This window comes from Stegodyphus dumicola, chromosome X1 (assembly GCF_044657685.1).
Source record: "Stegodyphus dumicola isolate Sdum_Otavi_A_Nest chromosome X1, ASM4465768v1".
Lineage (NCBI taxonomy): Eukaryota > Metazoa > Arthropoda > Arachnida > Araneae > Eresidae > Stegodyphus > Stegodyphus dumicola.
In genome coordinates, this window is record NC_140780.1 from 158,255,712 (window position 1) to 158,327,800 (window position 72,089).

Genomic DNA, 72,089 nt, shown 5'->3' on the forward strand with positions numbered 1-72,089 from the left:
GCAGCCAAATCCTTAATAGTTTATTCGTCCATGAATTCATTTTTTTCGTTACTTAAGCATAAAGAGTTTTATGAAACATTTTTGAGTATTTTTCCGTGTTTATTAGTGTCTTTTCCATTGCTAAAATAGTCAGTATGCCTCAAACTCACTTTTGTTTGGGCAGTATAAACTCTTTACAAGTATACTTACGTGTCGAACAATTCATTACGAACTGACATTAGAAAAATTGCAAATACCATTTTAGAAATTTTCTGCATTGATATATTTCAGTAAAGTATGTCATTGGATTTTATTCACCACATGCCATTTCAACGCACAAAATTGCAATTAACGATATCTTCGATATTTCTAATGCGATTTTAAAAAAGAACTAAACTAGCATTATTTAATAAGACCACTATGACAACACAGATAATACATATATCTCAAAATAGAGCAAGTATTTAAAAGAAAATGGAACATTGATGTTAAAAATTCACCCTAAGTAGGTAAATATTCCCGCCATCTGTATAGACATACTTTAATTTTATACTATTAAGGGAATTTGGAGAGAGTTTTGTAGGCCTTTGTCCCAAAATCATTTAACTGAAGCCACATATTAAATAATGGATTTCGTATTAGAATTAATAATTAGGTTAAAAATGATTAGAAGGTAACAAAATGACTAGAAGGTGTTCTTTTTTTTTAAGGCCAAGAGAGCAATTCAGTAATTTGTTCATTCGTTAGCTGCGAAATTAACAGATTCCAGTTCTATAATTGCCTGTACCATCTTCAAAAATAAAGAATTAGACGTAGTAGTAAAGTTTTGTACATAACAGTAATTTCTTGATTTGGTTCTCTACAAGAAAGACACAAACAAAAAGGCAAAGTGAAACTGTATTCGTACCCCTGAAACGTATACTTTTGTCAAAGTTATGATAGTTTTTTTTAATAGTTTGAGTTTTCCTAAATTTACATAACTTACAAATCCGGTTCATTATAAATTATACTGTAAAGAAGCTACGGATAAAACCAGACGTATTAAGCTGTAAGGTTGTTATTGATCTGGATACTGTGTTTAAGTCCTACAAGCCTACTTGCCAGGTTAGCGAGTTATTGCTACGTGTCAGTGTCACAAAGCCTTGAGGAAGTTTTAAATAATTTTTTTTATTTAATCTTCAATTTGTAACATAAAAGGCACAACACCTACTACAGACAGGACTATTCGTGGCGATGTAAATTAAGCAATAACAGTCAAATAAGTTGAACCGCTGGAAACGTAGTCTAGGACTAGACAATAAAATATTTAAGCTATAGGCTGGCTCAATATTTTACCAACACGTATGTTTAAAATCCGAAAGGCGAGCTAATAAATTCTAGATGGAGTTGGCAAAATTCTAAAAGAACGCCACAAGTGTCAGAAACTCTTTATCTGAAAGATTCAAAACCCAGAACTTATATACACTAAAAGCTAATTTGCATTCTGGTGAGGAATACGAAAAAAGAAGTCACTGTGAAGTCATTGTAAAGATCAAAATTGTAATAACTGGTTAATTAACATAAAGTACATTACAGAGGGTAAAAAAGGTGACACAAGTTTATATCTTCTATATTTCATATAGAATTTTGAATCTTCAAGAGTACATTTTTGAATGTCCACTAACATCAACCTTGCTAAGGCTTCACTTATGATGTTTGTATAATAATTGAAAGACAGAATACTATCAGACTATCAGAGTAACGGTTGATAATAAACGCAAGTTACGGATGCAACACATATTTGCTGTACTTTAAGAATATCCTTGATACTGTTGGATATATTGCTATATCCAATATTTTGCGTAGGCTCTGATTCCGAGTTAGAAATGCCATTGAAGAATTCATTTAGTAATAATTGTAACACTTCAAAAGTAATATAGAAATCACTAATCAAAGTTATTCATTATGAAACAATTTCAGCAGTATGTCTTTCAGACCCACAACAGAAATTAAGTATCACTGTATAAACTTGAACGTTATGATGTATATCAAGAGTCAATATACCCTTTTCACGTAAAGACTCAGCTTGAAAATAAGAACTTCCAGTTGAAACACAGAAATATTTAATGAAGAGCCTATGTACATTATTCACATTATTCAAAACACAAAATTTACATATAATATAAATTTCCCCATCATAGGGCCAAGATTAGTTTATCAAGAACAATAATTATAATTGTTGATTACCGCTATGCGGCCAAGAACAGATCATTTCAAGCGTCACATTCAAGCTAAACTAAAAGAGTTATTACATTCTTTCTCTGACGCCGGTCACGTGACCTAGTCGGCAAGAGACGATAAATAATAAAAGAAAAATTGACTCCATCAGAGGAAAAAAGAAATAATTTCAACAATCACAGTTGCTCTGGTAGACTTATTTTTTGAAGCACTAATATGTTATGCAGTTTTCACAGTAAAATAATCATGTTAATAGCAGCAAAAACACTGGCAATATCACCTTACTCCTAAAATAAGTGAAAAATCGTTATAAAATATCAAATTAGAAATCAAAAAATAATTGTAGCTAAAGAAATGAATAGTAACTGTGTGGAATCATCTCTTCTAAAATTCAGAAATATAAGAAAAATTTCAAAAAAATTGACTTAAATTTTACAGTAAAAAACCTGAAATCTGGAATCGTCGGGATTTCAGCGATTCCTGATTTTAGATCATCCACTCATAATAGGTGACAAGCAGACATAGCAACACTGGTGCTTCACTTATTGTTTAGATCACACAGAAAAAATCTAAACTCCAATCAGCATATATATCCCACTGTAGGACACAGACATTTTATATTAATGTTAATTTTATCAATATCAATCTAAGAAAAGGCTGTTTCCTATAGTGGAGTACATACGCTGCTTACAAATAAACATTTTAACTTTTTATGACATTTTAAGACACCCTCAAAACTCATGTAATTTACGATACTAAATTTTATGTTATTTCTATATAAAAATAATAAAAATATAAAAAAAGATTAAAATATTTATAAAAAAAATACCTAATTTGAAAATATTTTACATAGCATTTAAAGGTATTCTTAAAAATAGGAAATGCCGAAAAAGGATTAACATTTTTATAAAAGGCAATGTACTCTTAACCCGGCGGAAGGCGCACCAAGAAAAGTTACTAAAACGGGCGCGTGGGGTATCACATACCCCAATATTTAAAATACAATAAAAATAGCATTATTTGGTTTTAAAACTGTTTTTTTTTTTGTTCTCATGTATTATAAATAAGTGAATAATAATTGGGTTTCAAAAAATTAATTTCCGAAATAATCTTAGAGTTAAAATTAAGATAAATGAAAATAATAAACATCATGCCTCTAAGTTTCATTGCATCTCTAATACACCATGCTTTTTTTATTTCTTCACACTTTGAACGAAATACATTAATGTGTTCTTGGCACAGAATGTTTTCACATTTTAAACATTGCATTCACGTTCTTCTGTCCTTGGCGCGAGGGCAAAAAATTTAACACATCTTTCATACTTAGTTGTTTCTGATTCCATGTATTCGTTTTAATTCTTCATCGAAACTTCTGCTTTTGTTTTGCATGCACTACGTCAATTTCTTGGAAAACTATTAATCTCTGATCTTTGTTCAATACTTTTTTCATTAATTGCAATGCTAAGTCCTTCAAAAACAGACTTCTGTTTCTTGTTGGTGGATTAGCAGTTGAATGTAATATAATTCAAGCATTTATTACAGCAACATTCAGTGCAGGAAAGAAAATTACCATTGGCCACCTTCTCGTTATTCTGGCAATTGAATAATTGGCTGACATTTCATCCCCCATATCCACTGCTCCTTTAGTCATATTATTAAAACATACAATTCCTAACGTTTTATTTTTTCCAATAGTATCATCTATAGTATGATCGTTATATAATGTTATAATGTTATAATGATCGTTATATAAAGCATAAGAACAGTTTTTCCTTTTTTAGGAACATCAGGAATTAATGTTTTATCTTTTTCGAAACCAAAACATTGTAGAAAATATTCTTAGTTTCATCTTCAGTTTCCGAAATGCAATCTTCATCGCTTTTAAATATTTCTAATAAATCTCGCATGCGTTGCATCACCAGTTCATAGGGACTCATTCTTTTTACCATAATGCAGTTAGAAATTTTTAAGAATTTAATGTCAAGTACTTTAAAATCACTTGCGAGTAGAAATATTTACTGTTACACTCTAGAAATAAATTTCTGAACTAAATATTCAGTCAAAAAAACACTTACACGGACAGGCGCGTGGGGTGTGTCATACACCAGTACCAACAAAATACCGATAAATCTTTTTCTAAAACACACACGCAAAGAAAAAGCGGCTCTGAAAGTCAACCACAACTAGAAACTCAGCTACTGAAAGCAGCACAGAATTTCAGTTTCACAAGTTAGGAATATTCCACTTTTATGTAGAGTTGGGGTATGATACACCCCACGCGCCTTCCCGCGGGTTAAAATAAAAAATACTAAAAAAATCCATTTTTAAGATTCTTTTTCTAATTGATACAAGTATTCTCCATCATTCATACTTTTATAACTGAATATGTGATTTCCTCTACTAATTTTCTTGATAGCATTGTCAGAAAGTTTTCCATGACGTTTTTTAAGATAATACTCTTTTTCTTCATCATCTACTTCTATTTTTACTATACATGAATCGAAATATCTAGTTTCAGGTGTTCTGAACAAGATCAGATTATATCCCCGAGGCACTAAATCTTTCAGTTTTTAGAGTTTTAGGATAATTTTAGTGACTATTGAATTCATCCATTTATTGGTTAACATTTTTAAAGGCTTTTTCCTCAATATATATAAATATTAGTAAAGATTTCTTGTAAGATTCGCATAAATGTGAGATAATGATATAAAACAAATTCTCTCATAATGTCTTTTAATGAAAGTTTCTGACACTTGTTTGTATAAATTCGGATTACATCAGTAAACTTTCTCTTCAGTTTTAACTGAAATCCTGATGTTTAGTTTCCCAAACTTCTACATCTTTTAATTCTTCAATAGTATTTTCTGTTAATTTTTGATATCTAGAAACTAATTTCATATTTAATTTTCTAAAATTTTCTAAAATAAAATTGTTTCTTAAATTTTAAAATTCTGAAACTGTATCCCAATTTAGTTCGTCTTTGTTATCTAAAATGAATTTTTCAGATAATACTTGATATCTAGATAAAATATCTCAATTAATGAGATTTTTCCTACATAATCATAAACGGTTCAGATAATTCCTGATAAGAGAAACTCTATCTTTATATTCACTGATGAAAGGTTCAGATATTTTGTTGACATCTTAAAATGAAATCCAAGTGAACAGCATTTTCAAAATTTTTAATTAAATCTTCAGTAAAAATACTGTTTCTAGAAACCTCGCCCCAATTAATATCCATTTATTTAGGACTATAACTCAGGCTTCCAGTCCAATACTTAATTTTTTAAATAAGGATGAATAAAAATATCTCTCTTTGCTCGAATTTTTAATTTTAACACATTACTTTGCTTAACATGTGTAAAAATGATTTATCTTTAGGAATAATTGAACTCAAAATAAAAATATTTTCGTCAATTTCAATACGAGCTTCGACAAATTCTAATTCTTTTTCAGTTATTTTATCTATTAAAAATAATATGATCTTAACATTCCCTTTTATTGAAAATTTAGAACCTTTATCCAGGAAATTTCGAAAGCTTAATATTAATCCATTCTTTGTCACTTTGAAATGTAATAAAACAAAACAAATTAGTGCCATATAAAGGAATTTTAATTGAAGCGTAAACAATTTTTTTGGTTGCAGCATCTTGATCATATATTGAGTTTGCAACATATTCTATTCTTTTCCCTATCGAATCTATAACATCTTTAATGCGTAAGTATGTATCTTCTAATTTATTTCTCAATTCTGATGTGCTTTTTATTTATTTGATCACTATCAGAATTTTCTTCGTTAATCGCTCCTTCTAGGGCTCTAATATGTCTTGCCTTTTCTGCAGTAAAGTTTAACGTACTAGTATATAATTTCTTAATTTTTTATTATTTCATTCATCAAAACTCCACTTTGCGATATGGCCATTAGTTTGTTTCCTGCCTCGTTGCTGAGGAATGGTCTTATTTTCCGTGCATGGTACTCTGCAATTCCCTCGTACGCGGCCTTTAACAACGCGGTTCCAGCACTTTAGGGATGGTTTCTTATCACTGCTATTCCGTCTCAAGGCATTAACTTGTTTGTTCAAATCGTCTGTCTCATTTACCGTTCCCTGGGGTGTTCTGTAGTTCCTTCGTTCATGGCCTTCAGTTCGACATTTCCAGTAATTTAGAGTCAAGTTTGAATTGCTTGCTGGGCTGCCTTGAATTTCATGGTGTACACCAGAACGCTTTTTAAATTGGTGTTCGCCATTCGTAGAGCTTTCTGTATTTCAGGATCCCAGATGCGATCGATGAAGTACTGCAAGGACAGGAATTTTCTTGTTCATTCCGAAAGGCCAGGCATTCCGGAAAGGCGAGATGAGGCAGCCTTTCAATATCCGTGTCAAGTTCCTGGAGTGCTTCAATGGGCTTCTGTTCACGGGATTTTTAACTGAAGCCTGTTGTAATCTTTTAAACACTTCTCGCCAAAGTGCAGCTTCAGAGTGCCGGATAGAGCTTCGAAGGACTAGTCTCTGATTTTCTGGAAGAGTTTGAGGAATATCCGCAGAGTCTGCTCTCAGAGAAGCTGCGAAATGACAGGCACGCTTGGAAATCTCATCCATTCTCTTCCACTACTATAGAAACTGTGTCTTATATACTTTCCAGGAGGTTAAACTGTTATACTTTTTAACAGATTTCATCTCTCCTTTGACAGAATCTTGGCTGCTTTCATCTCTTCTGTAAATGCAGCAAAAGCTGCCACCAGCTGTCTTAACTGCTCCTCCAATCGCTCTTGTTATTGGCATTCAAATCCACTTCTGACACCAAAAAGGGTTGCGTGCGTACCTGTTCGTAATAGACTCAATGCACAAGTCTAATAATAGATTAATAAAAATTTATTTTTTATCAAAAGAAATACTTCAGAACTCTGGAATTTTCCACAGAAATATTCGTACGAATGTTCACAATTGTTACACTTCGAACTACTAAGAACGTTAAGCAGAACGCAATTCAAAGCACATCTAAAGTGAGAGCTAATCCGATCTCACGCTGAACTCGCAACAACAATAACAGCAGCCAACTAAACACTTGAAGAGCAGATCCTCTGTCTTCGGGCTCAAATAGTTTTCAGCCCGTCGCAAGATATTTCTAGTATTTTCTGCTTCGCGAAATTACTGGAAAGCAATACGAGGGTGGAATATTACGGTTATAGTTAATATAGTGGTCAATTACATTTATTCAATTTCAATACAAATTACCGAGGTACCCATTTACTCTAATGTTAAGTAGACGTGCACCTGTAATGTTACTTTTCCGGCATAGCTTTCTCTAAAAACTTTTCTCGCGCTACATTACACAGAAAAATACAACAGTTTTAATTATAATTCTACTAAAATTACCTAAATACAAAATTCGTAATAATATTTATTAAAATTAATACTAAAAAAACATTAAAAATTAGTATACTTTAGAATGTTTTCAAACCATCTTGGCAGATGGCAGCACCATTCAGAGCACATTGTTTATGCATTAATAATAGAGAAAATTCCGAAGCTGAAAATTCGAAACAATATCAGACATCTTGTCTATATAAAAATTACTATGCAAAATGGTGTTTTAATTCATAAAACATCTTATTTATAGTGTATGCATTCCATTGTATGCATTCGTAAACATAAATGTCTAATCTCGTTTACTATATAAACTTTTTTTAAAAAAAAGTATTCTTCCGTTCTGTCAGCAGCCTCAGCTTCGCTGTCTACTTAACAAAGGATCGATATCTCGTTTTTGGATTAACTAAATCTAACATAAAGAAGTCACATGGTTTTCGCATACATTTTTTATACAAGCCTACAATACCATTTCTCTCATAATCCGTTGAATTTCTCTTAGTTGAAAAATAATTACAGTTATTTCTTGGCGTTGAATAATTTATAGGTGTTGAACAATAAACTTCTGTTATATACATTTTTCTTTTTACCCATGATAAAAAAGTCTATAATATTTTTTTTGATTTTTCCGCATTTGCATAGCATCAGGAATAATTAAATTGAGTGATGAATCTAATTCATCTAGAGCAGCGGTTCTCAATGTTTTGACTAACACGCGTACCATCTAAACAAAAACTGAAAAACTTTAAATACCTCCACTACATTTTACAATGATTATTTTTCAGTTTCTCAATAGAAATGTTAAAATAAATAGTTTGCCTTTTTCTTTAATTCTTACTTTAACACTTTAATTCTAACATTTAGTGCGAAATTTGAGCCTACTTAAGAGTGATGAATTTCTTTATGTCTGGTCTTATGTCACTTAGTTTTAACCCTAAATTAAGATCCACTCTTAGTTTTTTTTCTATAGTTTTTTTTTTTTTTTTTTTTTCAAATATAACATGGAAATCTTTATTCACATAAATAGGTTGTGCAAAAAGGGAATAAAAATGGTGGTGTTTGTGGTGGTGTGGTGTTTTTAATTATGGCAAAGCACACTAGGGCTATCTGCCTAAGGGGAGGGATGCCTTTCGTGGAGGACTTTCTAAGGGAAACTGGCTCGTATACACGTTACACATGGGGAAAACCACGAAAACACCCATGCAGCCAGCCCGTTCGCGGGATTCGAACCTCGGACCGAACTACCAGTGTTCAGCGTCTTTACCGCTCGGCCGCTGGTGGGCTCGGAATAAAAATGAAATAGCTTTATTTGAAACGCCTTTAAATTCTTTTTTCTCGGTTCAGCCAAAAGTTAACAAGTATGTTATTTTTGAAATCTTCTGTTAGAGTTCGATCACAGAAAATTTCTATCAATTGTTGTTTTTCTTCACGAGACAAAACTTCATGTACATTTGAACAAAATTGATTTCTAATCCAAATTTCTTTTTCACAATCATCGGAAAAATATATGTTGAAATTATATATATCAATGCAAACTATGATTTTTAACCTCGCACGCTAATTCCAAATTATTTTCGGTTAGAAAACTTTCTAAAAGTGTTAAAAAGCTTAAAATATTATTATCCAATTCTTTGATTTTTTTTATTAAATTTAAAGAAAAAATAAATTCTCGTTCCCCACAAAGTATTACACGAGACTTACAAATCGTAAGTAAAAAAGGCAAAATTGTAATAATACAATGAATAACAATACAATTCAATAATACAATGAAATCATACACAAAGAGAAAAAAAAAACACACAAAAGAGTAAATACAAAAGTAAAAAAATTTATAAAGAAATCATTTACAATGTTTAAAATAAAAGTCAACAAAATCGTTGAAAGCTCGGTATGCCGAAGCTGAAGTTACAAAATCATAACATTTCGGCGCCTAATGAATTCCAATTAATTTTAATCTTCATTTCAATATATTTCTTGCTTTAGCAAGCAATGGGCAGTCAAAAAGCATGTGGAAAACACTTTGCTGAACGCTAAGACTGCAATAACACAAACTGGAAGATGTCAGCTTAAATCGTTCAAGATAAACATTAAACTTACCATGTCCAGATAAAAACTGTGTAACTTTAAAATTGAGCTACAAGTTCTTACTTTTCAGTCTTTCAAAAATAGTTGGGAAGAATGGTTTTGTAACAGATCGAGATATAATCACAGTTCCACTGCTCAATCATTTTAGCTTTGAATGATTTTTAAAATAAGATTTTGGAATATTTATATCAACATTAATATCATTTTTAGTTGCATTCTTAGCAAGCCAATCAGCTCTCTCATTTCCATAATTACCCGAATGACGACGGACGAATGTAAAAAACACTGAAATACCATTCTTCTCCAGATCTCCGAGAGATTGCTGTATATTAACAATAATATCATTACATAAAGAGGTATTTTTAAGGGATTCCAAGGAAGAGAGTGAATTCGTACATATTAAGTAGCTGGAACCACGTCCATCCTGGCTAATTATCCACTTAATTGCAAAATTAATACACTGAAGCTCAGAAATGTATACAGTACATTCATTTCTAATGCGAAATTGGTGACACTCAATTACAATATCATCTTCAAAAAATAACATAAACAAAAGCAACTTTATCATCAAATCCTACTACCATCCGTATACAACACAAGTGAGAATGAATTTAATCAGTGTCCATACTATCTAGAGTCTGTACTGGTTGCCTTACAGAGAACAGACAAGGGCAATAAACGATCAAAATGAGAACTGGAGTAGTTTGCAAGACTATTCTTGTAATCTATAAAGGTAAGAATAAACAAATCCATTGGTGGAAATCCGGCAAGAGAGAAAACAGCATTGTAACTAATAGTTTGGTAACCCCTTATAACTCGCAGTAAAATTCGTCTTTGAACTCGAAGCAGGAGTTTAGAGTAAATTTTCTTTTTTAGAGACAATCCCCACGCTCTGCATCCATATGAAATAAAAGGTACAATGACTTGTTTATAAATAATTTCGCTAACATTCGATTAAACACCAAAACTATTACATGCAATTCGATTCAGCCCACGCTGAAGTCTCTCACATTTATTAGAAATGTAGGAAATATGCTTGCTAAAAGTATTATTTCTGTCTTTGAAAAAAAATGTTTGAGAAGTATTTTTGGTGGCATAAAATGTAACAATATCTGGAGAAGAAGAACTAACTCTGAATTCTATAAATGCTTTAAAGAAATAGATATAGTAAAATATATAAGGATTCAGAGAATTAAATGGGCAGGACATCTGTGCAGAATAGATGAAAATCGAGTAACTAAAAAGATCTTGTCGGCCAGACCATTCGGCATCCGAAAAAGAGGGAGATCTAAACTTAGGTGGCTCGACTGTTTGGAAACAGACTTGAGAATTTTAAAAATAACCAATTGGATGTCCATGGCCAGGGATAGAAGAGCTTGGAATTCGATTCTGAGGAAGGCGAGGGCCCATCCTGGGCTGTCTGCCATTGAAGAAGAAAAAGAAGGAAATATGATATGCTTTTTCCACTTTAATTTGCTGTTCAACAAAACATCTAAATATTTAATTTCATTTACTCTCTCAAGGGGATTGTCATTTAAAAGCAATTGATATTCTTCATAAATAGCATTTTTTCTATCAATAAACATGGTCTTGGATTTTGCATGGTTAAAGTTTAACTTAAAATCTATTGACCAATAATAAATGAAATCTGAAACATCTTGGGCGAAATGAAAAGCTTTTTGCATTTCTTTTCCTGGAATACAAATCAGTAAATCACCTGCAAAGGCAATGACTTCACAACTGAAGAGATCAGAAAGTTTCTGAAAGAGGTGGTTCATAATAATAATCCAAAGCTTGGGACCGGAAACAGAGCCTTGTGGAGATCCTCTCTGAGGTCGACGAACACTTGAGGTGCCACCCAAAAAAAGCTCGACCGTTCTGTCTTTCAGCAAATCAGAAACAACATTAAATACATTATAAAATATTTTCATTTCTTTTAATAAATTAAGAATAGCACATCACCATGCATTATCGAAAGTTCCTTCATATCAAGAAAAATTAAAATAGTGTACAAACCTCTCGTCTTGCCTCTCTGTACAATGTTTCTGAGACGCAGAAGTGCATCTTCAGCACATTTTTGAGCAATGAAACCATATTGGTCAGCACTAAGAATATTTTCTTTATTTAGATGCCAAGTAATTCTGTTAGTAATTAGTTTTTCAAAACATTTACCTAAAGAAGAAAGAAGACAGATACACCTAAAATTATTCATATGTGGAACACTGAAAGTTTGTTTTTTGGGTATCACAATAACGAGGGCGTTCTGCCAAGTTCGTGCAAAAGCACCAAAATTCAAACATATATTAAATAATCTATGAAAAACTGCAGGAAAAAGCCTATGAAAGTATCTTATGGTACTTTCATCTGCTTTACTTACAGGACGGTCGAGCTTTTTTCGGGCCAGGAGCCTTGCCAAGCCTTAAATTACGAATTACATCATCAACCTCGGCCTGCGAAAAAGGAGGATCAATCTGATCAATCATAATTACTGTGAGGAGATGAGCGCCACTGATTATGAAAGTCATTATCAAACCTCACATAATCAGGAGGAAATGCTTTATCAAGAATAGCATCGATAGTTTCCTCCAAAGAAGACGGTAGAGTTATTGCTTGATAGCCGAAGGCCCGCGATGTCAATCTTCCTCATAAAATTTTCTTTAATACCGTAATTATAAATTTTTTCCACACATTCTCATTATTGATATCCGAAAGAAACTTCCTCCAAGACTGTAATTTGACCTCAAGAAGCATTTCATTGTATTTTTTTCTTAAATCAATGTATTTCCGCTTATACAAATCCCGTATATCATTGCTAGTAGTCCTTTGGAACCTCCGTCTAGCAGCGTTGACCCTCTTTCTCATAATGGAAATTTCCAATGACAACCAAGGTACTTTTCGCATACCAGTCCTTCTAGTAGGCATAGATTTAATACATGCCCGAAAAATAACTGAAGTTATAAAATCTACAATCACATGAAGTGAGTCAGTGCTTGAGCAAGAATCCAAACCATTAATGATGAAAGAAATATACTATGAACAATATTTTTCAAAATATCCCCAATTTGCTTTTTTTGTATTAAACAAAAAACTACTGACAGCAATTAAAGAAGCAGCAGAAACAGATAAGTCGAATTCAGTCATTGCATGGTCTGACAATGATTTACAGTCCGAGAGACACCAGCGGGTAACATTCGCTAGCAAAGCAGCTCCCATAATTGTGACATCTATATAGCTTGATCCCTGTTCCGAACAAAAGGTAGGGCCGCAGTCCTCATTGATCACATATAAGTTATAGGAGCTCTCCAAGCTTGTTTCCTCGAGCATTACTGTAAGGACTAAACCACAGTTCAGACTTACTATTGGAATCCATACCCCAAATAAGCTTTGCAAGATCCCTAGCCTGGAAGACTCGACTTATTTTCTGTAAATCAAAGTCAATACATCGGGAAACTCAAAGTAGTATAAAAATAAAAAAATATTTTGTATCTTTAAAAATAATATCAAGAGTCACCATATTATAATCCAAGAATCTCAAATCCAGAAACGTAGGTAGAAATCCGGCTCGAACAACAATAGCAGCCTTTATGACTTCTGAATTAAAATCATAGTATAACATAAAGGAACTCGGAAAGCCAGGCATAAGACCATGATAAGAGTAAGGCTCTTGAATAAAATCAACAGAAACATTCTTTACCTCCATATTTAAAACAAGTTGCTGACTAGAAGCCTTACATCTATGTAAATTAATTTGAACAAATTTTAAAATAGAATTATGACTATTATTCATAACTTGTTCGTGATATAGTTTGACTTCTTATAAATTAATGACAAGAGCAACTTTCAGAAAAAGGCAAATGGCTTACATTTATTTTTTTTTCTCATCTTTTACTTTTTGATTGCGTCTAATGCAATTGATACAGACTTTCAAATTCTTATATGGGCAATTTTTAATTTCATGTTCACGTGCACAGAAATAACAAGCGCGTAGGTTTTTACAATGTTTAGCACGGTGATTATATCCTAAACAGTTAAAACACCGATTAATCACAACAAAATTATCCACAGTACAAATACTTCAAGAAACGTTTAATCTACATTCCTGTAAAACACCTCTACGCATGTCTGGATGCACCTCAACAACTAAATGTCTCGTATTTTGAAATTTCCTTAACGTAAATCAAATTCGAGATTCATTCCATTTATTTTCAGAAGCAATAACATCTGGATTTTGATTTTTTAAAACATCAAGAACGTCCTCATCCCTTATCTCATTAGGGACATTTTTTATTAATATCGTAGGATTCCTTCGTCTGGAAGGAAAGGCAGTTAATTCCGGTGATTTTACTTGAATTTCAGATTGTATTCTTTTTAAGTCATTTTCAGAGGGGCATTCTATCAATACCTTGCCATTTCCAATATTTTTTAAATTAAAAATATCCTTTTTTTTTCTCTACAGGATTAATTTGTAATTTAAGAATCTTTTTAATATCCTCTGACGAACGGTTTTCCGAAGAAATGACAAGACCACAACTTAAAGAATTTCGTTTCACATTGTCCACAGGAGATGGCACTACAGCACTAGCATACCTTGGTTTTACGAAAATGTCTTTAAGACTTTCCCTACAAGCTTCACGGTAACCCAACGACTTAATACGTTCAAAATTCTTAGTAATCAAACACTTTAACTCACACATTGCATGCCTTGCCTCTTCACGAATATTCTGATTCATATTACAGTTTGACTCAATAGCCGTTTCAAGTTTATCATAGCAACATTTAAGCGCACTTATAAAACGCATCATCGTCTTCTTCATCCATCCTGGCATTCCTTTACCTCGTGGCACTACTCAAAAGTAAACAAATCGTCAAGCTAGGCTTGAATACCAAAATATTGCAAGAGCCATAAAATTAACAATACTTCTTTCAACTTGAAACAAATTGCACAAATATAAAACAGAGCACTTGCACAAATAAAATTATACACAATAAATAGTTTACACACATTAATTACCACAAAATAAAGCTGAAAATAAGCTTGATCAGAGCTCAAGAAAACACACACAGCAATGGCGCTTGCTTTGATTGTTTTTTTATCATTGCATTTATTTTATATCTAATAGTAAACAAATTAACACTTCTCCTTGTAATCCTACATTTAATTCCTTTAACTTTCCAAAAATATCAGCTAAATATTCTAAACGCTCCAATCATAATTCACTAAATAGAATTTTTGCAATTCAAATTTTGAATCACAGAGGAACATTTGAATTTCTGATCAAAGTTCAAAAAAGCGATTAAAAACTTTGCCTTTGGATAACCACCTTACTTCGGTATGTAGCAAAAGTGTTTCATGTTCACTGCCCGTCTGTTGGCATAAAATCTTAAAAGTTCTTGAATTTAAAGCTCGGCTTTTAATAAAATTAACAATTTTCACAGCTTAATTCAAAATGATTTTCAGGTTTTCGAAGAATGTTTTAGCTACTAAAGCTTCACGATGAATAGAACAGTGAATAAATTTACTTTCAAATGCGACTTTCTTTATTTGAGAAATAACATGGAACTTTTTCTGTTAAAATCCGAGCTCCGTCACTGCATATGGCAAAGCACTCATTCCAAAAGCTATCATGCTCAGACATAAAAGCGTTAATTACTCTGAAAATTTCATTTGCTGTTGCTCTGTCATGAGGAGATTCGCAAAATAAATGCATTTCGGCAATTTGCTAATTTTCTCTGAAATGTATGTAAACTGGTAATTGAACCAAGTTCCTTGTATAAGTACTTTCACCCAATCAGAATGCGAAATACTCGCTGTATTTTTGTTTTTTGAATTAGTGTCTCTTTTACGGAATTTGCCATTTCACGAATTCGTCGATTTACTGTATCATATGATAACGGAATATTATTAAGTTCATTAGTCGTTTTTTTCGTTGAATATTATTAAAACGATATCTTTAGCTGCTGGTAATGTAAGGTTTTCTTCAATAGTGTGAACCTGCCCAGTCTTGGCAATTCTTAGGTTTACCAGGTAACTTGCTTCCAAAGCTTTTCACTTGAAGTAAAAGAACATTTCATTACTTGTTCACTATTTTTGAATTCCGATAATTACCTCTTAAAATAGTGTTCAGATTTATCCTTCAAACTGGTATGCATAGATTCAAGATGTCTTTTAAGAAACGATGGTTTCATCCTTTGATTGGATGACAGTTCACCGCAAACAACACTTTGAAGTTGAGAATCTATTTCATCTCCATTCCAAGTAAACCCAAACGATAAATAATTTCATTATATTTTCTATATATAATTTTTCATTTTCTTTTCAATATTCTTAGTGCTAGTAGATTGTTCTGGACACATTACATGTGATTCATCACTTTTCCGCTTAGTCAATCCTAACCATTTTTCCATTTCAAAATCTACGTTTGTTTTATTAGTTTTTCACAAATATTAAAATGCGCAGTATATAACGAGTTCTTCAAAAACAAACGACGACATTCTCAAATCACGTAGGAAAGTAAGCAATGCAGAGTAACAAGAGGTCAAAGTACCTGCTGTTATACAGAGCAAACTGACCTAAAAAAAATTATTCTAATTGAAGAGCAATATAAGATTGGGAACGGTCTCATGTAGACATGGTAATAAATCGATCAACTCTAAAAGAATTAAGGATTTTGTTTCTTATTGAATTATAATATCTATTTGTATTATTTCTTTTAAACGCATCATTTATGATAAAATTTGTTGCGTGTATTGCTAAATCAATATTTCTGAAAATAAAAACGGATTACTTTTATAAAGTCTATGAGCGGCTATTAACCATAAACAAAGCTCAGATCGCATAAATTCATGAGTGATAGAGAAAATATTTAAGCAGGATGTTGGGGTATTTAATTTTTGAATTTAATAGTTAAAAATATTTTGTTTCTTTGCGTACCACCTATTTTTCTCTTGCATACCACCAGTGGTACACATACCATCGGTTGAGAATCGCTGATCTAGAGTAATAAAACCAATTAAATCCAAAGTAAATTTTACTTTTTCCTTTATAAATTTATCATATAATTTTAATAATTTTTTTCTTATTTTTCAATGAACAATCTATAATATCTTCAAACATAGTATAATTTTCTTGTAATCTATCATATTTGTTATCATTGTTTGTCTCGCGCTTTCATATAATATGCCAAAATTTAATAAATCATATATTAAATTCAGTGTTGAACTTGTTTTCCCGATCCTGATGGACCTGTATTTAAGATTCTAAAAGGATATTTTGGGAACAGAAACTACCAAAATCATGAAATTCCTCAGATTTAGTATAATATATAATTATTATTTCTTTCATTCTATTTTACTAGAAGTAAAATAAAATTCGCTGTATCTTGAAGTACTGCATGCAAAGAGTAATCATATTCAGATTATAATAAATACATTGAAGAAATTTTCTAGATAAAAATGTCTTTAGAAAATGTTAACCAATAAATGGACAAATTCAGTAGTTTCGGATATTATCCTAAAACTCTAAAACTGAAAGTTGTAGGGAGAGAAGACATAATCCGATCTTATTGAGAGACATAATCCGATCCGCCTGAGAGACACAATCCGATCTTATTTAGAAAAACTGAAACTAGATATGGAGATTCATGTATAGTAAAAATAGAAGTAGGTGGTGAAGAAAAAGGTGTATTATCTTAAAAAACATCATGGAAAACTTTCTGATAATGCTATTAAGAAAATTAAGAAACGAAATTACATATTCAGTTAATTCAGATTACATATTCAATTAATTATTCAAAACAATTTCATACTCAATTTTTATTTAAGAAGTACATTACTTTTTTTGGGGATAAGTATTTGAATCCTTTTAATCTTTTTCAGTGCCTTAATTTCGTGTTTTTAAGCGTACCATAAAATGCTATGTACAAAAAAAGTTTCAGATTAGGTTGATTTTTAAAATCTTTTATTCATATTTTTTATTGTTTTTATATAGAAACTAACAGCTACGCGGCCAGCCTTCATCTGGCTTTTAAATATACTGGAAAAATGCGTAAAGGAAACACCTGGTACCAATGGCTCCGTAAGTTCTTCCAACTTTTTTTTTTTCCTTTGTTGAGATTTGAACCGGCGCCTCCGTACGGCCGTGATGTATAAAGCAAACTAGAAAAACATATATGTCTTGAATTTTGATATATATTGCGATGGCAAAGCTAGGTGTTACGACAGACCCATGTACAAAATTTCACCATTCTACGGATAATCATTTTTGAGTTATGCGAGATACGTATATGTATGCCTCCTAACCGCAATAGCGGTTAGTGACTCTGACTACCGTAGCTGCTTAGACGCTTGCTCCTAGATGGCTTATTTCATTAGTCTTGATATGATTCTCCACGTTCTCTATCACTTGTTCTTCTTGCACGCTAACTTTTCTTTTATTTGATGGCTGAGGCACACTTTCAAAAAATACTTCATACGTTTTTCTTCTAGAAAAAGAATTCTTTCAAGGATCTTCAAGGAAAAACTTCTGAAAACGTAAATATAAATTGACGTAATTTTATCACTTTTCTCTCGACAAACGTCCAGTATCCAATAGAAACATTAGATTTAAAAACTGCACAGAATTATCGCACTCATTTTTTCGCGTGGCAATAGTGCTGATATCAGCAACAATGGCAACAGTGATATATGAGCATCAAAGGCTGCTTGCTATTGTTGCTGACATAATGAGAATTATCGATTTGATTCGATTTCATCAAAAAAATAAAAGAAATAAAAGAAACTCATTCGAATTTTGAAAAACCCGCTTCCAGGTGCACTGGCTCTTGTCTATACGCACCTTTGTAGCAAATAGTCGTAGCCCTGGGTCTATTAGCTTACGCGCAGCACGAGCGAAAGTCACACACGCATACACACAGACAGACTCTTCATTTGTAGAGATAATATACATTTTGGTATCGTAAATTACTGAGTTTTGAGAGTGTTTTAAAATGTCATCAAAAGGTGAGATGTTTATTAGTATGCAGCATATGTACCCCACCATAGGAAACAGGCGTTTTTTCAACATATGTTTATTCATATAAAGCTATTTATAAAAAATGTCTGTGACCTCTAGTGGAGTTACTTATGCTGCTACCCCATAACCACTCAAGGGCAAAAAATGTTATCCTGGCCAACATTTTGGTCGATCAATGCGTTGCCATAGGTTATGGGTGCGACTCCCTAGCCATCAGGTGTTTGAAAATGCTACGCAGAAATCTCAGTTAATCAGGAGATTAATCGCATTTATGGCTCTCCTGCTCCTTTTGTTAAGTATTATAGTCTCCATTCCTAGGTTTTAAAGGGGGGATTTTTTTAATCTTTTTCTTCTTCTTATTATTATTTGCTGGAGGTACGGCTATTGGTTCATTCAGGACTTTATGCAGTATTCCTTTTCCTACTGCGATTTACCATTAAAAGATCTGCAGAAAATTAAATTACACTTATTTTTTACCACCAAATGTACTATGTGTGTGATGTGACCATATATGTGATGCCCTTGGGAGAGTAATAACATCTCAGTATCCTCTCCTAAAACTATCCAAGATCTGAAAACTGTGTTGCTATAGGAAGGGGGCCGGCTGCGACAGAGACTCATAACTGCCTCATTTACAGTATAAAGTCACTTTGTATAATCTTACTTTATATAACTGTTTGCGTAACTGAATGTGCATTAGAAGGGACAGTATCCCCTATTAGCCTTCTTTTCTTATCCGACCAACGCAACTTTTGTTTTTGATCTTCCTGCTTCGATGAGGATGACGGTCGATTAAGCTTATATACCGTGTCTGTTATATGGTATATCCTTTTGTATTATGTCAACCTATATCCATACCAAATTTCATAAAAACATTTTGATCAATATTTGAGATAATTGGACAAATATAATAACTCTCTTACTTTTGAACACCCGTGATTATCCATTCCCTGAACCAATGATCTCAGTCTTCAGACATCACTTTGCTTCGTTTTATCGAAATAAGTTAAAGGCAGTGCTAAAAGAAGCTTAGTATAAACCAACAGTGAAATTTGGAAGGCAAAGAAACTTTTGCAATGGATTATGCACAAAATGTGGAAGGAACTTAAAGCATCACTTAGATTTCCTTTGAATCACCAGAGGTATTAATGTTGATATTCACCGACATTCTAAATATTGCAAAATATCTCATTCCATTCCTTTCCATCATATACGTAATGACTCTGTATCGTATTTGGCTTTTAATAATTCATCTCTCAATCAGCTAAAGACCTGGTGTTTGGAGGGATGACGAAGTTAACGAAGAGACTGAAGGAGTAGAAACAGTCAAGATTCAAAGCAGCAAAGTCAAGACTCAAAGCATTATCTAGTACCTTAGATTGGTAAGAAAAGCATTTTTGCACACTTTTTAGCTCATTGGAAATTTTAAAATATATTTTATTCAAATAAACTTTAATCCCAAGATCAAGATCGGTTGGAAAAATGAATGTGAAAAAAACCCCACATTTGTTTAAATTTTATAATACATGTTATTCAAATAAAATTTGATCCTAAGATCAAGTTCGGTTGTAAAAATAAATGTGCAGCAGACCATACGTTTTTTAAGAAAAATTAAATACAAGTTATTCAAATCAACTTTAATCCCAAGATCAAGTTCGGTTGAGAAAATAAATGTGCAGCAAATTCGGGTATATTTTGTTTGAAAACGAGGAATAATGTTCAGAGTGTTTTAAATAGTTTTCATTCTCTGAAGTTCAGTGCAATATTCGAATTGAATTGCGTGATCTGTCTAAAAGGTATGAACGCTAGTATTAGACAGAACAGCCTAATTCAGTCCTTGAACGCCATAGATATTGAGCGCTAGTATCGCGTCTCAGACGAAGAAGACTAACTGATATATATTAAGCTCTCGGACACTTACTGCTCCGCTTGAATAATGCTGCTCACCGGTGCGAGCGTTCTGAGTTTTCTGCTGCTGTCGACAGCTACGGAAGGTAAAAAGAAATCTTTGTCTTTATAGGATTTGTATCCTTGTATGTGTTCCTTTATAGGATGTATTTGTTTATAGGATTTGTATGATGTACAAATTTAAATTCGCAGATAGGTGTACGCATAAAATAAGTCTCCAAACGAATAGTTGCACATATCTTTGTAAACAGTATAATTATAATTAAGCAAATGTTCAATTTCATATCCTCAGCAATGTGCACCAAACATTCAGCAATGTGTTCAGTATTATATAAAAATTATAATTAAGCAAGTGTTTATTTTCAGTCCCAAGTAATGTGCACTAATTCAATAATATTTTCAGTAATGTATAGTAATTATAATTAAGCGAGTGTTTATTTTCAAATCCTCAGTAATGTGTACTAAGCATCCAGCAATGTGTTCAGTAATGTGTGCCAAGTTATGGAACTCATAAATAATAATATGTATCTTAAATGAGTAACTAAATGTAAATGTGTATCAATCCCAAGTAATGTGTACTAAGCATTCAGCAATGTGTTCAGTAATGTATAGTAATTATAATTAAGCAAGTTTTTACTTTCAAGTCCTAAGTAATGTGTACTAAGTTGCAGAGACATTAGGTAATTTTTGGAAGCTGAAGAGATGAAAAATTAGCAACCGCCTTCGCCGGGAATCGAACCATGGACCTCTGGAATACCGGCCCAGTGTGCAGAACCACTACACTACGAAAGCACGCTAGGAAAGCGGGAGAAATACCTCATAAAGCATTCAACAATGAGCACCTAAATGTACCAAGGTTGCTTTAGATAAGGGTGGACGTGACGCTATACCAATTTATCAATATGGAAGAGGGGTGGTGACCACGTCCTCCGTCACTCATTCACTCATTCTTTATAGGATTATAAGAAAATACATTTTACCATTTAGACAATTTTGCTATATAAAGCTATAAAATTAATCCCCATGATGTCAAAAAAATTAGATTTCTTAATTGCTATTCCTCTTTAGTTTTTATCCTTCTGAGGCAAACTAAAAGAGAATAAAACGTCTGAAGTTCTGAGCAATTTAATTAATCCGCTTTTTAATTTACAGTTCAATGAGGGAGCAAAATCCGATTTTTTTTAAATTGAGGGAATTTTTTGATTGTCTCAGCGAAAAACAAGCTAAAGAAGAATTTTGGAAAGGCAATCAATGCCCTTTGATAATAATAGTACTTATTGACAGACATCAGGCTGAAGATGCATTCCTTCTTACAAATTTCATTTAAAAATAAAATATTAATAAAAAGTTACAAAGAAATGCGAATGAATATTTTCGAAAACATTCATTTACTGTTTCTATACATTAGATAAATTAGGCTGATAATTTTGATAATGCACATGTTATCATAGGGCACTACGGGAATAACCATTCTCTGTAAAATGAAGTTATTACTAATATACTTTCAAACTGAATTTTATGGAAAACCACCCGTGATATAAAATTATCGGTTAAATATTTTTTTCAACATTAAGCTTTCTCAACCTTGTATTCTTTTAAAATTTAAAGCAGTTTTATATTTTGATTTTAGATCTTATAAAATTTGAGGCAATTTTACGTATTTTGATTGTTAAGTCTTTTGTCATTTCTTAGAGCATTCAAGTAAATTCTGCGCAATGGTCATTCGTAGTAGAAGAAATACTTTTGCTGCTTTCAATCGTTCATTCTGAATTTAAATCGTGTTGTACAATTTTAGAACTACTTTCACCGTAGTCGTTAATACGTTTGTATATTTGCGCATTCTACTATAAATACTGGCATAAATTATTTACTGAAAAATACTGAAATATTCTTTTTTTGAATACTTTGCTTGAGGTTAATTATAAGGAGTTTTACCTACAAGAGAAAAATAAGGGAATTATAAAACCTTTTACTCTCTTGGACATCGCGCACGGGACCCTTTAGAGTTATCGGATTTAATTTTGTCTGTTATTAACGAGCTGTCAAAGAAAACATCTTTCATTATATTGATATCAGTGGTGTAAATCCGTGCCCACTCGCAAATAAAAATAAAAGAACTTCAATTAATTTCTTCTTTTCTGACATTTACAATGATGAAAGTAAGTATGAATCACGAAGTGTTCGAGGATTTTCGGTCTTAAATGAAATATTTTCGATCATCAAAATGAACAAATTGGTAGTAATTAATTATTAATTATTATCTGAACGTAATTAATTATTATTTAAAATGAAATCAAATTTACTTAATATTTGCTGAAACCATCATTTAAGTAACTCGCACGAATTTGCTTAAGGAAAGTATTCTCATTCAGACAGACTCAGTTCTTTACTTAAAGTTTCTCTGATATTATGGTGCAGTTTTATCCATCTGTAGTTTCATAAAAACTGCAATCTCAAGTATGGTTGGAATGTCAGAAGTAATTAAATACAACATTTCGCAGCATCTAAAAAAAGTCATTTAAATTCATGAACTTACCATCCTACACATGTAAGTTCTATTTATTTATTTATTTGTTATTTATTTAATAAACTCGAGTTTATAGCTGTATACGTACTCCAAAGGTCGAAGAACTTACCATCCTATACATGTAAGTTCTATCTTTTTATTCATTATACTTCTATCCCTCATGTAAAAATAATTTTTTATTCTGATGCATGGCTAACATTTTAGGTGCAGAGCAGGTGCCCGAAGGGAAGAGATGGGACTCTTAGATTCATCATGATTATGAAGAGACAGAAATTTTCTACTTGTTCTATATTTTTCAGTTTTCAGATGCATAAAAATTAACTCTAGAAATAGATTTCACATTTTATGTGCAATATCTTCCTTATAAATATTTTGTATTGCTTAACAGTTATTTTATGCTGAAGTAACTCTCCTATCGCTTTGCTTTCAACTCGCACTTTCTTGCCAGAATGTAAAGTAACTACGCGCGTATATTCAAATGAGATAGAAAGAAGTTAGTATTTAAGGAAAAGTTTTGGGAAGATGAAATCAGAAAGCATGTTCTGCCTACCTGAAGGCAACTTTATTATCTTTGATTTTCTCTAGCGATTAGATTTCTGTGACGTAGAGCTATTCTTGCCATTAGGCTTGTTTATGCCATCTTTTGAGTCAGAGTCAGCCTGCGCGATAATTAATCTGTGAAGCCGTTGGTTAACTTCATTTAATTTTAAGTTATGCATTACCTTTTTCAGTTAAGTGTTGGCATTTATAAGCACGAGTTGGTACCATCTGGGAACTTTACTTGAGTTAATAAAGGGTAATTAACTTTGTCGTACCTTAAAACTTAGGGATTATTACCTAAACAGTCTTCCAACGTCTAGCTTAATTTATGATAGCAAAGCACGGAAGACATTATAAAGTATTTATTAAACAAAGTAGCAGTTAATATATTAATGCAGCAGGTACTAATGTTGAAAATCTAAACTTACGCAAACTTTTCTTGAAATCACATCCATCTGTGATAACAGTTATATATAAGTTTCAGAGAAAAGGCTTTGCATACTTAAATTACACTGTTTATAAGAAAGAAAGATTTCTCTGTCAAATAATTTGATATAAGTTAACAATTTGAAAATAAAATAACTTCCTTTCGAACTAGATTTTATTATGCTTTAGAGGTTTGGTAATTTTCCATTATGTAAATACCTATTCGGTCAAGCATAACTTTAGTTGTAGCTGTTCATATTCATCATAAGTTTCCAAATATAACAAACTTCACCATTACATCTTTACTATGACATGAATCTAATTCTTAAAGTAATATATTTTATTAAACAACTAAGGAAAATTTGCATTCCCCTTTAGTTTACATAAAATAGTGCAAAAAATAACTCTAAAAGTATTTTGATAAGTGCAAGGTTTTTTACGTAAAGAATGTAACTCCAAATGAAATTGTTTAAAGATTATTTTCTTTCTTTCTTTTTTTTTTTTTTTTTTTTTGTTAATAAATTTTAAACAGAAAGACATTTGATTTTTTCGACAGTTATTGAAGACCTTAGCTGTTATTGAAGCCAAGTTTTCTCTTAATTTAAACAGGCTATAATTAACTTCATGCAACTTATTTGTTACAGAACGAAGTAAAGCCGAATATTTATAGAACAGAAGCTGCAGAATTACCCTGTTAATACGCATGCATTTGGGAGGGTGTAGAAGAACATTTCTAACAAAAGACCGCCATAACAACGTGACTGGTCTTGGTTAGCTGTTGGACATTTAGTTAATTAACACTCGACAGATTTCCAGAATTCTCGTGTGCGAAATTTGTCAACATCTCGTTAAAAACAATAAGCACCAAAATCTGCAAATTTTAGTCTGTCAGCCAACTAATCGACTACTTTTTATAAAATTTTAACATGTAAAATGAATAAAGAATAAAATCTAGCTTATCATACTTAGACAGATGAGAGCAGACAGCTCAGTCAGGATTTCAGAGACCAATTAAACAACTCATGGAACTCTACAAGCACCACTGTGGTTACGCCTAAGGTCTGAGAGTTATTTTGCATTATTTCTTTACGAACTGCACATAATTTAATTTTAAAGACTGTCAGCGCTACACCAGTAACATCCTATCATAGTGATAAGTACAAAGTTTCTTTTACAAAATATTTTGCTGTTTAGAAGTTAAAAAAGTTTTGGGAGTTGCCTTCAAGAAACCTCATGCATACTGTGGCCTACAGCTTGTCATGCATGCTGTGGCCTTAGTTGCTGGTTATTCATCATGTTTATTAATATCTGATGCTTAGAGCTTGTGTTGGCTTCAAGTAATAAAAATCCCTTAAGTAGAATAAAAATCATATGTAAAAAATGCATTTACTATTATCATCCTTGTTTCAATAATAAGAGCATGGAGTAATCCTAGGAATTCAACTGTACTGCATGATGAATAACTTGAAAGTAAACAAGATAACTTGAAAGTAAACAAGATGAACATGAAGTATTTTCCTAATTACAAAAATTTGTTGGGAAAACTAATTAGACCGATATGGTTTTCTGGGAATAGTAACTGCAGTAATGAAGTATTTTAAGAACAGTAAGCTTTAATAAACTTCAATACGCGCCGATTTATAGTTTGGAATATAAAGTCAGTTATCCATTTCTTTCCTCCCGTTCTTGAATATTTGCTTTGCATATCTAATATAATAATATTGTTTTAGATATCTGAGACATAGACTATGATTCTGATCTTCAAAGTATCGTTTTTTTTTATAAACTGGTGTAGCAAAGAATCTTCAGTTTCGATTAAATGTAATCTTTGTTCGATTTAAAAATACTGTCAACAATCGCATCACTTATAGTAGGGTTACCACTTCTCGGAAGATCACCAGTGCTACCAAATTCTTTAAACTTTTCATAGTAATTGCTGATGCTCTTAACGTGTTGTAGAGGAGTGGGTCCATACAAACTTCTAACCCGATGATATGGGATTTATTTTCATAATACCACAGAACGCACTTAGCTTTTTCTTTCATCAATGGCATTTCGTTACTAAAAATTCCTTACTTATTCCTTCCTTCGTCACTATTCAGGCTCAAGCTCCTGCATGACAAAAAACTAAAAACATGACTACATCATAATAAAAATTTCACATTTCCATTTTTCGCAGTTATTTAGCGTAAAATATTTGTAATCGGGGAAAGACTCTCCACCCTGTATGGTTTTAAACATATTATTAAACAGGTTATTAAACATATTCCGTTCTCTAAGACCTCGATTTAAGTTGAATATTTGAAAGCATGAAGATATTTTATTTTGCTGGCCGAATTGGTTCAAAATTCGGCTTTTGCTAGGTGGAGACACCTGGTTTCATAGGCGCAATGTTCAAATAGCAAGCGTAGTACTGAAAATATAATTTAGGAAAAAAAAAAAAAAAAAAAGAAGGAAATAACATATTTATCTGTATTTAATGAAAGTTTTAATTTGATTTTAAGTAAAATTTATGATAAAGGTATGTACATAAAGCTTACAACCACTTGCAAATATATAGAACTTACATTATTATAAAATCAATTGAGATTACGATGATAGAATATTCAAAATTAGAAGAAACATCGCTTTGAAGTTTGGACTGACCCCAAGCCTCTTTTGTTTCACTTACAAGTTTTTTATATCAGAATATATTTTATTGTTTTCTGTTTGTTCTTGCTGACCGTCGGAATAAATTGTTTAAGGATCTAATCTTCAGTTTCGATGAAATTTGATCCTTCGTTTTAACTTGAGACCATCGTAGTTTTTTCTGAATATTAGGAATGAGTTCCTCAGTTTCTCCAAGAATGGTTTGATGGTATAGTAGCGTAAAACATACTGCGAAAAAAGCCGAGAGGAAATTGGTGATCAGAGAATGCAATGGGTTCATCATTACCTTCGTTATTAAGTACTCTTTCTTAAACAACGACGTCATGCTTTAGAAGAGAAATATGGTTGGCTACTGTAATAAGAGAATTCTGCTACTGTAATAAGAGAAATATAATTAGCTTCTGTAACCATATTTTATAATTTCTGTAAAAAAAAGGGGTACATATTTCATTGTTTTTTAACTTTATATAGAGTCCTCTGACTTTTGAATGCATGTAAAATATTTAATTTCTTCGTATATAAACGAACCCTTCAATATCAGTCATGTGTTCTCTTGCTGCTGTGCTCTGTCTGTAGAAAGAGTATTGAAATTAATAGGTTTTTCCTATTTTAATAATTATTTAACACCTTGATACGTATGCGAATCAGGTAGAAGGTGTTCGAAGCCTAAAGATTAGCTTTCACTCTCCTATCGAAATACGTTCCTGACCAGAAGCATTATTACGACCTGTAACTTTCAAAGATAAGTTTTAAAGCTGGAAATAACTTCCGGAATAAATGGTGGCTAAGCCAGTCTCTGATTATAAAAGAAATGATCCAAAAATGCCTGAACAATTTCATGCTAAGGCGCCTAAATTAGATAAAAACCTTCTCCAGACTACGTAAAGTGTAAGATAACGTAAGTCGGGCTGTTATGGTATATAGTTATAGATAGTGACTTTTGTTTAATGAATTAATAAAAACGACAGCAATAACCAAAAAATTGCTAAACACCAACGGAAAATATTCTTGATGTAAAATCTAAGACATTTAAACCCAAAAATAAAAATAATAAGTTCTAAACGAAGCTTTATAACTTTTAAAGGAAGCTTAATAAAAGTTGCAATTGAACTGCGGGGCTACCATGCAAAGACTGGGCTTTAGGTAACGAATGAATGCGTATATTTTAGGGATGTTTAAAATTATAGCTTACTTCACAGTCGAATTCATCACTGATTGCTCTCATTTGGTCTATATATCATTCATAGTGATTTTTAATCTATTGTCATAATTTGTGTGCGTAATAGTTAAATAAAAAGAACCTAACTTGGTTTCATTGCTAAGTTTTTAAATGAAGCTCTTCATCGTGCAACATTTTCCCTGTCTCTGTCTGAAAACTGAAAAGAAAAAATATATATTATGACTCTACGTTACCAAGAACATGCAGCATAATTTTGTAGTTCATAGAATATTTTCTTTTTGCTTTGTGTACTAGCAGTTATAGTCTTTAACACGAAGAAACTTTAAAAGCTCATATACTATATAGAGTTATGAGGTTTTATTACACTAATATATTTGTTCAGTTTCGCTCTTCAGTAGTAAAAACTAGTAGCAATACTACGAATTTAGTGGCAATATAGAGGTTTATTCAAAGTTCGCGAAACTAGGAAAAATTAGGCAACTATTTATATTTTATTTTTATTTAATGTACGATAGAAACATATTAAATACTTGAACAAGGTTTTCCGTGAAAAGGCCGAGGCACATTAATCTACAGATGTTTTAACTGGTTCAAAACGCAACGACAAAAGAATTCACAACAAGACGCATCACAAAAAGACGCCTGCTCGGCTCATCGTTTGCTGTTCAACAATTTTTAACACTCTTTTTTAAAGCTTGGCAAATTTTTCTCACTTATTATTCGCCAGAATTACCTCATTATGAATGTTTTATTTTCCTAAAGGGAAAATGAAGGTAATGGGCAAAAATATTAGCACTGTAAATGAAGTACAGGAAAAAATGTGGATGGTACTAAATGCTTTTACAAAAGATGGTTGTGCCAGATATTTCCAGTTATAGGAAAACACTGTACCGGTGTTTACTGTTCAATGAAAATTGTTTTGAAATGGATAAAGAGTCGTATGAATGCGTCAAAACGTTTTTATTAAAGGAAAAAAATATCACAATATTTGTGTAGCCACTCGTAAATCCAGAATGTGAGCACTACTTTAATAAGGATAGTTTATTTACTAGAATCATTCTCCTGGTAGTACATCTGACACTCTTGTACACAGAAGGATTTAACGATGGGGTCATTGTTGTTATTAAAAAGATTGAACGTTTCTGGCTTGTTACATGTTATATTTGCAATTATCTGAACATTAATTTTTCAAAAGAAAGCAATTGAATTATGATGTATTATGATATTGTAGTTTCCTGAAATCTATAGTTGTCTTCTTTTAGAGCATCTTATGTAAACTGAGAACTACAGGCTTCATGAAATTTTTCATACACAGCAAAAATATATCAGATGAATCTGATTCCAGAGCTAGAAAGCATGCTCTAAAGTAAAACATAATTAATATATCTATAACTGCAGAATGCACTAACAAAAGAAGGATAACTTTAAATTTTGAAATGTATACGTATACATGCAGAGAAGCTAAATTTCGTTTACATGCTTAGTATGACTTAAGACGCCACTTAATGTGCTTGTAACACAACTGCAGACTATATTTTTAATTTTTCTTTTGATAATAATTTATATTTAAGATTTTTAAATGAAATTTCAGATTTTACCGCATCCATGTTTAGTTTTATGTCGTTTATGAAAGTCTGTGAGAATACTCACTGGCCTAACAATAAATAATTAAAATAAATTAAACTTCGGAATACATACGAATGAATGAATCATCAATGAATGACTGGGGTTTACTCTTAGGCAGGTGACCGATGTGTGCTTTGATGTAATTAAATAATTCAGTTAAAAACTGCTCGAAGCTTTGTGTATAAGGGTAGGCATTCCAGAAAACGTTTGGAAGCGGGAATTGTTTATAAAAACTCAGTGTGCGCTTATTTAGCATCGAACATGGAATCTTTGAATAACCAACTCGGTATATTAACTATTTTACTACGAAATTATAGCTGAGGAATAATTTAAATTCGTCAGATGTAACAGAATGTTTTGTGGTTTGCTAATTCATTGAAAGAAGCACTGTCTTAAAAGGAAAGCCTTTATGTTGGACGTTCTAAAGATAATAGTCCGTATTAACATTTCACATAAGGAAAATTTCTTAAATGTTTCGGAACCCTTTCATCGGAAGCCAAAACTGGCACAAATACCAATGGTCGGTCTAAATCTTATACATTCGCTGACTGTTGAGCAGCGAATACTTATGGATATTTGTATCAACTAATAACTGAAGGAGGCACATTTACATAAACCTACTGTACTGTTAAAGGAAGAAATACAAAAAGACTGTAAATAATGCATTAGGTATCAGGTAAGCAAAAAGAGAATATTCAGTCGCTAAAAATTTAATCTAATGTAATCATATTTCCGTTATCTCACAAATTACAACATATCAAAGTTTATTAAAATTTCCACTTTGTTTGATAAAATTTGTTTATCAAACAAAGTGGAAATTTTAATAAACTTAAATATGTTGTAATTTGTGAGATAACGAAAATATGATTACATTAGATTAAATTTTTTATGTCTTTGTTGAATTAAGCAAACAAGTTTTACGATTGAAAGGGACATGTCAAAAAATAGACGGCATTTTGGTATTTTATCTTATTAACACGTAATATCAGTAATTATGGCATTAAATGTTAGTAAAGGGCAATTCATTTCTTTGTAAGAAATGTAAAAATTACTTATGCCAACTTCGAACGATATATATCTTAGTTTTATAGCTTGAAAAAAATATGTTAACTGTGAGACACATTTCATTTGAAACAAAATCAACTGTAGTTTGAAAAGATGATTGGAAGATGTTGGGAAGAGAGAATCAATCACGCCCACTACGTCACGTTTCCTTGTTTAGTTGTCATCTCATTTGACGAAGTGGACCTTTGAAAAACTTAAAAATGGAAAGAATTACGTCGGAGTTTTCTTATATACTTGTGCGTAGGAGGTCAGAATCATACATGGATGATTTTTATCAGTGAATCATTTTTTTTCTTAATATGGCTACCCAATAAATGTCCACCATTATGTTTGCAATTGACCATCTTGGTCTTTTGAATACGTTTCATGAAAATGCCTATAGATGATTTCTTCATTTATTTATTTTTGTTTCTTTTATAATTTGTAGCTGTCTTTTATCTGAACATTAAGTGGAATTAATTGATTTGCACTTTCCTTGCCAAAGATTTCACTATTAATTTTAACTGAATGTAGTTCTTTCTGCAGTTTTTCCAGTTTGTTTTTCAATAGCAAGCACAGTTTCAAAGCTTTTGTGCTTTTCTAAAATTAAAGAGATATGTTAACATTTAATAAATGTTTTCGAAGAATAATGAAAGTTAGAGGCAAATTAGAAGCATCATTTATTACGGATTCAGCGAGTTTAATTATTTTCTTAATACTTCATTTTGGATTACAGTGTACTATGTAAACAATGTGTGACATTTTACCAGGATTTAGTTGGCAGTCATATTGCTTTGATATATTGCAGTAACGTGACTCATTCTGAAGTGTTTTATAAATGAAGGAGATTATACACAATGACAAGGGGTCTCATACCATATAAATAATAATTCACAGCTGAGTAAAAGTTGTTTACACTTTTCGAAATGTTTCAGATGAATAAAGTACAATATAGAAGAACATTTTGAAAAATGCTCCGGTCTTAGAATAACATTTACAATCATGGAGAATTCATATCAGAAAACTCCATATTTAAATCACAGGATTAGGTGTTACTTCAAATCTTGAAACTTAACCACTGTTTTTAAGTAGGTAAATATAATATTAAATTATAAACTGTATCCGGGAGAAAATTTAAATGAAAGAGTGCCCGGAAATTTTAATAACTTTCTAAATAAATCACTCTTTTACTTTTTGAATGTATTTCTTCCAACACTATACAGAATATCTTATTAATTCAAGTTTATATTTTGCTTCTATTTAAATGGTTAACTCGTATGACATAAGAATAAGAGTATAGAATTTTCTTATGGTGTTCTTATATTTTTGTTCATATATACGATTCTATAATATTTTCATGTTTTCAACAGCATTTTTAAGAAAAAGCATAATATGCAACCTTCGAAGCGGAAACTCTCAGGAATGCAGTACAAGTAAGAATTCTATTTTTTTTAAATTGTAGGGTTTATATTTATTTTAACTAACATTTATTTTAAGTTTAAACTATCTTTCCTGTCAAGCCTTACTTTCCCCTGGAACTGCCAATGCCAGAATATGTAAATTTTAGTAGAACGCGCAAGGATTCAAATTATCAGCGGAAGTATTATGATTTAAATAGGAAGGAAACAAGTTCGGTGTGTGATGATATCCTTACTTCACGAGCGCGGAGGTAGTTAGCGAGAAATTGAAGAACCCCGCATTTCGGCCTATGTGCTTGGCGGGAAGTAGTGTTAATCGTTCAAGCGAGCTTCAAGTCTGCTGAATTAGCAGCGGTGTTGTAAAACGCGGTGAGTTAGTTATTTTAGAGAGCCTCGTAGTTAGAGTCTTGTCTTTAAGTTCTTTTCAGGTTATTATTTTTATTTGACCGCCGAGTTGGCGCCGTCTGTAAGCGTCAAGAGCACGCAATTGTAATTTATTACGTTGAATAAAAAGGGACTTAAACCCTTAACAAGACTCTGTGTTTTATCCTGTTTTCACAGTCACCCCTTGGTTGCGTGCAAGTTGGAGGCGCGCAACGTTACATTGGCGCCCGAACACTTATCGAACTGAAATGGCCGAAAATTGGATGGAAGCCGCTGGACAACACCAAGAAATGACAAGCCAGTTAGAAGGATTTGGATACCTGGTCCAGATTTTGAGAGCGTCAATCAAGCCAAACGTCCATTTCGACGGAAAAAATTCGGTGGCGGTATTTCTAGAAGGTCTAGAAAACCACTTTCAGCTCTACCCTGTTCCCGAAAGACAAAAAGTTGCCATCGCCACATCAGCACTAAGAGGACAGGCCGCGCTATGGTGGAAAAACATAGGCAAATTTTTACTAGGGGAATTTGGAAGCCAGACATATACATTTGAAAATTTCAAAAAATCGTTAGTAAAGGCCTTCCCCATAGTAAAAGATCGCGCACGGCTGGAAGCCGAACTATATAGTTTCTATCAACGGGATACAGCAGAATTGACGGACTTTATTCTACGAAAAATCAAGCTAACGGATATGCTGTATGGAAAGAAACCCGATGCGGAGATTATTGAAATAATATTACCAAGATTGTTACCCGCTGTTCAAGACTACTTTGAAATTAGAAACCCAAGCACATTGCAGGAACTCTTCGAATTGGCGGTGAAGTTTCAAAATCGCAGAATAGCGGAAAAAGCGAGAGGGGAAACACATTCTCAAAGTACCCGAAGGAAATCTTCAAAGGAGGAAACCATAAATGGAAATAGCTCTTATGGGGGAAAAAGCTATCAAGCTAACGCATCGAAACTCGAAGGTCAAGGCCCAAAAAGAAAATTTGAAAATAAACATCCGCGTACCCAGAAGACACAGATTGAAAGGAAAGCTTTAAACGAATAGAGGGGCCTGTGAAAGGGAGGGTCCAGACCCCGGAAGTTTTAAAAAAACCCTCAAATAGACATTTAAATACGGTCATCGTAAAAAACTCACAGCTACCAATTATACAAGTCCTGGTTGGCGATGTACCAGTAGAAGCCCTCATCGATACAGGAGCAGAAGGAAATTTTATGAGTGAAAATTTCTTCAAAAAGAATTTTTATAGGGAACGATTATTTAAAACCAAAAATACGGAAATTATAGCGGCGCAAGGAAAAACATGTCACTGCATCGGGAAATTATCATTAAACTTACAGGTAAAAGAGGAAAGTCTCAAAGTATTAATTTTTGTGGTGAAAGATCTGCAACATTCTCTTATTTTAGGTATGGAGTTTTTAAGGGCCGCGAGGGCCAAATTAAATTTTCAAGATAGTTCCGTGGTGTTGGAGATGGACCAGAGGGTGGTGGAACCTGTGGAGACACCGCAATTGGACCTTAGCCATCTGAATGACCATGAAAGTAAAGCAATACAGCAAGTGGTGAGTAATTTTTCTCATTTGTTTTCAGAAAAACCAGGAAACTGCCAAATAGTAACGCATAAGATTCAATTAAATGCCGAAAAACCTTGTAGGACTAAACCTTATCGCTATGACAAACAAAAAGATGTAATCATCGAGGAACATATTCAGGAGATGTTAAAGAATAAAATAATAACGCCCATAAATAGTGAGTACGCGAGTCCAGTCGTACTATGTAGGAAAAAGAACGAGTTTCCTCCTTCGGATAAAAGGGCTTGGAGGTTTGCTATTGATTACAGAAAACTAAATAGTATTACCAAATTTCCAGTTTACCCTTTGCCGGTTATAGACGAGATCATTAGACAGATCAAATCGACAAGATATATGTCTACTTTGGAGTTAACGTCTGGCTACTATCAAATAGCTATGAGACCCGAAAATATACATAAAACCGCGTTTATAACAAAATCGGGCACTTATGCATTTTTACGCATGCCTTTTGGGTTGTGTGGGGCCCCATCAACATTCCAGAGAGCTATGGACATTGTTCTAAAGCCTGTCCTAGGAAAATCAACTTTAATTTATCTAGATGATATAATTATAACGAGTAGTACGTTGGAACAACACACTAATGATATAGAACAAGTTTTTAAATTATTAAAAGAGGCCGGTCTTACAAGTAACGCCTCAAAATGCAAGTTGGCAACTAAACAACTTAAATATCACGGTTATAAAATTTCGCAAAAGGGTATAGAAACGCAAGATTCAAAAATAAAAGCTATTAAGAATTTCCCACCGCCCAACACCGCCAAGAAACTTTCTTCTTTCCTTGGATTATGTTCTTACTATCGATCTTTCATAAAAGATTTCGCTAATATTGTTGAACCACTCTTAGTAATCAAAAGAAAAAGGGCTAAATTTACGTGGACAGCGGAAGCTAACACAGCTTTTGAAAGATTAAAAGAAGCGCTTATTAATGTCCCTGTTTTAAAATTCCCGGAGGGGGACGAAAACCTAGAAATTGCAGCAGATGCGTCAGACTATGCGGTGGGTGCGGTTCTTATGCAAAATAACCATCCGCTGGCATTTTTTAGTAAAACGTTGAATCAGACACAAAGGAATTATACAGCTACAGAAAGAGAAACTTTAGCCGTATTAATGGCTGTACACAAATTTCGAGTTTATTTCGGCAAATCGTCAGTAACAGTCTTTTCGGATCATGCGGCTGTTGGTAGACTTTACTCGGGGAAAAACCTAACGCCCAGGTTAATAAGATGGGCTTTAAAACTCCAAGTATATAATATCACAATAAAATATAAACCGGGTAAGGAAAACAATGTAGCTGACGCACTTTCTCGTATAAAACTGGACGATGAAGGAAATGAACTTAAATGCGCTGTGTTGACTTCAAAAATTTTAGATTCTAGAGATACGATTATCACTGAACTGAAAGCTGATCCTGAATTTGGAAATATCTATGCATATTTGAAAGACCCCGAAAGCTTTGAGCACACAGATATCGATGCGATAAGAAATAGAGCAGAAAACTATGAAATAATAGATAATTTATTATTTTATACGAAAACAACAAACGAAAATCTCGAGTACAAACCAGTCATCCCAGCCTCGCTTCGATTAAGCATTTTGCAGGAATTACACGACGCGAAAACAGCGGGTCATTTAGGGGTCAGAAAGACTTTAAAATGGGTACGCGAGGCGGTATATTTCCCGCAATTATACAAAATAGTAACGGCGTATGTCAGGTCCTGCAATCAATGTCAGTTAATAAATGATATGAATTACAGCCCGGCCGGGTACTTAAATAGCATTCGCGCTACATTTCCGAATGAAATTATAGGCATAGATCTTCTTGGTCCCTTCCCCCAGAGCGAGTTAAATAAAAATCGTTTTCTTTTAGTAATAGTAGATCATTTTTCAAAATGGACAGAAATTGTTCCACTTAAACGCGCGTCAGCCAAAACAGTCGCAGATGCATTCTTACACAGATACATTTTAAAATACGGTGCACCGATAAAAGTCATTAGCGATAACGGAAAACAATTCATTAGTCAAATATTTGAAAACATATGCAATGGACTTGGCATACGCCATATCAAAATGGTTCCGTATAGACCACAGGCTAACATAGCAGAAAGAGTTAATAAAAATATAGTAAAAATAATTCGCAGTTACGTGAGCACACATCATAAGTGCTGGAATGGCTACATAAATGAATTAGCTTATGCTTTAAGAACGGCACATCATGATACTACGGGAAAAACTCCAGCAGAATTATTCTTAGGCCGAAAATTAATTACGCCTTTAGATAAATTATTTTTTGTGCAACAAAGAGAGCAGGAGTTTAAACAAAAAGATGTGCAAAAGTTGATTGATCAGGCGCTTAAAACCTCGGATACGGCACGAAATAGGCAGAAAATATATTATGGTAGAAAACGCCGTGAAGCAGATTTTAAAGTTGGGGATAAAGTATTGAAGCGGAAATTTTCTTTATCAAGTGCCCCAGACAATTTTACGGCAAAGCTAGCTCCAAAATTTGAAGGCCCCTATGTAATTCAGGAAATCAAAGGAGTAGTCTTATATCTTAAGAACGAGAGAGGGAAAATCTGTAAAGCAAGTCCCGACCAGGTGAAAAAATACTATAATCCAAATGATTTTGAAATCCTTAAAAGTTTCTTGCAGGACTCAAGTCTAAACGAAATAGAAGGTCCAGAGACAACAACTATTCCACCACCCAAGAAACAGAGAACTGAAGAGAGACCTAGCCCTTCTACAACCCGGACGTCGGTATCAAAAAGAAAAAATAATTTTCAAACTCCAGCGTTTAAGAAAAACAAAAATACAGATGCACCGGGTAAAGAAACCGTGGTAAAGAGAAAACCACCACCTACAAAGGATTGCAGGAAAAATTATACATCAAGGAGAACGCGCACACGGCCACAGAGTCAGGTGCCAGCAAGGCCGCCGTTCCGGAAACTGAAACGGCAACAGGAGGCACAATAATACGACGAACAGAAGAAATTCAAGAAGGACTCCAGACCGGAGGACATCCAGCCGTCCCAGGAAGAAACGGAAATGCCAACAACCAGACGGTTACTCCGCCAAGAGGCCAGCATGTAGAGGACGCAAAAGAAAAAGTAATATGGACGACACTCGGAGATCAATTAGGAGAAGATTGACATCCATGAAACCTCTAACTTGGGAACAATATTGCCAAAAACGAATGACGGAGTTTCAAGCATCGAAAACTCAAAGATAAGTTAAAACCTTCTATAATTTTTTTTCTCTTTTGTTCCGAAATGTTATGCATAAGTACGAAGTTCTATGTTTTGACGAAAGTCAATATGTCTCGGTTGAGACTTAGTTTTGTTTTACTTCATTTAGCTAAGGCAAAAGTATTATTTTCTTTAAGTGTAAAAGCTAGAAACAAGCATTTTCTGTTGGTCGAAAGACTAATTCTGTTATGTTAAAGCCAAAATTTGGCCGAAGATAAAAATAACTTCGTATTCTTGTATTAATAAGAATTTTAGTTTCAGTGCCGCCAGCTTGGCGAAGAATGAGTAAAGTAAAAATTTATTTTCTCTTATTCATTTTATGGTAAATTGTAAAAATCATATGTATTAAAATTTTGTAAATGTACGTAAATACTTGAATGTTATGTAAAAGTAGAATTTAGTCTAGAAGCATAAAATTGTAGATGCTAAAAGTGAATGCTGAAAAGCAATGAAGTCAAAATTTAAATATTAACTTGTAAAGTCATGCTTTAGAGCGAAAGCCTGCATGTTTAAAGATGAATGAGGGGGAAGTTAGAATGAATGTGTTTTGTAGGGTTCTCCACCTACATTTGAATTTTTAAGAATATTAAAGTAGCTCATTGAGTTGTAGAATGTCGAGTAAGGTGTGTCTATTTGGTCGTTGAATTCTAACAAATCATGGTGGTTAGGGGAAGTGTTGTAAGACTAAAACACGAATATTCCCGTTTGACACCACACATGGTGGAGAGCCAGGGTAAAGTTAAATTAATGCTTGAAAAATTGAATGTGAATTAAGCAATAAGTAAGAAAAACGAATCGTTAAAAACAAAAATTTATTGTGTCAAGAAAGTGTAAATTATAATGTATGTAGAAAGATACTGATACTTATTCCTTCCAGATGCTGGAAGGAAAGACCAAGATTGATTGATGAAGTCCAGGAAAAGTTGCTGTAAGAAGAGAGCTTTATAACGAGCAACAGAATTTTAGTATACAAATTGTTACATAAGATTTTTTTTTTTTGTGTAAACGAGGTTCTCGCCAGTTAGTTCAGAATTAGAGAAACTTACAACAGGTCGTTTGTAGGACCTGCTTCCAAGTTTTCCAAATTCTGGCAGCGGCAAATGTAGGGTTTATATTTATTTTAACTAACATTTATTTTAAGTTTAAACTATCTTTCCTGTCAAGCCTTTATTTCCCCTGGAACTGCCAATGCCAGAATATGTAAATTTTAGTAGAACGCGCAAGGATTCAAATTATCAGCGGAAGTATTATGATTTAAATAGGAAGGAAACAAGTTCGGTGTGTGATATTCTTACTTCACGAGCGCGGAGGTAGTTAGCGAGAAATTGAAGAACCCCGCGTTTCGGCCTATGTGCTTGGCGGGAAGTAGTGTTAATCGTTCAAGCGAGCTTCAAGTCTGCTGAATTAGCAGCGGTGTTGTAAAACGCGGTGAGTTAGTTATTTTAGAGAGCCTCGTAGTTAGAGTCTTGTCTTTAAGTTCTTTTCAGGTTATTATTTTTATTTGACCGCCGAGTTGGCGCCGTCTGTCAGCGTCAAGAGCACGCAATTGTAATTTATTACGTTGAATAAAAAGGGACTTAAACCCTTTACAAGACTCTGTGTTTTATCCTGTTTTCACAGTCAGCCCCTGGTTGCGTGCAAGTTGGAGGCGCGCAACGTTACAAAATTAAGAAGAAAATCATAGAAAATATTCACAAAAAATATTGGATTTAATTCTAAAGATTTTATTAATAGCGATATTTAATTATATAAGAATATCTGGCAGAATTAAATCTGCTTTGTTTCATTGCCTTTTACAACAACAAATGGCTATGATTTTATGTTTTATGAAAACAACAGGTACTGAAATCTGCTTTAGAATACCTGCAGCTGGAGAGCTTACACATGAGATATAATGAAAAATCAATTTTCTTTTACTTTAGTAAGCTTTATTTTTCTGCATCTCTCTCTTTTCTCAGTTTCCTAATTTACAGGTCTGTTGACTGCTGTATTGACTTACCTACTTTATTATCAATTTCTTGTGTAACTTTTCCCAGCACAGGCTCTTTTACCACTCTAAGCAACAATAATTAACTCACCGTATTAAAATTTTACTGTACAAAAACTTGTGGGACATATAAATATTTCGTTTACATTTGTATGTACGTTTGAATTTTTTGAGCCACCATTTATTAAAATTTCCCCCAAATAAACAAGTTTCTGATAGCCAAGTTAATTTTTAAAACGCTATATTACGTAACACAAATGCCGTTCTTTGTTTCATTGTTCTCTGTAATTTCGCACAATAATCTTTTACTAACTGTGAAATATTTTCAGAACCAGTCTTGATTGGATGGGGAGCTCTTGATACAAATGAAAATGCTGTGATTTCAAAAGGTGTATGCAAGGGTTTAGAATGTGCTAGGTGAGAAAATTTTGACTACACTCTCGCCATAAAAGTGCAAGCAAAACTATCGAAATTCAAACTTCTGAAGAGAAAGAAATATGCTTTCGGAAATACATTAAGTATTTGTAAATTATTATTTTATATTATTCATCTTAATGTTTTCCTTCGTTGGCTGAAGAGGTATATCGAAATGATTACATTAATTGAAATATTAAATACAGTAAAATCTCTTATTTAAGGACACTTACAGGGTTCTTAAAGTGACATGTTTTCAAATCAGAGGTTGTTAAAAACTTTTATAGTTTATCTTTGTCTTACAGCATTAGAATCTTTGCTTTAATTTAGGACAATAAAAATGTTTTGTCAGTTTTAAATTTTATTGTATCCATTACATTGAGTTGACACCTTTTTCTTATCCAGACGCCCATAGTTTAGAAACGTTATGGGTTCGAGGTGGTTTTCCACTTTCATACCTTGCAAAAAGTGAAAGGGACATTGAATTTATGGTGATAAAAACTAAATCAATATGCACTAACAATTAGTATATTGAGATTTTATTTTGGTTTTAAGTAATCAGTAATATTTTTGTGGTCGCATTTCGCATTTACAACATGTTATTAAAGCCAAACCTCTAATTCAAAAGTTAACCTCAAACTTTTACCTTCATTATTATGAGTGCAAAATACTTATCAAGGTTTTAGTATATTCCATGCTTCACTAAAAGTAAGTAATGGAAGATCTAAATTAAATCACCGTTTGTAACTTTCTTCGACTGATTCTTGGTTTTCACAATAATAAAGTTTTATAATATTTCTGTTATGTTAGTGTAGAATCGGTACTTACTGTCTAGGAATATGATGTTCGTAAACTTACTTCCGATGTGGCTGTTTAGGGGCTAATAAACTAGTCCAATTTACAAATAACTCGAATATTTAATGAAACATGAATAGTTGCTGCAAACTACAGAGTAATTACATACATAGAAGGAAATAGATGAGATTATTTACAAACGAAGAGAAGTAATCGCATTTTACAAGCAAACATCTTTCAATCGCGTCATCGTCTTAATGGCGGAATCCTCTGCCTTCGTCAGCGAAAAAGTGAAAGATTTCCTCTCACAGCTTGTTGCGTCATCCGATTATAAATGAACGATGCCAACCCACAACTGCTCGTCCATCCTGATGGAATGCGGCTTCGCATTCTCGTAGCACCACTGTCTACATCTAGGGATCTGAAAAATAAAATTAAAAAAAACAAAAAAAGAGATTTTTAGTTACTATTGATAGAAAAGTCGTCTTAAATGGTTTATTTCAGCCATCTTTTCTCATCATCTTAACATCCTCAGAAATAACGGCGTTAGCTCTTCTTAAATGCTCTTTCAGTGTTCGTTCATCTTCAACAGTCTATCGGAATACATGTATTTTACAAACACGTCTTCCTTTGATGTTGTCTGGAACAATTCATCTTCGTATTTACGTCTTCTTAAACATCATCTGAATACGTTTTCTGAATGCGTCTTTTTTAGATACCGTCTGGATACGTCTTCTGAATGCGTCTTAGACATCTTCAAGATCCGTCATTCGAATGCGTCTTCTCAAAATCATCTTCTTTAAGCCGTATTTCTTCATACATTTCATCCTTAGACATCATCTTCAGTCTTCTTAAATTAGTTCACGTCTTTAAAATAATAGTCCAAGTCCATTAGTCAAATCGGGAGAAATTTGTCAACCTGGGAAAAAGTTTATAATCAGGAATCATCAAAATTGGTATTTCATTATCAAAGATCGTCTGTCCATGGTTTCAGGTATTCAGCACAGGTACTAGTCTTGAAAGGTCCTTCGGTAAAACCAACCTTCTCCACGTCGTATGTGTCATTAGGTTTCACCTTGGTGATTTTGTATAGACCTAAAAACTTGGATTTTAGCTTTATACCTGGCCCTAGTTGAGTGCGTTTAATAGCTACCATATCATTGATCTTGTATTTACGAGGGAGTTTTCGACTTCGATTGTAAGTCTTTCGATTCTCTTCCTGGATCTTCCGAATCTGCTCTTTCGCCTCTTTACGTAGATTTTCTCTAGACTCGATAAAGTCCCTCTGACTTTCAGCTTCTATTAGTTCTTTAATCTTCCTGTCTTTATTCGTCTTTATCTTCGTACCAAACAAAAGCTCGAAAGGTGTCGAATTGATACTCCTCTGAAAAGTCGAATTATTTATTTGCTGGACATCATTTACGTGTTTGTACCATTTCGTAGGGTCATCTATAGCCAACTTAGAAATGACTGATATGATAGTGGAATTCAACCGCTCTACTTGTCCATTGGCTCTTGGTTATCCTGTTGTGATTAAGGATAGATGAATATTTTCCTTAGTACAATAATCAGCAAATTCTTGAGAAGTAAATGCAGTACCTCTGTCAGCTACTATATTGCAGGGATTTCCAAATAATGATTTTTGAATTTCAAGTTTAGCTATTACTTCTTTATTAGAGGTGGTTTTAGTTGGATATAACCAAACAAATTTTGTAAACGAATCAATAACCGCGAAAATGTATTTATAATTCTTGTTAGAACTCTCCAAAGGTCCCAAATGGTCTATGTGGTAAGTGTTTAGAGGAATATCTTCTTTAGGTAAAGGATGTAATAATCCCTCCTTCTTTCCAGATTTCCGGTTGGCCAGTATACAGGTAATACAATTTGCGATACATTTTCCAATTTTCTCTTTCAATTTAGGGATATAAAAATGTTGTCTCACATGTTCTTCAGTACGTTTGGCAGCAAAATGACCTCGTTCATGTGCGACTTTAATTACTTCAATTTGCATAATCTCAGGTACTACTAGTGCTTCAAATCCATTCACCATTTTGTAAAGCACGTCATTCCGCAAACAATAATCTTCATATGGCTTAGACTTCAAAACTTCTTTTATAACTTTTATATATTCGTCAGTTTCTTGAGCTTGAATTATTTTAAACGTTATACCATCTTGAATTACCATACATACAGGATTTCGACTAAGAGCATCCACATGTCCCATACGGGTGCCAGATCTGTGTTCGATTGTGTAATCATAATCTTGTAACATTAATGCCCATCTAGATATTTTAGTACAAATGTCTTTCTTGCTCATAGTTTGTTTGAATGCATTACAATCTGTCACGATTTTAAATGGTATGCCTAATACGTACACCCTGAATTTTTTAAGAGCTTCTACTACTGCTTTAACCTCTAATTCGTAGCTCGAATATTTACGTTCAATGTCTGTCGTTTTCCTACTCATATAATAAACCGGATGCATCTTATTATCAATTAAGGATTTCTGTAACAGAACCGCACCATAACCGTCAGCACTAGCATCAGTGTGTATTTCGGTTTCTGCTTTCGGATTATAAATACACAAAACAGGTTCTGATGTCAATATGCGTTTCAATTCGTTAAAAGCATAAAGTTCTTTAGTTTCGAATTTAAATTTAGAATCTTTCTTCAGTAAATCACTAAGCGGTTTTGCAATTAATGAATAATTAGGTATAAATTTTCTGAAGTAACCAGTTAAACCTAAATAACTTTGAACATCTTTTACACATTTAGGTTCTGGAAAGTTAATTACTGCTTTCGTTTTAGAAGAAGAAGGATATAATTTCCCATCTTTAATTTTGTGTCCTAAAAATTCGATTTCGCGCTTCAAAAATTGACATTTCTTAATCTTTAGTTCTAGTCCATATTCCGATGCAGTCTGTAATACGCGTTTCAATTTTTGAATTCCCTGAGCTTCATTTTCGGAAGGAATAATGATGTCGTCCATATAGATTACAACAATATTCTTCCTTTAAAAGATCACGAAATATATCGTAGATGTATCTTTGGAAAACACTTGGGCTGTTGGCAAGACCGAACGGGACCCTCAGAAATTCATACTGTCCGTTTTGTGTCACGAAAGATGTGTATTTTCTACATTCCTCGTCCACTTCAACATGAAAAAATCCGTTCTTTAAATCTAGTGTTGTAAATACCATTGCTGCTTGTAATTTATCAATAACATCATCAATTAATGGCAGAGGAAAGCGATCGCGAATTATTTTTTTATTCAGGCGCCGATAATCCACGCAAAGTCTCCATGAGCCACATTTTTTTCTACTTAGCACTTGCGTAATCAGAACAGCTTTGTTTAATGATTTGTTTCTCCAACCACTCCGAAATCTGTTTATCAATTTCACGCTGCTCAGCTGGGGGAAAGCGTCGCGGCGAGCAATAAACTGGAAGTTGATCTGTCAGCACTATTCGCATCTTCAGGCCAGATGCTTTTATTTGTTTCGGCTCATAATTCTTTACTAAGTGTAGTATTTCATTTTTATGTACTCCGTCTTTGATATGGCTTAAATCAATTTCCTCGTCATTATAAATATCACGAATGCACATCAAATAGTTTTCAGGTTGCAATTTTCTAATTTCGACTCCTTTTTTATTTACAGTTAATTCCCCTTGCCTTATAATATCAGTACCAATGATCGCTTGTAAAAACATTTCGTTTTCTGCGATAACACAAATATTTGATCGAAATGAAGAACCATCAATTTCGAATTCACCTTCAAATCTTCCTATAGGCTTAATTTTCCCATTACCAAACCCCGTTAACTGTAGATCTGCCGACTTAAGTTCGGGAGAACCTATCTTCTTATATATATCTTCTCGGATTAACGTTACCTGACTACCAGTATCTATTAAAGCATCAATTTGCAAATTACCCAAATTAGCAATTTTATGCATTTCTTTCTGACAAGTCTGAGTTATCGGAGTAACAGCTTTGGCATCTTGGATATTTTTAGATGATGTTTTCGAACAATCTATGGCCTTGTGTCCAAACAAATCGCATTTAAAACACTTAAATCCCTTACTCTTATTATTACAAAAATTCGACTTATGGCCAAAACTTCCACAATTATAACACCTTGGCTCTTTAATCTTACTAGGTACAGCGCGTGTTTTATTTTGTGTGATAGTACTTGAATAACCCTTATTTTTCGTATCTGGAACGCGAATTTTCTCATAAATTTTTAATTTCTCTTTGAATTCAGAAATAGTTTTATACCCGTACAAAACAATTTTGTTACTACTCTGATCTGGTATCCCATTGATTACATAATCAAGAATTGATGAATCATCAACAGAACCGCGACTGGCTATTTCACGCACGGCAATTAAATATTCGGAAAGTGATTCACCAGGTTTTAAGTGTCGTTTATGTAACAAATTATGAAGTTGTGCACTGTTTATTTTAGAACCAAATTCAGATAAAAGATTTTCTTTTAATTTTTTCCATGATATTATACCTTTCAAAGACCTAATAAATACTTTAGCAGAACCAGTAAGAAATTTTTTAGCAAACACAATTTTCTGTAATTCCGATAACTTAAATAATTTAAAAGATTCTTCTAAATCACCAATGAAGGATTCAACTGGATATGTATCAGTGCCATTAAATTCAAAAACAGTTTCTAAAATATCACGAAAATGTTGGGAAATATTGCTAGGCATTATAATGTTTTCATTCACTGAGTTATTTATGGGAGGTGATTCTGACAGAACAGAATTAATATCATCATTTTTATCAGAATCATAAACACTTTCGTTTTCAGATAACTCATCATCGTCATCACTTTCGGATTTTAAAAGCTTAAAATCACAAAGACTATTCAATATTAAATCACAGTTTTTATCAGGATTTGAATCATAATTAAGATGTAACAAATTACACACAGAAATAAAATCATTTGCAGTAAAAGTTTTAAGTAATTTTTGTTTTGTTTCTTCAATATTAAAATCAGATGGAAAACCACAAAAGTTACGCAATCTAGCTCTATCTTTTCGATCACCCAAAGTTCCAAACACAATTTGATGTAAAAGTTTAATTGACTTAGTAGGCCCAGTCTTTAAAGAATTTGAAATTCTAGGAATAGAATTTAAGGTAGTCATCTTAATTCACAATATCATAGAACACTATTCTTAGAAGTAACAATGTGGAAATAATCGAAACAAAACTTACTTATTTTGTAATATTCATAATGCTTCTTCCTAGGCTCATACCGGCCTGAGCACCCAAATCTGTAGAATCGGTACTTACTGTCTAGGAATATGATGTTCGTAAACTTACTTCCGATGTGGCTGTCTAGGGGCTAATAAACTAGTCCAGTTTACAAATAACTTGAATATTTAATGAAACATGAATAGTTGCTACAAACTACAGAGTAATTACATACATAGAAGGAAATAGATGAGATTATTTACAAACGAAGACAAGGAATCACATTTTACAAGCAAACATCTTTCAATCGCGTCATCGTCTTAATGGCGGAATCCTCTGCCTTCGTCAGCGAAAAAGTGAAAGATTTCCTCTCACAGCTTGTCGCGTCATCCGATTATAAATGAACGATGCCAACCCACATTAGCTTATTACATTTCATTTCTGCCATTTCACCAATCAAAATGTATTAAAACGTCAGCATAATGGTTGAGCTGCATGCATTTATTATTGGTTGTAATTTAATTTTAGATTCATTATGAATTTAGAATCAGTGTCAGAAAGCAAACGGAATTACTAATTATGTCTAAACCCCAGTTATTTAACAGTGAGTATTTCTTAAGCTTAATATCTTTACAACTAACTAGATTATGATCAGGAAATTGATGTCTTTTATATTGTATTTGCTACATTTACATTATATTTCAAGTATTAAAATATTTTAAATAAAATATTTTCTTTGTTAACGTCATAAAATTATACGCATTGTGCGCAGCTTTATGGGTAAACAAATTGCTATTTTTGCTAATTTTGTTTCCAAATTATAAATATAAAACATTATTAAAACGGCTTACTTGGGGAAAAACATAAGAATATTTTCTCAAACATGAAGTTTGTTTAATTTGAGAGAACACAAAATTATTTTTTTAATTAACATAAATTAAGGCATAATTTCTTAAGTTTTTAAGAAAAGCATAAAAGTTGGTCATTCTTTATTCGTATGGAGTTTATATAACCGTTGATCAAAGTTTTCGAAATTCTGACCAACGGTTTTAAGGCAATCATGCTCGCATATAAGAAAATTATATTTTTGAAAAATTTTAACTTAAAGATATTCTAATCTTCAAGTTCTGTAAATGCACATTATTTTCTTAGTAAAAAAAAGATAAAAAATACATTTATGAGTTAAAATTTGTAAGCAGGCATAAGTATATATTTAAATAATATTGCATACATAATCATCGTAATTTTCTTTAAGGCAATGAAAAGTGACAAGTTAAAATTTTTAAACGATTTCAAATTTTATTATATTTCTAAAAGTTCTTATATCAGAAACCCAAGAATCAGTCATTTTATACAACTACATTTTTTATACAATGAATCAAAATTTCTCAAAATTCTAACCCCCATTTCAGAGAAATCATGCACATAAGCAGGGAAACCAAACATTTAAGAAATTTTAACTGAAAACGAAATTACCTTATAATCTTTTAAGAACATTATCTTTTAAGAACTCAAAATTAATAATTTGCTGATTTTTAGATATGCTAATAAAATAACTTTTATGTCATATGTAACTATACATTATATAAAATTATATACAAAAATATTTTATGCGTAGTTCAGGAGATTTAATACGGGAAATTTGCTAAAATGCAAATTTAAACGAACCATCTGGCCCTTAAATTGCATAATTATAGAATTGCATTTTTTAATATAGCTTTGGTTCTAGAGCAAAGTTTTAGATGGGATTTGTTTTAAAGTTATAGTAAGAAATCAAATTTTAATGCAGATGTTTTAATTATTTGTTCTTGACTTCTTAAGCAGAACACAAAGAAACCGTATAAAACAGTTGCTGTCAGTATAAATAGAATCACGCTTATAGAATGTTAACTAAAGAAAATGCTTTATTTGTTTTTCTAGGAAATATGCAATTGAACACGTGATTGATAGGATGCGATCTGAAGAGAAACGAGGAATTTCTTTTTACAGGAACTAGTAGCTTTGAAGAAATTCATGTCGTCTTCCTATATTTTGAAATGTCAGATAGTAAAATAAAGTATTTATTCAGCTAGCCTCTCTGAAATATTTAATTGTTTTAGCACTTGAAAACATTTTAGAAATGTATATTTTAAAATACGAGGTATATGCACTAGCATAATGTTTAGTTTTATCATTGATAAAAACTCTCGAAATGTGAGAACAGTACGATGACTTCTGACGATAATGTGTGCAATAACATCGAAACATTCGCAATGTACTACACAAAATACAGGAAAATTAAGGAGAGGAGATATTAGTTTTTTTGGCAAATAATTCTGACAGTGAAAATCCAGTTATTATTTTCCAATGAATACAAGCCAGTGTAGTATGAATACAAGCCAGTGTTTTTATAACGTCTTCGAGGTAAGCATTCTTCCCTACTGGCAGAGAGCCCTCATGTGGGTTGCCAAATAAACTATCCCTAGTCAAACTCACTAGATGTTTGTAAATGCTAATTAAGAACGATGACAGCTTATTTCATAACAGATGTCTACTATTTAAAAGGATCTATAAATGGAGTATCAATAATGAGAAAAATAACTTTCTCTTGCTTGAAAATAGCTGCCGAAGCATCAGGAACTTTCTCAGATTTCATGCCCAAGAGAAATTCAGAAAATGTGTAAAAGCATTTTTTTGCAAGTGCAAGCTGTAAATTATTTCCATCAGTTCTATTTTCCCATTATCAGCACTTTCTCCAGAAGTTGAAGATTTATTTAATAAATATTTTTGGCAGCCAGACAGTTGCGAAGGTAAAGCATTCTTTCGAAATCTTGGAAAACCAAATTTATTTTTACAGAACTTCCTATTTTTCTCATCAACATGCTCAATTACACTTTCAACAACTGTTTCAAGAAAATGTTCACATACTAAAAAGAATAACAAATTCAGTATAGAATACTATTATAGATTTATAAGAAAATCTTACAAATAGATTCAAGGCAGAATAAAAATGCATGTTTTCTTGCGATGTTTGTTTCGATTCAGAAATAAGTTTAGGAACATGGAAAATGCTAGCTAACTGAATTCCAATATATATGTTAGTGGCAATGTGTGAATTGCAGGCATTCTACAGAATGCATAGGCATTGCGAATATGAGAACTATTTGAGTATGTTATACACTGAAGAGTCAAAACATTATGACCGCCTACTCAATAACGCGACGCGCGAAATTTGGCCAGCAAAATTGCTGCAACTCGCCTTGGCATGGAGGCCACAAGTCCTCGGTAGATGACTGGAGACATGTTGTACCAAATGAATAAGCAGCGGTCACGAAAGGTCGAGATATTCCAACATGGTGGGGCTTGAGCTGCTGTTCCATGACATCCCAAACGTCATCCATCGGGTTAAGATCCGGTAGTTAGGTGGCCAGGACGTTAACTGGAATTCCTCCTTATGCTCCTTTGCAGTTGGGAAGACAGACACCATGTAAATGAGCAGCTGATCCGCAGTTATGCTCAGATAGTCCGCAGCTTCCATGGTCTGTTTTACCACAACTAAGGATCCCAAAGCCATCCACAAGAACGTTTCCTAAAGCATAATACAGCCTGTGTATGACCTGCTGTACAGGGTCGCATTTATTCGCCTGGAAATCCCTGACACGACCATCAACGTGATGAATGAGAAATCGTGATCCATCCTATTAGGCTCCTTTGCAGTTGCAAAGGATTCCTTTGCAGTCTTTCAATTATCCATGGTCCAGTCTCGATGTTTCTGAGCCCACTGAGGCGCAGTTGTCAATGGCACTTGGTCAAGAGAGGGCACAAGTGGAAAATCTGCTGCGCAGTCCCATACCCAACAGTATTAGCTGAACTGTGTCTTCCGAAAGACTTGCACTTGGGCGTCCATTGTATTGGACTGTCAGCTGAGCCACTGTCTGGCGCTGATATTGCTGTACCAAGCGGAAAAGTCTCTAGCGTCCATTTTTCTTTGATTACGCGTGAACGTCCAACACCTTAGCGTCTATTGCTGGTTTCGCCGTCATTTATTCTCTTGCATAAATACTAACAACGGCAGGACCTGGGTTCGAATCTAGACAAAAGAGCTGCATGGACGTTTTCGTGGATTTTCCTATGTGCAACGTATATGCCAGCCAGTTTCTCTTAGAATGTCCTTCACGAAGCCATCCCTTCCCTTAGGCAGATAGCCCTAGTGTCTTTTGCCATATAAACTAAACCAAACCAAACAAAATTAACAGCAGCAGATAGCGAACAACCTATCAGTCGTGTAGTTTCAGAGATATTGGTTCCGAGTCTTCAGGTCATTATAACCTGCCATCTATCAAATTCACTTCCATCAGTAGCCTTTCCCATCACTAGCAAAAGTGATTTCTTTCTTTCTCCAGCAGTAGTTAAATATCATTCCCACTTAATCACGTAACCTCCAGGTCATCCAGACGAGTTCATTGAAAAATGCGGGGATGGTCATAATGTTTTGGCTCGGCAATGTGTACTTTCTGTAGGTATTGTATGCTATACTTAAGTATTCTATAAAATGGTTTGGTTTGGTGTATTGAGATTACGGCAAAGCACACTAGGGCTATCTGCCTAAGGGGAGGGATGCCTTCGTGGAGGACTTTCTAAGGGAAACTGGCTCGTATACACGTTATACATTCGAAAAACGACGAAAAAGCCCATGTAGCAAGCCCGCTCGTGGGATTCGAACCAAACTACCAGTGTTCAGCGACTTTACCGCTCGGCCGCTGGTAGGCCTATATTCTATAGAATGAGAAATGCTGTTTACGCAAAGTATGAAAAGAACATAATAATAAGGCTTTTATTTAAATGATGTGCATTTTACCGAAATAGAAATGATATTTAGAAAAAGTAATAAGTGAGTGCTATTAAAATATTTTATCAAAATAAGTATAGGAAAATAAAAGTTTTGCAAAATAAAGTTTATGTCTTCTTATTAAAAACAAAATAAAATATGAAATTATTTTTTTGCATCAAGACAGAAATTTATTTTATTTTCAATTCATTGTTTATTCTTGTAAAACGTAAATGGCGATTTACGGAAGGAATTTCATAATTTGCTGGTTTATCATTTGGCATTGTATAACATTTCTGAGAATGTGTGATATATTAATCGTTTCATACACTGCCTAAAACTGCCTAGGCATTCTATAGGATTCAGAAATTGAAACTTTGCCGTTGACACATGAATCCCGATATTCTGGAAAGATTTAGGAAGTTCTAGCTTATTGATTATTAAATTAAATGCTATAAAATTAATATACCGACGCATCTCATTGCAGATTTAATCAAATGCTTTCGCATTAAATACTAACTTCAATACTTCAATGCTATTTTTAATTCATATGTCAGCATAATCAATTTCAGATATTATTGAATTCAAAATAGCATTACATAAGTTTAGTTAATATTAAACATGAAACACAAAGGTCTAATTTTTTGCAAATTCGAGATATAGATATTTTTTCTAAATGCATGAATAAGAGTTTCTTTTTGAATTAAAAACTAAAATTTGTTATTAAAAAAGACATATATACCTTCGAATGTTTTTATGGATTGAAATTCTGCTTCTGAATGGCACTTTGATAAACGAAAAAAAAATGAGCCTTTTTTGTATTTGGATAATGTCCGCTGCAGTTAGGTACACAACAAGTATAAATTATACTTTAACAAGTTATAGCCAAGTAAAATATTTGTAAATCTTTTATGAATGTGCATGCGATATACAAATCTCTTGCTACTACTACTACAAGAGTAAGGTATCACGATGTAGGTTGTTATGCCTATTAGTTCCCCCTGTAGTAGCGTCACTCGCAGCTGAAGTTAGGCCTCGTTATTTCGGAAGTGACGTGCACCCTTGCTATAGAAGTCTTACTTAAGAAAACAAATAGCTCATGGCGGTAAATGACAATTAGTCATAAATCCGAATTTGCCTTTGCGGCTCTGAACAATGTCAAAAGATAAACAGGGTTAGTTTCTTCTTTAACGTTGACATTACTTACTCTTACGGAAGTGGAGAAACAAAAACTCAAAGGGAGTACAGAAGAAGTTGCTTTTGAGCAGAATAAGAGCTCCTGAAGTCGTCCAAACTTGTAGTACAGTATCATTGGCTGTTACAGACTGTAATCCTTACTTCTCTTGCTTTGAGACATTACATATTCCATGTTGTTCTCTCGCTATAGGAATTTCATTTAAAACGCTGCAGTCATTCTATCAGGTTCAGTGTTTCTCCTTACTTGCTTGGAGAACATTGAAGAACCTGACTCGGAACAGGGAGCTTACTAAAGCTGTGTCCAATAAATGTGGGAAGTAGACAAGATACACAGGAAGGGTATACGAAACCCTTTATTTTTCACTCTTTACAATAATTTCCGTACTTCGGAATACAGAGACCAACTACTTGTGGTCTGAACGTAAGAATATAAAAATATTAACTAAACTTTAACTTAAATTTGGAATAATAAACAAGGGCCTACGTGGAAGATTGGCCGTATATTAACAGGAAGCCGTATGTAGTACAGAGAACTGTTAACACTACAATACGTTTAAAATTATCACGAGGATTAAACCTCTGGCCTGGAAGGCAACCAGCAGCCGAGTAAAACTGCTAAGGTAAGCGGCCTGCTTCGACTAACTCCTTCCTCTCTCTCGCTTGGCAAAAAGCCACAACTTAAGTACTTGGCGTTCGCCAGACAAATTTGCATAAATAAGGTGAAGCTTTTAATTCTGGCCGGAAGTAGAAAATAAGAAGTGATAGTAAAGATTTAAAATAAAAATAAACGTTAGTAAAACTTAATATCCTTACAATTCGAGCAAGTTTCTGAGTTTGGTACTTAGTTAGACTGCAGATTACCCATTTCAGAAATCGGTGCTGGTGTTGGACGAAATCAAGCTACAATGAGGCGAATATTGAATCGATGAATGCAAGTAGGACGGACAGCAAAACAAAAAAAATTCTAACAATAATTAGGATACTTTGCACAACAACCAATACTCGACACTGGCAGCAGAGAGGAAGAATCTTTAAAAAATGTTTTCTGCTGCTATTACCACTGAATTTATACGAAAAGATGGATGCCGTACATGGAGCTTTGAACGTTTGCAATGGTGCATAGAACGCCACCCATAGATAAACGAACATTGTCCTTTCAGACGAATCTAGATTCTGTCTACACCACCACCATGGCTTGCCGTATCAGAGTAGGCGTAATATTTAATAATTCTTCATTGCCCACCATGCCTGATTGCTGCCTCGGATAGCCCGTTTTTCCAGTATGTCGCAAATGAAATTCAGCTGGTCGATGATTGACAAAAGAATGGCCAAGTATAAACCACCAGCAGCAATGCCAGATGAAATTTGGCAGAGAATGGAAGCAGTATGGGCTGTCGTATCAGAAAGCAGATGGCGGCAAAGCACCTTTTGTCTAAAATACGGCAGGTCTGTGGACAAATAATGACTAACGCAACATTAAGGTACCGTAACCGGTAAATTACCGCTTATGTAAATCATATTTATTAGTTATACGTAAAAGACTTTACAAACTTGTAAACTATACCAACATTATTAATTTAGTTAAAGGAATATTCTTCTTTAATCATGTGTGTCCTTCATTTCCCTTGCATTCGAGCCATTTTAACACATCTGACTTGCGTAACTATGCATCTTCTTGAAATATGCGACTACATGAATATATACGAAATCTGATTCTGTGAGCACTATGCTCGTTTCACCCAATGAAAAGTACACACTGAAAATTCATTTCTTAGGTTGCAGGCCTCAAACTTAACTGAAGAGACTGCAAGTAGATTTAATCCTGCAGATATAAACTTACTTGAAAATTGAGCCTATTGAGCTAGTTGATATGCAGTTCCGCACAAGAGAGTTAATGTAACACTTGGACTCACACGTGCATTCTGTTTCACTTGTAAAATAAAATCACATTTTGTTTCACAGTGAAACAGAATTATTTTCTAATTTATATAACAGATTATTTTCCCCTGTGTACATAAAGTTAAGAAGGATTGTAAAGATAATTAGGCATTTAATTTTGAGCAGGAGATGTGACATATATGCAAAACCATTGCCAGGACTTGGACCTTCTGTTTACTAGCCGGAGCAGTACGGAGGGAGGAAAAAAAAATATTACATTCTCCTCCACTTAAAAAGCGACTGGAGAAGAAGAGACCCAGCCGTCAAACACTGACGAACTGTTGTCCACTACCTTTCAGTTAGGGAGGCAATTGTAGAGCCATTTGTCATTTTTCTGAGTCAAAAACGAGAGAAGTGTGGGATGCCTTCACGGGGATTTGAGCTCCAGACCTTTCAGTTGGTAGCCAGGCATGCTTCCAATTACATTACGAAGACATGTGATACGGAGAGAGAAAATTTTCTTCCAAGGGCATGCAACAGATTTCTCATATAAACTCTATATATTATTTAATAACCTTAAAAATGCTGAAGGAGTAGTTTCTACTCACATCATATACCGTCTTTAATTTTGGTCTTCCTAAGCTGTTTGAGTATATTCCATCTTTACTTCCAAACTTAAGCGTTTGGAAAGCATAAATTGCTTTTAAGAACTAATAAATGCTTAAATATTTAAATATTTTTCTATACATTTGCTTTGCGGAATAAGAAATAAGTTTAATTTTGGTATGCTGGGTTTACATCAAGTTAAAATTATTAAATTTCCAGGTCAGCTGTTTTTTTATTTCTGTTGCAACAAGAATTGTATAAATAGTTTTCCATTTTTTATTGTAAGCAGTAAAAAGTTTATTGTAAGCAATTTTTCTAGTGCTATTACTTGAATATTTCATGAAATCAGCACAAAGTTTTCAGACATAGAATGAATGCACGTAGCAGCGAAACAGCACCCATGAGCTCAAAAGACATCTTATTTAAAATTCTTATATTTTTCTTTTCTTTTGAGCAAAACATCCCTCGCTGAGTTCAAAAAACGTTTTATTTTAAAAGACATTTCTCTCTTTTTCCATTAGATGGCGACACAAGCATTCTAACTCTAACGGTGGGACTTCATTGTTGGAATTACGTCTGCAACTCTGGTAGCATATTTAATGCGTTTATAAAACAAACATATTAAACACAGATGTATTTAACAAAATTAATGTTAGGTTAGAAACCACAGAAAAAGTATTTGATTTGTAATTTATAAGTAGTTATTAGAAAATGTATAATTACATTTTTAATTAATCAGGGTTAGAGATCAGGAAGGCCTGGACAAACGTTTCGGTCGAAGGTCTAACAGACACATTTGGGATTAAAAAAAAAGAGTAGGCCACAAATAATATTTTTTTTTATATTTAAATTGCTAGAAAAGCTGAATTCTGATATAAAGATATATTTTCTAAAAAAATAATAATTTAATCATGTTGATTTACATACTTCATAATTTAAAAAAAGGTAGTTGTTAATTTCGTAGTGAAGAATTTTAAAACTGTTTGCAGTGATCATCAGTGATACTTGATTGCAACGACTGTGCAATTCTCTTTAATTAGTGTGACGGTGCAGGTCTATAATCTCAAGTTGTAGCTCATTTGGTGAACTATCAAATTTTGTTGAAAGTGGATCACACGCTCTTGTCAGATTTGTTTCAATTTTTCATAAATCAAAAAATTTTACTTTTGCTGAATGAGCTTCAATCTACGATATTCATCTTGATAAAGTTACAAGTTATACAATAGTTCAAAAATTGAGGAAGACAAAATGTATCATAAATTCAGAGACTTGTTATTAAAATATGAATCAAACGAAAAAAAAGTAAGCTATTGTAAGAAATAGGATTATTGCTAGCAGCCCGCATTCAGCTCGTGAGCCTTAGCTTGCGCTGTCCTGGTGCATTCAGTCGGATTTTTAGAGCAAATTTCATGTGAAATAAAACTGTACAATGAAGTAAAATTAAACATTGAATTAAGCGAATATGAGTGGCGGAGTTTCACTTATATGCAGAGTTTTTCTTCTGTAAAATATTTTAAGATTTTTTGAAATTTTAGAAATAAGAAAATAGACGTCAAAATCAGACGTCATTAGAGACGTCAAAAACTTCGAATTAAGTAGTATGTCAGCAGCGTATAAAATATAAGCAGATATAGTAAACTCTGATTAACCGCGTGCGGTTTAACTGACCCCTACATTTCAAAAAGAAGTTGAGTAGCTTGAAAATGTTGTAAAAGTTCCAACATTATTTAGTTATAAGATTAAAATTTCACATTATTTTATTATTTTACTAAACAAAATTTAATAAAATCAGTTTTCAATTATGCATTAGGTTTATTAATAAATTATGTGCTTCTGAAATTAATAATCATGTGTTTATTCTGATTTGGGTTATGTGAGACAACCACGTGCGTTAAAGCTTACTCTTCCACTGAGTAAAGAAGCTTAGCTGGGGTTCTTAGATGTGAGATCGCAACATGCAGCTTGAGTCAAATTTGTATCGAGCTATTGCATATATTTGCAAAGCCTACAGATACTTCCATTCCAAATTAAAGCTTAATTCCTAGAATCGTCCAGTATTCATCATGAACAAATCTATAAATTTTGTTGCAGCAATATCCATTTTAGTCACTTGAAGATTTGTTACTTGATGTTTGTTTGTATAAGAGGAAAATAATGAATGATGCAGATTCAAGAAAATGATTGAATGATAACAAAGACAATAGGCGTTTATATTTTTCAAATACTGCTTGGCTTTTGAGTCACCTGCGGTGGCTTTACTCGACGCAGAAAAGACGTGGCTTCCTCAAATGGTCTGAGGCCAAAAATCGTCCGATCGTTTTCGTCATCATGTTACGGTCGGAAACGTCTGTCAAGGCAGAACAGGAAAAAAAAAAAAAAAAAGGTGGTCTATCTTTTTTGGTACCATCTGTTGGCAAACATCGCCACTAACAAATCTCAAACAGCGTGATTTAACAACACTAAATATGCCCGCGAGATAAAAGGTAGCACGGCGACAACTAGAGCTGCATCGCCGCTGTACATGTAATATCGCAGATCACAATTAATTCGTAGTGTACACCGTCTTTGAAGAGCCTTAACTTCCACATAATCTTGAAAATCCTTGTGCTATCTGAAAGAAAATAAAAATGTCCAAAACACGCAGAAAGTCTTTAATGCAAACTAATACAGGGTCTCTGAAGAGATGTCAGGATTTGGCACGCTCAGGTGTCGCCATCTACCGGACGTGGATAGACTTCTAGAAGATACATTGAGATAAAATGCCGAATATCTTCTCATGAAGGAAATAAAACTATTCTGTACAAGTAGGAGTAATAATACTTTCAATTAGAATAACATAAAATGCAACAGTAAAAAAAAAAAAATAAACGAAGTAGTAAAATGCAAATCGTTGCACTCAAACCCTGAAGCTTGACAGCAGAAGTCCAGCTCGCTAACTTCTCATTTAGCAAAGACACACGATGCACATACTTGAAAATAAAGTAAAGGGGGAGAAAACTTCATTAAGTTCCAAATTTCGAGTAAGTACTATGTACACTTTATACAAAGATGCAAAGAAATTAATCTACGATTTACTGTTGTGGTGGATTGTACGTGGCTGTTTATATGTCTGATCAATTAAGAAATCGTAGTTTGAGTCTTTTAATGATTCCCGCAGGGTGAGTTACGGAAGTCTCGTACAATTCAGCAGTTTGAACGATAATTTCTTGGTTGATAGGTTTAATTTTTAAATCATTGTGTGTGACAGGGTTTCTGATGATATGCAGCATGGATTATTCAGCATCATTCTGAAGGCTATATTTTGGAGAGTTTGGAAGATATTTTTATTGCTTTCTGCAGTAGCTTCCCATGCTCAAGCAGCATAGAGTAAAATTGGACGAATCGACTTAATATCGAGAATTCATTTGGTACTAATACAGAGCTTGGAATAATCCTCATGACAGCTTTGCAAGCTTTATATCTAAAATAATGGATTTTGAAATCCAGTTGCTTATCCAACATGATCCCCGAATATTTGATTTTGGGTTCACGTTGTCTAATTCCTCCACTTATGTGAATTTCACCAATGTCAATTCCTAGAGGATTTTGGCGAAAATTAGTTTTAACTGAGCATTTTTAGCGTTAATTTAAATTTTGCACGTAAAGAACCGCTGAACTATATAGCTGATGAAATTTTATAACTTATCTTTGGCAATGAGTAAGATTAAGAGACTTGGTAAGAATAACGTCATTAGAGTAGAATGCATGCAAGAAGAATAATTTTCTATGTCTAAAAATCAATTTCAAAAGCCTTTTTCTATGTCTAAAAATAAGTAAGAAACAGTTTCTTATTAAAGTTTTCTCCGATGATTCTACCATGCGTGAGATTTAATAGCAAATGGAGAATCCTTTTCTGAACCCAAAAGGATGATTGCCGTCCAACCGGTATAAAGTCGTTGACTGCCGTGCCAAAGGGCACCGGTTCGAATCTCGGGGAAGGCATGGATGTTTTTAAATGTATAGTCTCAGTGCGGCATGGCGACAGTCTAAATATGCGGTGAGTCGAAAGCTCTCTCGTGTGGTTTGGCGGAAAGGGAGAGGGACGGAAGACATTCGGACCCGTTCCCCGGGGTGTTGCCAATCAAAAACTGGGGGCGGAACTAAGCAAAATCGCACTGACACCTGTTAGATGCTCAAGGTTGTTGCCAACGGCAGGCGTAATTTTCCGCTCCTTGCCACGAGCAATTTCGTGGGCTTGGGCTGAATACGTCAGACAAGTGAGCATAAGTAACAATAACAAAACACAATGATGGTTACTTTAGTCAGAGAAGTGTTGATGTATTCTTTTAATTAATATCGATAGGTTTAGCTAAAATCGATAGGTTTAGCTAAAATCGATAGGTTTAGCTAAAATCGATAGGTTTAGCTAAATCGATAGGTTTAGCTGGAAGTAGGCTAATGGGACCTTTTAATGTATGAGCTTTATAAGTCGCTTTAGTGATTACAGGTATATTAGCCGGAGCTTTGCACGAATTGGCAACGTGTATCAAAAATGTTCTGCAATTAACCAGCGGAATTAATGATGACATCACATAGAATTTTTTGTTTTCTTTAGCGCCTGAAAAGAAGTAATGAAGCAGAGGATTAACATTACTATCTGATATGTATTTGAAGACGTCACGAGGATTATAGTCAGCATAAAGATGTTATACTAGCAACACTTTCTTTTTGATGTCACAGAAAAGGAAACATATTACTTCCGTTTAATGAGTTCTGGATCGTGGCAATTTTTAAATTCCTACTATTAGCTCACACTCTCCTTATATCTTGTTCAAATTTTCAGTCATTAATAAAATACTTTTTATTCATCCACTCAAGTTCAAAAACGTTTTTTTAAACTTGTAGTGGATGACACTTGATGTTAATATAATTTTTTTCACATATTAAAGTCAAATCCTACTTAAAATTAAAAAAATTAGAAACGAAAAAATTTTAATAATGTTAATAAAAAGCAACTAAAATAAAATTTTTCTTTGTTGACCTAAGTAGAAATTGACTTAACTTTTTTTATATATTACATGTTTGTTTACAGTGCAGAAACGATCCCATTAGGGCAGTTAATATTTTTTCATTACAAAAGATGTTTAGGCAAATAATCAAGCGTTTCAGTGCAAGACTCAGAGTAAAGGTCTTATTTTAACTCGTTTGCGTACCTTACTAACATAACTAAAATCATGTTAATCCAAATTATGAGGAATGTAATACAAAGGAACCAATTACTGGCAAAGATTTTTCAAGAAAACTATTATTTTGTATGAATCATTAAAAATAATTACTCATCAATCAGTTTAACATTACTGTTTGGTGTATACTTGAAGGTGTTACTCATGAGAGAACTTATTCATTTGGGCCAAACATATTGCATTATTAATGGTATAAGTCACAAAATTATTGTTCTTCTGACTCAAATTTTACGGTATTTATAACTGTTTACCTGTTTAACTGTTAATACTATAGGTTCATACTCTCTTTGGCTACACAAACTCTATGAGATCCTATTAAGAAACCTGTAAATTTCCCTCACAGGATTAAAGGAAACAACCGCAGAAGAAGGGTAAAAAAATAACCCTTTATTATTGTTAATATGAAGAGAAAGGCATGTACTTCGTGCTTTACAATAATACCGACAACTTGCGGTGGAATCAGAATCGTTACACAATAACTTAAAAGCTAAAAAGCAGTGCTGGACTAGCACTTTAAGTTATGTCTAACTAGATTGGCTCGACAACCTACCCGAAGTGATAATTATTTAAATGAAAAAAAAAAAAAAAAAAGGCATATCAGCAACTCCTCCTCGTAACAGCAAGGACAGGTTCGTTACGGGCACTGGCTAGCGAAAACACACTCTGAATAAACTCCGACATTCACCCGTTTAAATACTATCTTCCTTTAACATTAAATTTGTATCCTGGCGAGGAAATACGAGGGGAAGTTGAGAGGTACAGAAAAGATAACAAAAAATTGAATAATTGGTTAATAGAACTAAGGGAAACCTACAATACAGATGGAGATGAATATTGAGTTCCAAAGTAAAATTACTGATTGGCTGATCAACATATATGGTACCATGTCTTGAATTCGGTAAAATTGTAGGAAATAAATGTGTACTGTTCACTGGTTTTCTTTCCCAACTTACTTCGGAAACTGACAATGTTTTTAAGGCATTACTGAAGATACTAGCTGTATGAATGTAGTCATCTTGATAAAGGAAAAAAAAAAAAAAGAATTAACGGACTACAAAGTAATTAGTAATAAAATATCGTCAAAGAAAACCAAAACTTAAACAAATATTTTTCGATATTTTGATGATGCCGCTACCTGGTTTTGTAAGTCTACTGATGTGCCTATCAATCAATGATGGAAGAATTAGACAAGCCTGATGCTAAAGCAACCCCCCCCCCCACAAAAAAAAAAAAAAAAAAAAGAATGGAAAAAGGAAAAAACTGGAGGCAAATGTTTTAAAATCTTTTTAAATGTTAAACTATAATGACATCAATTAAAAACTTGTATATGTTTGAAGCTAAAGCCGATTAAATTACTTACAGACAAGTGATTGGTTAAATTGATTTGGGTATAAGGAATATCTGATAGCGATTAGAACAGGTCATTGGAATTTTTAAATAAAAAGGAAGATAGATGTTTTGGCCTCCTCGGTGATTGCGGTGATTTGTGCCCAGAGGGCGCACCGCACAAAAAGTTAGTTGCGTTACAGAACGTAAGGGAAGCGGACACGCCAAAATGTCGGGCGTATTACCGCTAATTGAGGTAATTGCATCGTATCTGTCAGGTGGCAGAAAACTAATATGATGTATCAATTCACATGCCAGGTGGCAGGATATGTCTATCATGTACATGCCAGGAGGCATAACGCTTGTAAACATGCCAGGTGGCATACGACTTGTAAATAAATTGTAAATAAATGTACAGTAAAATATCTTGGTGCAATAGATCAAGCAACAAGCATCAACAACCTTCTGATCATTTGGATACGTAAATTTTTTTCTGATGACCCGGACGTGATTTGTGGAGATGAAGAATGGACGAAGAAAATTAGTGAGTTCATGACTGAAAAGCCAGGATTTAATGCGAAGAAATTCGAGGTAGGCCCTTTTTCATTTTTCCAGTTTTGAATAGAATTGTTGAATAAAAATCTTGGTGATTATTATAGTTGATAGAATCTAATGGTAAAATGGAGGCTATGAATAAGGCAAAGAAGTTGCGTACGGTGACGCGTAACTTAACTACCAAGTTGATGAGTAAAATAGATTCTGCATTGTTAGAAGAGGGTGAAACCGCGCATGAGAAATTAAAAGAATTACTCGAAATGTTACTTGAAAAATCGCAGTTGTTGAAACAATACGATTCTGAGATTGAAAAACTTATAATTACGGAACAGGAGTTAGAAACAGAAGTAATTTCCGCGCAGGAATATCAGGAAAGAATTATAAGTTTTAAATGTAAAATTCAGGAAAAATTAAGAAAAAACGCTTGTAAAGTTGAATCTAGAAATTCTAGTGAGGAAACTATGTCCCCGAAGTTGAAAACTTGTGAAGTTAATACTTTAAAATTGCCAAAATTAACGATTACAAAATATTACGGTGATCCTTGTTCTTGGCTTGAATTCTGGAATCAGTATAGTAATTCCATTCACCAAAACGAAAGTCTCTGTTCGGTTGACAAGTTTTGTTATTTAAAATCGCTTTTGGGAGGTTTAGCTTTAAATGCTATTAGTGGATTAACATTTACTAGTGAAAACTATACGGTGGCTGTTGATATACTAAAAAACCGTTTCGGCAGAGATGACCTGCTAATTAATGCGCATATGAATAAATTGTTGAGTTTAGAACCTGTAAAATATTCCGGAAATACGGCTTCTTTGAGGAAGCTTTATGACGATATAGAAATACAAATAAGGAATTTAAATTCTTTAAATGTTACTAGTGGTTCTTATGGATATTTATTATCCCCTATTTTGCTAAAGTTAATACCCGAGAATTTAACTCTAGAATTCACTAGGAAAAGAAGTGATAAACAAAATTTCGATGTTAATGAACTACTAACGTTCTTGAAAACTGAAGTGGAATGTAGGGAAACATCAATGATGTTAGCGCGTTCTAAGAATTTTGATGTAAATGAAACATCAATACGAAACAAAAGTTCCCATCAAGGTTATCAAAATAAATCTTACATGCATTCTAAAAGAAATGATTACAGTACGAATAAGCAAGGTGCTTCGGTATTAACTAGTCAAAGCGAAACTCCCTCTAAATACTTTCAAAAATCACATTTTAATCCAAATCGAAAGTTCTCTACCCCGCCTAAGAAAGAGAATCAAAATGTCTGCATATTTTGTTTATCTGCTTGTCATATAAATCGTGATTGCGCACTTGATTTAAAGGCTCGCCGAAAGGCATTAATGGATCGAGGTTTATGTTTTATTTGCTTTTCGAAAGGGCATCAAGGCGTTTCTGTGCTCATAAAGATGAAAAATGCAGACTGTGCAATGTCCAAGGTTTACATAATTCGTTAATATGTGACGCCGCATCGAAAGGTTTAGAGACGGATACTTCCAATCAGACAAAACAAACGCCAATCCCTGAAGCTTCTCTTTCGCTCTTATGTAATGAAAATAATAACAAAATTAAACCACCGACTTCCGTTCTTTTACAGACGTTTTCGGCAACAGTTAGGTGTAAAGGAAAACGAAAAGGTATTACGTTGTATGCTAGATTCAGGGTCAACAAAGTCATTCATCTTACGAGAAGTGGTTGATTCACTGGGATTGAAAATTATTAATAAAGAAGCGCTTATTATTTTCACATTTGGATGCAAAGATGCAAAAGAGCGCTTGTATGATATCGTAGAAATCGTATTGCAAAATGTAAGCCATCCCAGTAAAAAGATAAAAATTAACGCAATAGTCATTGATTCTATAACACTAGGGCAAGTAAAAGTTCCTTCTCGGTGGATACGAAAGATGGCGTTTGAGAAGGGAATAGAATTAGCAGATGCTGGTACGAGTGACGAAATTCAAGTATTAATAGGTTCGGATTATATTTGGGAAATTTTAGGAGAACGAAACGTGAAGATTTGTAAAAAATTAGTCGCAAAAATTAGTCAAGGCAGGGACGAAGGATCAAAGTGTAAGGACGCAAGAGTTAATCATATAACCGTTGTAAATGATGACTTAGATTATGAAAGAGTTAAAAAATTATGGGAATTAGAAGCAATTGGGATAAGTTCGGATACAGAAATATCTCTATCAGATAAAGAAATTTTAGAGTCATTTGAACGAAATACAACTTACAAGAATAAAAGGTATGAAACTTGATTATTGTGGAAAGAGGGTGTTGAAGGTTTAAATAACAATTATGAAATCCCGAAACAGCGTTTACAATTTTTAAATAATAGGTTTCAGAAAAATAGCGAGCTATATTTAAAATATAATGAGATAATTAATGAACACTTGAGAGATGGTATAGTGGAACGGGTAGATACGTATTTAAATAGTAGTTTGAAAACGGGGTATTACATGCCTCATCACGCGGTAGTGCGCGAGCAGAAGGATTCTACAAAGGTTCGAATAGTTTTTGACGCTTCTTCTAAAAGTAAGGGAAATTTATCACTTAATGATTGTTTGGAAAGCGGACCTAATTTAAATCCTGATTTGCTAAAGATTATCATTAAATTCAGGGTACATTCAATTGCGTTTTGTGCCGACATTCAGCGTGCATTTTTAGAGGTAGGCTTAGCTAAAGAAGATAGGGATTTTTTAAAGTTTTTGTGGATAAATGAAGAAGGGTCAAATCTCGATCACAGTAATCCCAACTTACAAGTTCTCCAACACAATCGAGTTCCTTTCGGGGTCAAGTGCTCACCTTATTTATTAACAGCTACAGTAAGACTGCATTTAAAAAAGTATGAAGATGCCTACGAAGAGGCATGCAGTATGTTAAAAGAGCTTTACGTAGATGATTTAATTTCTGGGACAGTTAATGTAGCAAAGGCCTTAAATTTAAGCAAGGACATGATTTTCACTCTTAGCGAGGCCAGTATGAATTTACGTAGATGGGTTTCGAACTCACCTGAGCTGAATGAACTATGGAAACTTAATGGAATTGACTCTCGTGAAACATCTGAAGACTCTTTGGTACCGTTGAAAGTTTTAGGTCTTATCTGGGACAATGTCAATGATAATTTGAAAATAGATGTATCTCAGTTTGAGAAGTTACAAAATCTCAAAGTAACTAAACGCATCATTTTAGCAGCATGTGGTATGCTCTTTGATCCTTTAGGAATTATGAATCCATTTACTGTTCGAATTAAACTCTTAATGCAAACTATGTGGGAAAAGGGTATTCAATGGGACGAAAGTGTTCCCCTTGATACAGAATTCATATTTCAGGAATGGTTAAAAGAAGTTGAAAAGATAAAGTTTTTCGAAATTCCCAGACAGTACTTCAATGATATGTGTTGGAAGTTAATAGAAGTTCACATATTTTCTGATGCCAGTCCCAAGTGTTATGGTGCCGTAGCATATTTTAGATTTAAGAAGAAAAATAAATGTAAAACGAGTTTCATAGTGTCGAAATCCCGTTTGGCTCCATTAAAAAGGGTAACACTCCTTAGGCTTGAACTTTTGGGAACATTAATTTCTGCAAGATTAGGTTCGTATTTGCAATCGATATTTCCGCAGTTGGATAAGGGAAATATATTTTACTGGACTGATTCCCAAATTTACATTCACTGGATCAAGGGAACGAGTGGAAACAATTTGTTAGAAATCGTGTGGTAGAAATCAAAGAGAAAACAATTTTAAACAACTGGTACTTTTGCAGTGGGAAGACAAACACTGCTGATAAACTTACTAGGGGAATGGATGCTGAAGCTCTAATTAATGATAGTGATTGGTTTTCTGGGCCACCCTGGCTTTCAGAAGTAGATATTCGACATCACATAATCGAAATGAATACCGAAGCTGACTTGCAAAACGTTAGTGAAGAACGTAAATGTGTTACTTTGAAAACACTTGTGGAATCTACAGAACCGTTACTAAATCTTGAACTGTACGGAAATTTAACCTAAGTACTGGGAATAATGGCTTATGTTCTGCGCTTCGTGAACAACTTTAAATCCGCTCGTGAAAAGCAATCTGGTGTGCTTACCGCCTATGAGTTACGGAAGGCTTCAGAATTTATTATAAGAAATGTTCAACTTAATGAATTTTCAGAAGAAATTAAGGCTTTGAAGACAGAACAACCGATTAAAACTAAAAGCAAAATCATTTCACTTAATCTATTTCTAGATGAAAACGAAATTTTAAGAGTAGGAGGTAGATTAAGAAACGCAGAAATTACCAGAGAAAGTAAACATCCCATTATATTGCCAAATAATAATCACTTCACAAAATTAATGATACAGCATTATCACGAAAAACATTTACACGGAGGGTTGCATTTAATGTTATCCGCAATAAGACAGAAATACTGGATAATAAGTGCAAAGAAGGAAATTAAAAAATGCATTTGGAAATGCATAAAATGTTGCAGAGTACGAGCAGTAACATCTATTCAATTAATGGGAGAACTACCTGCAGGTAGAGTGATTCCAAGTAGAACCTTTTCAAAGGTTGGCGTTGATTATGCCGGCCCATTTTCTGTGAAAATGAAAAGGGGAAGAGGTATAAGGCCAATTAAATGTTATGTCTGTATTTTCGTTTGTTTAGCTACAAAGGCTATCCATTTAGAGATTGCTAGCGACTTATCAAGTGAAGCATTCCTAGCTGCTCTAAAACGATTTGCTTCGAGGAGAGGAAAACCTCAAGAAATAAGAAGTGATTGTGGAACTAATTTTATAGGTTCAAATAAAATCCTCAAGGAAGCAGTTTCATCTGTCCAGTCAACCTCAGAATTTCAAAGGTGGTTAGCAAATGAAAACATAAGGTGGATATTCAACCCGCCAGCTGCTCCACATCATGGTGGTATATGGGAGGCAGCTGTTAGATCTATGAAGCTGCATCTAAAGAAATGTGTTGGAACTCAAATTTTGACTTATGAAGAGTTTCTAACTCTAATTGCACAAATTGAAGTATGCTTAAATTCGAGGCCAATAACACCGGTCTCCAGTGATCCCAATGATTTGACAGCTTTGACTCCTGGACACTTTATTATAGGGACTTCTTTAACAGCGGTTCCGGAACAAGATTTAACCGAAGTACGAGTGTCTCCATTGCAAAGATGGCAACTAACACAGCAAATGTTCCAAGGGTTTTGGAAGCGGTGGTCTAAAGAGTACCTGTGCCAACTACAGCAGCGTAGCAAATGGAGACTCTTAATGTCAAGTCTAATGGAGACTCTGGCCTAGCAGAAATATTCGTCTAAATGACTTGGTTCTCATTAAAGAAGATAATATGCCTTCATTACGTTGGAAACTCGGGCGAGTAATAGAAGTGTTTCCTGGAAGAGACAATAATGTCCGAGTGGTTAGACTAAAAACTGTGCACGGGGACATTAAACGTCCTATTACCAAATTGTGTCTTTTACCAGTTGAAGAACATTAACTTAAGTGTTTGTTTCATATTCAATATGTTTTATTATTATTTTTATTTCTTATTGTACTAATAATTTTATTTGTTTGTTCTAGTTTAACCCTTATAGTTAACGTTTCAATATAGTAAGATATAAGATGTTTTGCTAGAAGATTGGTAAGTGTAACATGTAATTTTATACTTTTTGAAGGTTTTTGTATGTTTTCAGTTTCTATATTTTTCATTTACTTGTTTGCATATATTGAAGATTGTATTAAGATGAATGTAATTCATCGGGGGGGGAGGATGTTTTGGCCTCCTCGGTGATTGCGGTGATTTGTGCCCAGAGGGCGTACCGCACAAAAAGTTAGTTGCGTTACAGAACGTAAGGGAAGCGGACACGCCAAAATGTCGGGCGTATTACCGCTAATTGAGGTAATTGCATCGTATCTGTCAGGTGGCAGAAAACTAATATGATGTATGAATTCACATGCCAGGTGGCAGAATATGTCTATCATGTACATGCCAGGAGGCATAACGCTTGTAAACATGCCAGGTGGCATACGACTTGTAAATAAATTGTAAATAAATGTACAGTAAAATATCTTGGTGCAATAGATCAAGCAACAAGCATCAACAACCTTCTGATCATTTGGATACGTACAATAGGATATTGATAGGTACACATCGGATGGAGAAATTAATCGGTGACCTAAAATGTCATCAGAGAGCTGCCATAAATTTGCATTCCGTAGACGTTTGGTGTTAATATTACTATTGTTGAAGAACTGATAGGAAAGAATGTATCAGTTTGAAATTTAACTGCTTGTCATCTTCAAAACACACGTCTATTCATCTTTTAGCAGTATGTATGCATGTAATGGTACTCTTTGTATTATTCATTGATATAATAACACTTTATTGACTATTTATTCTCTTTCCCACACATTCGCCTCAAAATTTCGTTTCTATTTGAAACATTCTATACTCAGATACATCCTGCTGTTAAAAATTTCTATCATCCAACCACGTTATTCCTACCAGTGGCCAATTGGTTAAGACCTATGAATAGTGGTAGTTCAATCTGACTTGGTTTCAATCCTAGACTATCGGCTTGGCTGCGTGATTGGTTTCCGTTTTCATTCCATGTGCATCGTTTAAAACGAGCCAGTTTTCCCCAGAAAGCCCTCCACGAAGGCATTCCTCCTCTTAGGAAGACAGTTATCAAAGCTTTGCCATATTCGAATAACATAATCTAACCAACAAAGATAATGACAGGGTATATAATAGCTTTTCATGAGCACTATAACATCTTTGGCACGTTATCAGTTACTGAAACGCAGTGCGAAATAAAAAACAGAACTGAGGATTATATAAATATAATAAAGAAGCTCCACTGAAGAGAAATTGCTAGAGAAACGTAATGTGGAAGGAAATGTTAATAGATTCACTCAAACATCTAACGAATACAAGCATTTGCTCCTAATGTAGTAGACTGCTAAAATATGGTTTCTTTAACCCATTAACCGCCAAAACTACAAGGAATGTTTCTTTTCTCATGAAAATAATAAAAAATATTAAATCAAGCATTTATAACATAAATTTACATTGAAAATAAAAAAAATGCTCTTACCTGTGGAAAACGCGAGTGTTGCGTTCGCGCAATGTCAGCGGAATAAGACTACGGATGTTTAGTGAGTAGGATTGTACTCGTGTGATGTTTCTTTTGAGTGGAGCGCAGGATTACTTTTTAGCTGTATAACGTTTTATAAATCTACAAATTACTTTACTTGTAATCAATTTAATATTAAAATATACATTGTATTTCTTTTACAAATACAGATTATTTCAATTGAAAGATTCAAGCATGAAAAGCTTCATTACAATCATGATGTAAAGCTACATTACATACTTTGCATCTATAAACAGTCTGGCTATGATACTCTTTACAACAAAGTCTTTTGTTATCAACGGACTTTACGATAAAATCTCTACAATCTCTATGCAATGGTTTTTGAATGCTGAATTTACTAGGTCTTCCTGTTGCTGATCTATTTCTGGCTAATTCTACACTCTCAATAGGAGTTTGTAAAAGAAATAATGCATTCTCGCGTCTGAAATCTAAAAGAGAATTTATATTTCCAGTAGTAAAAAGTGGGGATATTTAATAAGTTTAGATACGGTCTCACCTCATATAATTTATCAGTATTGTCAATTTGACTATTGTCAAATACAAATTATGCTTTATATTCCTGTACTGCAAACGTGATATAGATTCTCGTACAATAGGAACAGAAATGTCCTTATCACAAGACCAATACATTTTTTCTTGAGGTAAAGAATAATATCCTGTAAGCAATAAAATTCCAATAAATCTTCTCATATAGGCTTCAGATACAATAAATTCTGGGCTTTTTTTTTTCTGAGCGTATATGTTTGTCTGTTCAACGAGAAGAGAGTAAATGTCTAAACCAAAACGAAAATCGAAAATATGTGCACTAGTTTTACCTTGTATTTTGTCTTTTATAATTTCTCTTCTATCTCTTTCTTCATGTTCTTCGAGACATAACTAACAGTTCCCTTTTTATCCACTTCAAGATTTCAAGCTTCTGCTTTTTAAACTTTTAGTGTGACTATAACTGCTTTTAGAAGGCTGAAACTTACTTCTTACGTGAATTTCAACTTCCCCAGCAGTATCATTTGGTAAAATATCATTATCATTATTTAAAACATTGCCATTCCTTTCTTCTTCGTCACTAGTTTCTGCAATTTCTGGGGGAACAACAACAATATCAGTTTCATTCTGGTCATTATTAACATTATCATCATCTGTTTCTTTATCAAAAAATCTTTGAAGGGCTTCTTCTAATGTAAGATACCTCGTTCTAGGCATTTTTAAACAACCAGAACATGAACCAGAACATCGAAAGGAATGAGTGAAAAAGGAGATTGACTACCCGTTTCCTGCTGACGTTGCGTCAGCGCAACACTTATGTTCCCTTGCTTCCAACACAAATATAGACATCTGACTGATGTAATGTTCTGATAAACGGTGACCTTGACTAAAAATAGATCACTCATAAAGACGGCGATTCTTTCGTTAAATATTTTCAGTAAAAATACCCGGTCGAAAATTTTGCTTAAATTTTGATTAAAGTATGAGATTAATTATTATAAACAAAATGATTGTTGAAGGCAAACATTTTTTTACAGAAATAATCTTCATAATATTCCCTACACAAAATCATCTGGTGGTATAAAATATTTTAGGTAGTTGTATTTATATACGCATTTATTTTTACCGTTGCGTCAACGCAACACCAGCGGCTAATGGGTTAATAAAATATTAAGACAAGTAAATTATAAAAAGATTTGCCAATTTTTTTACATTTCTAAGTATCATGTTAAAATCTAATATGATTTGTATTTAGTATGCATTGTATATGGCTAGTAATATGTAGAACATACGTGCACCGCAGGTACGAAAATATACGCTTATTTTGATAACTTTTAATTGTATCCTTTTTATTCATTTCTGATAAAAATTAAATGATACCTCTTTATGCCTCCTTTGGTTTTTGACAACCAATACGTTTAGACCCAGACGGTTATTGGGTAGAAAAATTACTGCCTCAGATTATGCGTATAATAAAACTATATATTGGAAATACGAAAAGGGGAAAATAGCAGTGATAGCGCATGATATCATAGCGTTTAGGAGTTTTTTTATCCGCAGTAACTGAATTGCACATAATGCTGAATATATAAAAATTGTACTATAAATCGCAAAATGTTCAACAGACTTTTTTTGTTTATTCAAATTATTTATTTTATTATTTTGATTATTCAAAGTTTTAATTCAATGACATTATTAAAGTTATTTTGCAAATATTGTTATATAATGCCATTTGTAATTTATTTTCTTCATTAAATAGCAATGTTTATTCATTCATTATTTCAGGGTTTGTTTTGAATACTTGCATGAAAATACAGTTAAATTGTTAAGTGTTTTCCCGTTAGTTATGATATCGCTGATTTCTTCCCTATGTCACGTGTTTTTCTAACTGCCTTTTTAACTTAACCGTGATTTTGAGTAAATAATGAATATCGTCCTCGATATTTACCAAGTTAATCGGAAACTGACTGCACTAGCCTATTTTATCATTTATTGACATAAAGTAAACACAAATATATTATAGATAGCGCTCGAGTGCATTGTCGTAACTGGTTTAATAAACGAGAAAAACAAATCTGTTATACAATTTTAAGTCTCTCAACTTGTTTGCATAGAAACATTTGTAGTCTTCACAATACGTCACTGGGAGGAGTAAAATGTAAACAAATGGTAAAAATTCACGCACCTTCAAAAGCGAGTGCATATTACGATTACGAAATAATTCCACAGCTACTTTCTGTTGCTAATAATGGCGTGAACTTCGAGTACTTATTTAAAACACAATATATAACATTGGTCATTTCCTCCTAGAAATTTGTTAGTTTAATAAACTGAATCATTTTAATCAAGCATGATCTGCACAACTCTATGTTAATTTCCATCACGTTTATTACATTTCTTCAACCTTTAAATATCATAGGAAACCTTTAGTAATACAATTTGCATACGAATCAAGTCTACTTATGCTGGGATTGTTTAGAAGAAACACAGAAAAATCATGTTAATTTATAAGAAACTATCGCATTCCTCCATGCATACTCTCGTGGTGTAACTGATTTTGATAGTACATCAGTTACTTCAGTCTCTAGCACATCCTGCTAGCAACTTTAGGATCCGTTGTTCGAATTCGAGAGGACCTAGATGATTTCTTGTGTTTCTTGGTTAAAAATCAAACGTCTGTACAGTTTAAGAACGTTGCTTAAATATTGATACATTCTTTTCCTCTTTTAGAAATTTCATTTTATGCGTAGATTTTTAATATTATAACTACTACAGTTTTATTTTTAGCCTCTAGGATGATAATGATGTTCATCTCGTAAACAACTGACCTAATTTTGGTTATGGTTAGACAATTCGTCTTGTAAACACCTAATCTAAAATTATGATACTTAATAATAATAAGTGTAGTGCTGTAACTTTGTTTCCTTTTTCTTGATTTTCTATCTCCGAATATTTTCTCCTCCAGATTTTCGTAAAGTACAAATATAGCACATAAAACATACTATTAATAATCATAATATGAGTCATTCCAATTGCTTATATCATCCGTAAAATAAGAATACGTAAAATACAGGTAAAAGTATGGGGGACACCAGCGATGTGCCATGGAAAAAACTGCAAGCTTTATAATCGTTTATAAAGAAAACCTGAGAAAATGAGTAGCTGAAGCTTTCGGAAGGTTCTAGAGCTTACCTATTATGGTATATCGTGCAATCCCACCGTACACCCCCCATCCAGCGTTTATTAAAAGTGATGATTTAAGT

At 33.3% G+C, this 72,089-nt stretch overlaps 1 long non-coding RNA gene across 1 annotated transcript; it reads left to right on the forward strand.

The window, feature by feature from the left end:
• The first annotated feature begins 20,567 nt into the window (after positions 1-20,567).
• On the forward strand, positions 20,568-47,668 carry LOC146993343 (uncharacterized). Its single transcript, XR_015038417.1, has 4 exons — positions 20,568-20,651; positions 31,928-31,990; positions 39,512-39,599; positions 47,518-47,668. It is a non-coding gene; the product is annotated as an uncharacterized LOC146993343 (long non-coding RNA).
• Positions 47,669-72,089: the final 24,421 nt, after the last annotated feature.